Source organism: Ursus arctos, unplaced genomic scaffold, assembly GCF_023065955.2.
Source record: "Ursus arctos isolate Adak ecotype North America unplaced genomic scaffold, UrsArc2.0 scaffold_2, whole genome shotgun sequence".
NCBI lineage: Eukaryota > Metazoa > Chordata > Mammalia > Carnivora > Ursidae > Ursus > Ursus arctos.
This window is the reverse complement of record NW_026622874.1, coordinates 41,236,586-41,294,814: the sequence shown is the minus strand read 5'-3', so window position 1 is coordinate 41,294,814 and position 58,229 is coordinate 41,236,586. Positions and strand designations below refer to the sequence as shown.

Sequence of the window (58,229 nt, the reverse complement as noted above, 5' to 3'; positions counted from 1 at the left end):
GCTCCACCAGGGGGGAGTTTCACCAGCTTTATTCCCCATCGTCCACCCGGTGCCCAGAGCGATGCCTGACAAGTCCTTGGTATTCAGTAAATATTTCTGGAAAGTCAGCTCCTAGAATAGTTCATCCTAATTATTCATCTACATGTCCTTAGACTGGGGCTCCCCAAAGGCTGCTTTGACTCATCGTTAACCCCAGCACTCAGCAGAGACATTGGCGCGTAGCAGGTGACACATAAATACTGTGGAACTGACAGAATACCACACAGCTAATAAAACGAATGATAGAACATTCTGTGTAGTGACACGGAGTACAACATCTGAGGAGCATTGTTAGCTGAAAAGGCAGTGGTGGAAGCATATGTGTAAGATGCTATCCTGTCAGTAAAAAGAGGCCTAAATAAGACTTTACCTTCATTTTTGTTTGTACATAAAGAAAACTCTGGAAAGATGCATAAGAAATTAATAAAAGTGACTACCTTTCAGAGGGGGGACTGGGCAAGTGGGAGTCAGATATAGGAGTAAGACTCTGCTTATATAATCTTATAACTTTGAATTTTTAACTCTTTGAATGTATTACATAATCAAACATTTTTAAAAAGGAAAATGAATAGGGGCGCCTGGGCGGCTCAGTCGGTTGGGCATCTGCCTTCGGCTCAGGTCATGATCCCAGGGTCCCTGCTCAGCGGGGAGCCTGCTTCTCCCTCTCCCTTTGCCCCTCTCCCCAGTTTGTGTCCTCTTTCATTCTCTGTCTCAAATAAATAGATAAATCTTTAAAAAAAAAAAGGGGGGGGGGAATATTGGTGGAAAAAAGAAGGGGCAGAACAAGCAGGGAGAGAGGGCGAGCTCCAAGCAGGACCTAGCTGCCTTGGGTCAGTTGCAACACACAGCCTTGACTCCAAGGTTGACAGAATTGGACTCTGTCATAGCAGGACACACGTCTAAGAAATCCCCCAAGCCCACATGCTCTGGCCAAGATGCCAAGTCTCCCGGGCGGGACAAGATCAGCTGGGGTTTTCTGGTTCTCCTGGGATGTTAGTCAATAACTGAACAGGTGTTTCCAACCCCAGAGGCTCAGCACTGGAGAGAAACTACCAAGTTTGCACACTGCTGTGAATTACCATGTGAGTGACTGACTACCCGTAGGGGTAGGATTCCCCAAGGTTAATATCAAGACTTACCAGGTAGTCGACACTCTGGAGCCCACTTTCCTAAGCCCGACACTGACCCCAGAAAAGATCCTCCTCCAAGGATGGGCCCCAGATAGACCGGTACAGCTACTTTGGGGCTGTATTGAATAAAAGCACCACATACAGGCTCTGTGACCCTGCAACCCCACCCCTGACATACATAACCCCGGCTGGTGGGCACCAGATGACATGATCGAGAATTTTCTTTGTAGCATTGTTTGTAACAGAAAAAAGAAAAGAAAGAAAACAAAACTGGAAATGACCAAGACGTTCTTCTGCAGAAAATTGGATAAATAAAACGTGATATATTCAAACAATGGAAGTTTACAGCAGTGGAAACGAATAAACTAAAGCCACATACATCAGCTGGGTGAATCTCAAAAGCATATGGAAGATAATAAGCCACAGAAGGAGACAGACTGTTATCATTTAAGTAAAGTTCGAAAGCAAGCAAAACTAGATGGTTTATCTTCACACATACTTACCACAAACACATCTGGGAAAACAACATAGAGCAATAAAAAAACGTACAAACAAGGGGATGATGAGCCCAAAACTTAGAAAGCAGTTACCTTGGATGGGGGCCGGGGTTGGGGAGAAGTGGGGGGACCCTATAGGCACCAGACACACCAGGCAACTGGACAATGTGGGGAACACCCAGGCCTCCTGGTGGGCTGTGAGGCCGCAGGCAGTCATCTAATTACACTTTGCGTCTTAGATGTGTGTTACACATATTCTTTTTATGACATAAATACCCAAATTTTAAACCTTCAACCACAGCCTGGGCTTTGGAGTCGAGCGCACTTGAGTTTGAACCCTGACTGTCTTTCCCATCGCTGTGTGACCTTGGGTGTATGACCTGACCTCTCAGAGTTTCCATTATCTCACCTGTCCAGCGGGAATCATGGTGCTAACCTCGAAGGGCTCTAGTTAGGTACAGTCGTCCCCACCCCTTACCCACAAGGGATACATTCCCAGATCTCCCCCGCCCCAGGGGGTACCTGAAACTGCAGATAGCACTGAACCCTACGTATTACACTCTGCTCCTATACGTATCTACCTATGATAAAGCTCAATATATATATTTGTAAATAAGGCACAGCAAGAGGCTAATAGCAATAACGGAAATAGAACAATTATAATAACATACTATAATAAATGTGATGTGAGTGTGGTCTCTTTCTCCGAATCTCCTATGGTACCGTACTCACACTTCTTGTGACAACGTGAGATGATAAAATGTCTACGTGATGAGACGAAGTGAGGGGAGTGATGTAGGCACTGTGACGAAGCCTGAGGCTGCTACTGACTGTCAGATCCGTCAGGAAGGTCATCTGCTTCAGGACTGCAGTTGACCGCGGGTAACCGTGACCGCGGATAAGGGGAGACCGCTGTCTGTGCGGTGCCTAATTCGTGGTCAGAACTCAATAGCTGGTGGTTTGCATTGGGTCAGGAGCAGTTGCAGGGGTGTTCGTTTCAAATCGATTTGTGAATAAAGGCGTAAGACTCTGGCGTCCCCACTGCAGGCTAGGGGTGGAGTAAATGGGAGTTAGGTGAATGAGCAAACAGACAAAGGAACTCCTTCATTCGATCCGTATCTCTCTGTGTCCTCCCCTGAGTGAGCTCTGGGACCCAAGTGGTCTGGTTAGCATCGTGGCTACTTCAGACAAAAGGTAAAGTACCACTCTCACACCCACCCAGTCTCTAGAAGCAGGCAGCCGGCAAGCTTAGCTCCAGGAAGATCCTGCCTCCACTCTCCGAACTGAACCCAAGTTCCCTGCGTGAGGAACTCGCTGTATCCCCCCTGCCCCCGCAGCAGCTGGCACACTTCTAGGCCCCCACAGCTGCTCGCCAAGACAGCTGCTTTGGGAGAAAGGAGGCCTTTGGTCTGCAGGGAGCGCCCCAGACCTTCGTGCAACCTTGGGCCATCACTCCTGAATCCGTAGGAGTTTCCCTTGACCTTCAAGTCTCAGCAACATTTGTCTCACATACAATGACAGCCCATGATGAGAGGAAATGTCGGTGGATTTCCAAGCCCTGAAAATAGGAGAGACTGATATTTGTAGGTCTTGTGGAATCCCTACCAGTCTCTGATTTGATTTTTTCCCCCTGTTTCAGACGACACATCTAGGGGAGGGAATTCCGTGTGAGGTCATGGCTGGACTTGTATATTTGAAGTCAGATCATCTTAAGCCTTTGTGTGATCTTGAGTCAATATCCTTTCTAGAATCATCTTAGTTTTCTCCTCCGTAAAATGGGGCGATGATTATTTCTTGCCTACTTCACAAGGATGATACGAAAATAAAAGAAAATCATGACTATGTTGGTGATTTGGAAACTATACAGCTCTATATAGTATGATGTAGAGAAAGATTACTGCATTTGGGGTCAAGATTCCTTGGTTGGTTGGTTGGTTCGTTGGTTGGTTGGTTGGTTTTTAGCTGTCAATTATGTACTGAGGCTTATTATATACCATCCACTGTTCCGAGCACCTTATGAATATTAACGCCTGTGGTCCTCACCCACAATCGTACAAACTAGGAGGTGTATTATCCCCCCCATCAGACCGCTGGGGGAACGGGGCACAGAGATGTTAAGTAACTTGCCAGAGTTGCACACTAGTTAGGCAAGACAGTAGAGGGTGAGCAGGGGCCAACGTTGTCATTGTTTTGGCCTCTGTTCCCTTGTTGTCAAGGGGGCATACGGAGACCCGCTGTGTCGCAGGAGTCTACGTGGCGTACAAACTGTGAAGTGCTATCCCAGCCTGGGCATTATAGTGTTTGCTGTTCTTTGCCTCTTTGTTCCTGTACTACTTGGTCCTTATCTCCACTTAGTGTGTTCCTATCATTTCATAGTTGGCCATGTAGGTTTCCGTGTCTCTCAGTAAACTGTGAATTTTTTTTAAAGATTTTTTATTGATTTATTTGAGAGAGAGGGAGAGAACACAAGTGGAGGGGAGGGGCAGAGGGAGAAGGAGAAGCAGACTCCCCACTGAGCAAGGAGCCCAACACGGGGATTGATCCCAGGACGAGGGGATTATGACCCAAACCAAAGGTAGACTCCCAGGCGCCCCGAAACTGTGAAGTTTTGAGGGCAGGACCAGATCCTGGTACGGAATAAGTAGGAAACAGAGGTATAATTATGCATGCTAATCACCACTCTCTACTGAGCCCCTACTAGTAGCCGACACTCGCACATAATGCCGCGTTTAATCTTCAGTGTAGAAGTTACTATTATACCTGTTCGCAGAGGAGGAACAGAGGCTCAGAGGGGTGAGTAACTTGCCCATGGTCATTCACCAGGGAGTGACAGAACCGTGATAGGAACTTGCATCTCTCTGACTCCAAAATCCACGCTCCATCACCAGCCCCAAGCTGTGGCTGGGTATTGTGATCCACACGCACTCGCTCGTGCAACAGATATTTCCTGAGCACGTTCCAGGTGCTTTACAGGGAGAAGGAGGAGGCTGATGAGGCCTCTGTCCATACAGAAGACAGAACGGATAAGTGAACAAGTGACTACGACTGGCGCTGCTGTGGTGCGCTGGGAGTCCCGTCCACGTGGGGAGGCGAAGAAGGATCTGAGAAGGGGCCTGCGGAGCTGAGCTCTGAGCGATGAGGAGAAGCTGGTCTCCAGCAGACCTTGGAGGAAGAACCAACAAAGGCAAAGAGGCTGAGGTGGGAATGAGGTGAGAATGTTCTCCAAGCTATAGGGCGGCCTGTGAGCCTAAAGAGTCATGAGAGGGGCGCCTGGGTGGCTCAGTTGGTTAAGCATCCAACTCTTGATTTCAACTCAGATCACGCTCTCAGGGTCGTGAGATCGAGCCCCCTCTGCTCTTCCCCCTCTTCTCCCCCCACACCTCTGTCTCTCTCTCAAATAAGTAAAATCTTTTTAAAAATAAAAAATAAAACATTTTGAGAAAGACAGACAGCAGTAACGGGTGAGGTAAGAAAAGCTGGACCCACACCATGCAGGTCCTCAGAGCCTGCAAAAAGGAGCACCGGGGAAGCGTCCGAGGTGTCCAGGCAGAAGAGGGATGTGATCTGATTTGTGTTTTAGAAGAGATATTATTATTGTTTGAATAGCATTGGAGGGGTGCCGGGCTGGCTCAGTCAGAAGAGCCTGCAGCTCTTGATCTCGGGGTCGTGAGTTCAAGCCCCACGTTAGGTGTAAATAAACAAATTTTTTAAAAATATAAATAAATAAATAGCATTGAGCTTTGCTAATAGTAAATATAATAATATGTTTTTAATGTGTTTAGAAGGGAGAGAGCGAACAAAAGAGGACAGAAAAGGTGGAGTAGGGTGGGAGTGGAGAAAGTCATTCCGCTAACAAAGGACTTTGCAGGTGTTTTCCTTCGGCTCCGCTTCAGCTGAATTAAGCCTCATTCATCTTATATATAATAATAATGAGCTGCAGATGGAAATAACTAAATCAATGTCCAGGGTTCCATTACCAGAGGGATCAGATTTCTTCTTCCTTCTCTTTCCACCCCAAGGAAAGAGGTGGCTCTTAACCGTGGGGGAGAGGGGACCCATCTCCTGCTGTCTGGAGGGGCTATCAATTGAGCCCTTTGAAGGATGCTTCTTAAGACCAGACCCTTCTCCCCTGGAGCAAGGCTCTTGATTTCTCGATCAGTTCAGTCTCCGTCAGACCATGGTCTGGGAGTTAGGCTTTCTGTGGGTTCTTACTGTAGCCTTGGCTGCCCTATGGGAAGTGATGGGACGTGGACAGACAAACTCAGCTTCATCTCAGCTCCACTTACACGAATTTATGAGCAGAAACAAAATCCCACAGAGCTATGGCCAAGGGAGGGCTTTAAGAGGGCATCCCACACACCTCAGGATCCTTGGGGGTCCTGGGTCTTGGCCGAGTGCTGCCTCTCTTCTTTAAATCAGGTGTTTAACTGCTTGGCTTCTCCTCCCTGTCCCTTTCACCAGGCTCCTATCCAGTCCTCTTCTCCCTCCTAGAGAGGAAGCAGATCCACACCTTAGGAGGCTGACAAGAAACAAAGGAAAGAAAACTTCGAGAAAGAAATGTTTAAGAAGCAAAAGATTGTATTTCAAAATTTCTAGAAAACGGAATAATCCCACCCCTGCAAATGACAAAGAATTATGCAAATTGTAATGCCAACTAGTACACGGTCACATTTCCTCCTCAGTATTTCCAACCCTAGCTTTTCGTACCCCTGAAGCTGTTTGGGGGTGAGGGGACTCTGGCAGAACCCCCTGTCCTAATAATGCAAAGTTGGCAGAGTTGAATTTTCAACCTCTCACTCCTAGGATTACAGATTTCTTACTTGGGCTATTTCCCCTCCATACCCTGAACAGGGCAAAGCCGTTTTCCCAACCCCCGCCCCCCCCCAATATTTCCCCTTGTCCTCGTGACTGGATAGGACATTGATGTACCCTTACTCAGAGATGATGAGGCAGGTTTGGAGGAGGGAGGAGCTGAAAACAGATTCATGCTAATAGTCTCTTTATGCTAATGATATGCAAATACAACTGATTTTTCTTTTCTTGGCCCCCTGGAGCTAAGAAATGACTTGTCTATGTGCAGTGGACCGAAAAGAGGCCCAGAGAGAGAGCTAGAGAGAGGGAAAGGGAAGAAAGAGAGGCCGAGAGCCCTGGCGGACTCCCCACCCCCAGACTCAGCTGACCCCTGGGCAAAGGACAGTCGACAAGGCAGTACAGGCCGCCTGGAGGCAGCTGCAGATTCCGGCACGGAGCCGGAGGAGCCGGAGTGGAGCTGAGAGGGGATGGGTGGGGGTGGGGGAGCTTCGCCTGTGTCCTGAGCTTTCAGGACAGGTGCTACCCCCTTGCCCCCGCCCTCGGTGGGGAGTGCCTCTGTGCCTCTCACCACCTCCCTCCACCTGTGTAGAGCTCTTCCCCCTCTGCGCTATTATCTCTTACAGTTGCTCATAAATGACGACACCCCCCAGCGGCCCGCCCAGCACTTGAACCCCTTCTGGCCGAGGTGGCCTGCCTGAGGATTAGCTCCTCTTTGGAGAGCCCACAATAGCCCTCCACATCTTTTGTGCCTCTGTTTGCTGCAAATATTAAAGCTCTCTCCTGAAACCCATTACAGGCAGTGGGGACAAAGGCTTTCCACGGGTCTCCAGGACAGAGCCAGCGCCAGGATGTTCCTGGCTACTGTGCCTGCCGCCTCACCTGCCGCTTCTTCTCCAGTTACCCCCGGAGGGAAATAATCCACATTCACACCAGACATCTCTAGGCCAAGGCAGTGGGCAGGCGGATGCAATGGTGCCCACACCCCGCTTGCCCAGCAGAGAGGAAGGGGGGGTTGGGCACACGGGGGGGGGGGGGGAACGGCACAGTTGTGAGATGGAAGGAGCTGGGGTGAGGGAGCTTCGAGTGGAGCTGAGGACACAACAGCAGGGGCACCAAGGGCTCCTTTGCCATCAGGCCTTCCCGAATGCTGCTACCCCTGCCTGGAACATTCCTCCCTTTCGCTTACCAGTCTAATCTTCCGAGGCTAGTTTTCTTCATCCCTCTGGTCTCAGCTTAGACTTTGCCTCATCACCTCGTCCAGGAAGCCATCTTTGCTTCTCAAATTTAGGTGTCCCTCCTCAGTACTCGAACCTGGTAATATAACTGCTGCTCGGAGTCCACCTCCCTGTCCCTCTGACAGCCCGGACTCTGAGCAACCCAGGGGCAATTCCCCATGGCACCCACATATAACACAACTCCTGGAGTGTGGCAGATAAATACGGTTGAATAAATGAATGGTTGAATGAATTCGGCAGGTGTGGGCCATGCTTGGGCCTTGAGTCCTCAGCATTCTGACCAAAGTGATGCTGAGTCACGAAGGGACCCGGGGAGGGAAGGGCCAAGACTCTCTCACAGTCTTCTCTGGAGACTCCTGTCTAGTGACTATTACCGGGCTGAGAGTCTACCAGCCATAGGAGCTTGGGCAAGTCTCTGATTCCCCCCACCCCCACCTCACATACACACCCCGACCCTCAGTCCCCTCTTCTGGCAAATGGGAAGAATAACATTGGGAAGATGGAGAGAGTGCTCTGGAAAAGGCCAAGAAGTTAATGCATGATCTGTTAGGTGGGGAGATGTGAAGGACCATGGCTCGGGGCAAGAGGGCCACCTCAGGAGAGGAAATGGGGTTCTTTAGGCAGGACGTGGAGCTTCCAGCAGGTACCCAGCTGCCACCTGTCACAGGAGCTGGGTGGAGACATGGGGGTCCTGCTTCCAGGTCTGAAGGCCAAGTCTGCCCAGGAGGCAACCCTCGGGCCTGAAAGCAGCTGACCCATTTCTTCCTGCTCTTTCACTCTCTTGGTTACTGGAAGCAAAAAAGCCTGGGCGTATGACGGCTGAATCCAACGTCTCGGAGCCCAAGTGACTCATTCCTCTCTGCCTCGACTTCCTCTCCTGTAAAACAGAAGTAATGGCAGTGCTAACTCCCAGGGCTGCAAGGAGCTTAAGGGAGATGATTCAAAGGTTTAGCGGCATTGCCAGCACCTAAGAAGTGCTCGAGGACAAGCCGCTGTTCCAGTCTGTCCCAGTACTCAACCTCGCCTCCGTGTGGGGAAGCACACAGATCATCCTCCCATTTTACAGAAGGAGAACCCCTAGAAGGAGGTTCCGGAACTTACCGCGGGTTACCGATGACTCAGGAAGGGGAGTTGGACAGACCTAGGGTGCCCCAGTTTCTACTCCCATTTCCTTGTGGTTTGGCACTTGAATCATTCTCTCATTACTTCATACGTACAAGTCCGGCCACCCCAGGAGCAGGGACAGAGGTTTCTCCTGTGTCCCTCTTAACCCTTGGGCAGTGCTGGGCTGTAGAAACCCTCAGAAACTAAATAGCGGGGAGGCAGACAGACAGATGGCAAGGCAGAAGTAGTTGCCTGATCGCTCGAGGCTCCCAGAGAAACCTGAACTGAATGAACTAAAGCCGCCTGCACCCAGCAGGGGTACCTGGGTGGCCCAGGTATCCAGCAGCAGCGGGGAGCAGCGCCCCGGTGACTCTGGCAGCCACGGGGGAGGGGGGAGCTCAGGGAAGATCCCCGGCAGGCCTGGCTGGGCTACTGGCTCTGAGGCAGGGGCTTCCCCAGGGGACAGTCAGTGGCTGGGGCAGCCTGGGCTGCTCAGCTTGCCCATAGGCTTCATAGTCATAGGGAAGGAGGTTCCACTGGAAATGGGGCCCCAGGCTTGAAAGCTGGCAGCCAGTCCAGCTCTCTCGATGTTTCCCTGCAGGATCATAAAGGCAGAGACGGGGGGGGGGGGGGGCAGGTATCTCCCCAGGGAGGAGAATGACGCCACAGAAGGGCCTTCCAGCCTTCCGAGCACCGCGTCCCATGCCCACCCAGGATCTCCGCACATCCTCCCCTTCTCCCCCCTCCTGCTTTGGGGATCCAAACCATGCCAGTCTCTCTAGGCAAAAACCACACCTCTGTGAGCCACAGCCACCCAGGTGTCTGCCCTGGGCGGACACAAGGACAAAGGCTTTCCAGGCAGAAGGGACTCCCCACCTGACCCTCAGCTCAGGAGGGCGGGCACCGTGGCCTTGCGGGCCGTTCTCTTCCCTGCACTGAGCAAGGGCTGGCCCAGCGCAGACGTTAAACCATATCTGAGGAAAACAACTGAATGAACTGTCCTCAAAAAACACCAGGACAGAAGCTCCCACAGCCTTCGTCCTGGACCCGCGTCAGCACCTCACAGGTCCCTTCCTGCCATCTCACCTCGGTCCTTTCTTGTTTAATCTCTGATTGTTAGGTCAAGAGTCTGATAAATAAGCCTCTCCGAGTTCTTGGATGGCGATAAGGCGCCCCCTCAGCCTTTGCTGGAATAAGTAATCCTAAAAATATCTTTCATCACTTCCTTGGCTCTCCTCTTGGCCCATCTCCAAGCCCTTCCTCACATTTCCTCCTTGGACCCGAACCTGAGCATTCCTGGCTGGGTCTGCCAAAGAGAGCTCTCCTGTGAAGAAGCCTGGGGTGGGGGTGGGGTGAGGTGGGGGTGGGACTGGAAGGTGAGAGCAATTTTCCACTTCAAGGGCCTCCAGCCAGGGGACTGCCTTCTTGCCTGGGCTTCTGAAACTCTGCTCATTCAACCGGTCTTATCTCACTGCCACCAACCCAGACTCCTTCCTGGCATCCCAGCAGATTAGTCCCTCCGTCAGAGTATGGTGTGATGACCTCATGCTCTCACTCCGGGCCTCCTAGCTCCTGACCTTCAGTTCCTCAGAACTCTCCCAAAGAGCCTATCAGAATGCAGATTCCCGAGCTCCAGCCTCAAAAATTCCAATCCCAAGGTGCTGGGGTCAGGCCCAACCAGCTTGATCTTAACAGCGCCCCCCAGGTGCTGCCAGTCCAGTACACTGCCCCCGGACCACCTCTCCTGGGAGACCAGAGGGCGGGCTGAGGGGTGGACGGCTCCTGCAAAGGAGCAGAGAGCTGGTCTTGCTGCCCACACTAGGCGGGAGGCAGATGGACAGGTGGGGCAGGACACCAGCCGGGATCTGGGATCTAGCCACAGTGGGAAAGTGAAACCCTCTCCCACCATCCCCCAACTCAGGCCCAGGGTAACAAGAAGCAGAGGAGAGGCAGACAAGGCCCAGAGAGGAGAAGAAATGACACAGCCTGGCCGGGCAGCTTCCCTAGTGACAAAGGTTTCACTGGGTCTCAGGGCAGCGAACAGGCGCAGACTGGCTGCCCCGTTGACGGGGACATCTGATTGCTGGACCAGGGGGCAAGGGCAGGGTGATGGTCCACCTCCATCTGGGTGGAGTGACCCCCAGTCTCTGCCTCCGTCTTTCAGGAGTTATTCCAGCAGCCCAGCCCAAGCCTCTTGAGCTCCCCCCAGCCTAAAGATGAGCAGAAAACACTCCCCATTACCCCTCCACCCCAGCCGGTCCGGGGACCCCTCCGCAGTCCTGCCCTCCAACCCCCAGATTCAGCCAGGCCGTGTGCAAACGTGCTGCCCCCCAACCGCACATGGGGAGCCCCAGGGAGTCCCAGACAGCAAGGTGCTCAGGAATTGGAGCAGGAGGCCTGGCCCACGAATCCTGGCTCTGTCACTAACAAGCAGTGTGAGCTGGGGCAGGGTCCTGGCATCTCTGAACGCTGGTTTCTTCTTCTATAAATGGGGCCCAGAGTGCCCTTGAGGATCAAACCATGAGATAAACTGTCCAGAGGAGGCTGGTGTGAAGCACTCACTTCGAATGTTCTCCGTGTTCCTACCAGAGGCCTGCCCGGGGAACCAACGAAAGGAGACGTCTATTCAGCCTCTCTGGTGCTCAGGAAGGTGACCTCCGAATAAAGATGTCCTCGCCAGTGCTCCTTCTGGGGGTATCTGGCACTCTCTGGAAAAGGAGTGCTTGATCCATCAAATGTATGCGTGCTCTGTTGCCTAGACATTGGCCGCTCAGCCTCAGCTGGCCTGGCCTTGACCCTGGCCTTCAGACACCTTCCTCTGTAAACCCAAATCCTAAGCCCCTCCAAAGCCTGCAGACTCCAGCCCACACTGAGTTCTTCCATCACTCCCCAGACTAGGTCACCTGTCAGCCTTCTCCCTCCGCAGAGGCTCCACCCTCCCCAAGAGCAGACTCTGGGATTTGCCTATTTAATCCCAACCTCAAATGATCAGGTTCCAAAGAATTCAAATGTCACGAAAGACACATCACCCAAACCATCCCCAAGCCCGTCCCTCTCTGGGCACGTGGAAGCTAGCAGAGGGTTCTGCAGCATCAGGTGAGGTCACGGTGACCCAGCACAGAAATTCAGGCTGGGGGCAGGGGAGGGAGCTTTCTAGTTGGGGGCCTGCCAGTGGTAGTGTTCACTGCTCCTATTCGGCAGTGAAACAGAGGCCCCCACCCCACCGGCCCCCAGCCCCCAGCCGTGCTGGCCACTAGCAGAGAGCTTTCTGCTCACAGCCAAATGATAGTACGAGGAACTGGGACGTTTTGCAATACTTTTTACTTTCCAGAGCATGCTGAATGTTCGAGCTGGAAGACTTAGAGACCACGTCCCCCTCCCACCTCCACTTTACAGATGAGGAAATAGGAAGCAACCTGCCCAAAGTCACCTTGGGAGGGAGGGGCAGAGCTAGAGTCCAGATTTCCTGGCACCCTGCTCTTACTCTGAACCCCCCCTGGGTGGGGGCAGGATAAGGGGCTGGGGAATTTACAAAGCGCTCAGCAATCATCTTTAATTTAGTCTTCTCGAGCCAGTAAGGCCCGTGTTCTTAGCAGCATTTTAATTTTATTCTTGTGGAAGGGGGTTCAGCGGGGTTGGGGCACCTGCCTAAAGTCGCCTAGCTGCCGGATCTGGAGCTCTGCCCCTGGGAAGCCAATTATGAAAGTTCTATCAGAGACCGGAGCTCTTTGTGTCTATCTGGGCTTGAGGGAAAAGGGCCCTTTGCCTCCTGGGTGGGAGTAGGAAAGCTGTTGTGGTGGGAGATGGGAGGAAACCTCACTTCATAAACTGTCAACCTCACAACACCCTGAGGGGACTGTTCCCCAGATTATACGACCATTGTAAGCTAGTGGCAGCTCTTGAGACCACACAACATGGAGATCTTCTGTTCTTGGCTGATTCCGTCCCTTGGTAGCCCTCCACCTTCATATAAAAGTCCCATGGTGGGGACAGCTGCCGTGGCCCAGAACTTACTCATTCACTCACTCATTCAACAGACACGTATGGAGTGCCGATCATGTGTCAGGCAGTGTGCTAGACCCTGACGATGCCAGAGTGAATAGGACAGCCCAGCAGAGCCAGAGGGGCTGGGGTCCACCCTGGCCCTCATCTCTTGACCACTAACCTATATTCTAATTGGAGAGACTAACACATCAACAAGGAATTGATTGTTCATCGTGCTAGGTGCAGTGATAAGGCTGTGCAGAGGCTCGAGGAGCCCAGGGAGGGGCTCCTGGTACCGGCTGGGGGATGGCAAAAGGAAAAAGTGGGCTGAGTTCAGAAGAATGTATAGATGTGAGCGCAGCAAAAGAGAAGCAAGGGCATTCCAAGAAACAAGCGTAAACAGCATGAGCAAAGGTGTGGAGAAACATGTAGCTCGGCATGAATGAACTATACCTGCTTAGAGAAAGATCTGGAAGGGTGTGTGCTCAGCTGCTAAGGCTGGTTATCTCAGGAAAATTAGATCATGGAGGCTTTTGCTTTCCTATTTGCACATTACTATTTTGTGTGAAACTTTTGCAATGAGCAAGAATTACTTTCATAAGCAGTAAAAAATAATATGCAAGGAAAGAGTGTTCTGCGTAGGATGGAACTTTAAGAAGCATGGTGTTTGTGGAACATGAAATTGGAGAGGGAAATGCAGGGAGCTGTCAAAAGTCCCCTGGGCCTGACTCCAGCCCCCAGGCAGTGGCTGGAAAGCTCATTAACTGGGTGAGTCCTTTCCCGGTTTGCCCGGGGCAGCCCAGGCGGAATGTCCATCAGCTGGAGCTGATCTATTCCAAGGAGCAAGCAGATCTTTGGGGCTCTGGTGCCCCCCAGCTAAAGCTCCCACTTTCTGTTAGGCTGGGACCAGGCTGGGGTGAAGCCGAGAGGTGGTTTCACTGGCAGCAGGAAGGGGTTCCAGGCTCCTAATCAGGGTGTTTCTCTTGGCCCCTGTCTCTGCTCCACCACCTCACTCCCCAGCCTGACCCTGGGCTAGACCAGTCAAGGACAAAATGCCTGAAGCTCTCTGAAGGTCATTCACAAAAAAATACATATATATATTTTTTGATCTTTTTGATCTTTCAAAGGAGTTTTCTACAGCTATCACTTTTTTTTTTTAACACCCTCAAGTATTAGTAGGAGCTTCCTCTATGTGTCCTTTGCCAGAGAAGGAGGAAGCAGCTTGCAAACTATAATTCAGACAAGTCAAACATGCACACATTTACGGTGGGGACGGTAGGAAGTGGTTGCAATTTGAGGGGCACCAATAATGTCCCCCATCCAGAAAGACTTCTTCACTGCTGTTTGAAATTTTATTTTAGGGCTAGGCACTTCTCACCCTCTTCCTACAGATTTTTTTTTTCATTTTCTTTTCCCCTACTACAAATGTCCTGGAAAGGAAAGGCTAGGAGGCGTTAGATCCCCATAACTTAACTCAAGTTTATTGGTGCCTATGTTCCTCTATGGGGATCACAGACCAAGATGGTATTATCAGTTCCACTGCTTAAAGAACTCAGAGGGTGGCTGGGGGCGCCTGGGAACAGGGGGTAGCAGGGAGGCGTCCAACCCAATAAGCACCCCTCCAACAACCAACTCCTGATAAAAAGGACCAACTGAGATTCCCCTTCAGGTCCAGCAGGATGGACTTAGAGTGATTTTCTAGGTCCGTTGGACTCTACATACCCATTTCCCATTTCCCACCAATGCCTAAAATGCCTTTGCAGAAGTTTGTGCCTCTCAGCCTAGGACGTGCTGCGGGAGAGGCAAGTCGGAGAACTCGAGCCACAGGAAATCTTGATACAATCCTCAAGCCTGCTTTGACTCAGAGATCGGCGGGTTTGGGGGGTGGGGTGCTGTCATATTATGCATAAACCTGAATGTCGTCTACAGTGGGATGGCTCACTCACTTTTGAGGAAATACACAATTCTTCAATGACTCTTTTGAAACTGTTCCCATCTGGTCTACTCACTTCCTGAATTTTTGTTATTTGGGGTTTTCTGGCAGCTGCCTTTGGGTCTTTCAGAAACATCCCATTCCACCCCTCCTCCCTGTTTCGGCCCGCTTGGAAGTACTTTTATATCGCCAAAGTTTTAAGCCTTCAGTGCTCGATCTCTGGGTTGATTCAAATAATGACTGAAAACCTATGGTAGCTTTTTCAAGCTATGAGCACTGCTGAGTTAGGCCTTCGGGCCCCAGTGGGGACACGGTCAGGGCTCCCCGTCCTTAGGGAGCCTCCGGTGAAGTCAGAGAGGCACAGGGTTGGGAAGCCTATCGGGGCCCCATTGGGAGATAAACACGGGAACAAGTCAATACCCAGTGGAGGCCGCGACTCCGTGGAAGGCGGTCCAGTTACAGTGTAACCGGCTATCAGTTATGGCGTGTAAATGACTGGTTATCAGATCCTTCTGGGTTGGGGGAGGGGTGGGGGAGGGTGTGAAGAAGGCGGAGCCCACAGTGCTCCGGCCTCGAAGTGGGAAGAAGATATGAACTGGGGGCCAGAGGAGGGCAGTTCGCAGCAGAGAGGAGGGGGTGCCGAGAAACCTCGCGCAGCCCGCAGATCTCGGGGGCTCAGCCCTGTCCAGCTGGTCAAGGACACACAGAATGGGCGTGCTGAGCTGTTGATCGTGCCCTTGTAAACACGGCTTCCCGGCATCAAATGAAGATTAGATTTGAGGACATGGTTTTGGGTGGTTTAAAAAAAAAAGTTCTGACTTTATATAAAGAAGACTCTTTCCCAGAGAATGTGGAGTCATTTCGCTGAGGGGGAGAACCCTTCCCAAGCATACTTACTGTATGATTTCAACCATACGAATGGAGTTACAGAACAGGCAAAATGAATCCAGGGTAGAAAAATATCAGGGCAGTGTTGGGTGGGGGTAGGGTGGGGGTTATGGGGACGGGGCATGAGGGAACTTTCTGGAACCATCACCAGTTCTGTAACTTGATAGGGGTTTGAACTGCATGGGTGTAGGCGTTTGTCAGAACTCAGACACGGTACACTGAGATCCATGCATCATCATGTATAATACTTAAAAGAAATAACTGTGAAGAATAGTAAACTCTTTTAATGCTATGATACTGGAGTAATGGCTACATGGGTACTAACGTCTGCACCTTACTTTAAAATGCATCCAGGGGCGCCTGGGTGGCTCAGTTGGTTAAGCGTCTGCCTTCATGTCAGGTCATGATCCCAGGGTCCTAGGATCGAGCCCCACGTAGGACTCCCTGCTCAGTGGGGAGCCTGCTTCTCCCTCTCCCTCTCCCCACTCATTCTCGATCTCTCAAATAAATAAATAAAATCTTTAAAAAATAATTAATTAATTAAAATGCATCCAAAAATACAAGGGATTGATGGACGGATAGAGGGATAGAGAGCTGGACAGACGGGGATAAAGCGCGTTTCACGAAATGTTAATGATGGAATCTAGATAGTTGGTCCGTGGTGCTCAGGGTCCTAGATATTGACAATTTTCAGAATAGAACGTGGATATAAAGAGAATCCTGTCATCAAGGAATCATCCTACTTCCTTAGGACCTTCTCCGCCCCTCTCCCAGGGACTTGGTTCATTCCATTTGGTCGATTCTGGCTGCGCGGAGAAACAAGTCACCCTTCTCAGCACTAGTCACCAGGTTCCCCTCTTGCTCCATTGCCCGAGTTCATGCACCTGGGCAGACCCGATGCCCTGAGGACCACTTCAGATGTCACTGGCCCACTGGACATAGGGAAATGCTGCATTCCACAGACTCCTTACCATCTCCCTGTTCTAAGGACCAAGGAATCCAGCTTCCTGGATAACTGGTTGGCCAGCAGACAAGTAGCCCCTTGCTGCTGAATTCCAAGCCCAGAATCCCGCTTTCTCTCCTATCCCCAGACACAGAAAAAAGTAAGGGGTATATTTCCTCTGCATCTCCTACTTCATTCTTCTATTGCCCTTCTTTCTGCCTGGGCTTGAAGAGGCTCACTACCAGGGACTGCACACCTGATTTATGCAGCTGCCTCTGGGCAAGCCCAGTTTAAGGGTCTTCCCACTCCCACTCTATCCCCATGCTAAGATGTAAGGAAGCGGGATAAGCATTTCTTTCACATTTATAAAAACTATCATAGTTTTTTCAGAAGAATTCACATTGTTCAGTCTCTGATCTAATATTCTCACCCCAGAAAGTTCTCCTTTGTGTCTAACTTAAATCCTACATGTTGCTCTTCTATAGAAGCCAAAGGGTTATGGGGCCTAGGGTCTGTGGCTCTCGGCATGTGGATGTTCTTGTGTCGGGTGCACAGGGCTGTGTTTGTATAATTGGTGGGGCAGCAAAATCAGGGGCACTGAGGTTAAACCAACCTTTCTTCCGCACTGGCCCTTTATCCTGCACTCCGCCCAAGCACCAGGTATGGCTGGGAGCTCAAGGTGAAAGAGCATATCCCCCTCCCCCTCCCCCAAGTCTCCCTAGGCTGAGGGCTTTTCTCAAATGACACTTCCCAAGAGCAGCCTAGTATGGTCTGCCCCAGGTGGGTCCATCTGGGGGCAGCAGCACCAGGATGCCTCTTCCTCCCCACACCCCAGCTTCCCTGGACAAGACTGGGCCCACAGACCAATTCGCAGTCCTGGAGTAAGGGCAGGAATCAGATGGGGACAGGGTGCGTGGGAAGAACAACAAACCCTCTGCTTGGTCCGGGAATGACAGGGATGTCCTTCCCATTTGCAGAAGAAAAAACTAGGGCCTGGGCTGGTTAAGTGAATCAGCAAGGTCTACACAATACCTTCCTTTCAACATCACCTTCAGTGCCCAACACTTCCTGAGCATAAGTCAAAACGTGTGGTTGTTCAGCTGGCTGGGTATTGAAGGGAGAACACAAGGCTAGAAATCAGGAAGCTTGAGGTCTGGTGCGAGCCTGGGCATTTCCCAGCGGTGAGTGGGAAACAGCCTCGGTCTCCACAAATGTTCAATCGGAATGAGTAGCCCAGGCCACATCACAGGACATGGCCCCAATTAGATAGCCCATGTGAAAACACCCTATATATACACTATAAGTGTTCTGCAAATGCAAGGAGTCATTAAAGCATTATTTTTGCTTAACCTCCATGAGTAGCACAACTTTATACATCACCTGCTTGCTATTCCCAGGGAGACTATCAAGGACAGCCTAGACGCTATCGCCCCACAGGGTGCTTTCCTGACCTAAAGACCCCTACCCCTTTCCCTGTCTTCTCAAGCAGCAGGGCTGAGCCCTCACCCAGGGAAGCTAACCTTCACTGGGACATCCATCACGAAAATTCTGCTGGTAGAGGTGCACAGAGCTGGGCGTCCCAGCTGACCTGAAACTGGGATCCAGCGTCTGGGTGTGTCTGACAAGTCGGTGAATCAGAGGCCCTCCAGACCTCTCTATGAAGAGAGAAGGAATCCCTGTGGTCAAGTCTTTGGAACAGAGACGGAGAACCCAGGAAATGGGTCTCTATCACCCCTTTGCTAGGCCAAGTCCCGGGAATCGGTCCAGCCCTTGGAGTGTTGTGTGCAGAACTAGAAGCAGAGGCTGGAGGGGCTGTGCTCTTATCACACTCAGGCCCATGTGTGTGTTGAAGTGTAAATTCCCACACACTGCAGAAAACCCCAATACCATGGACTGCAGAATATAGGACTTTTTCTCTCATACAACAGGCTCAAGATGAATCGTCCAGCCTGGTGGAGCCCTCAGCTTTCTGAGGTCATTTGTGGACTCAGGGTCCTTTCCACCTGTGAATGCTTTCCCGTTTGCCAGGCCATTGTCATCATGCATGATGGAAGCTGGGTCACTAGGGTGGCAAGAGGAGGGAAGAGCATGGCCGAGGCATACCCAACCCTGTAAGGCCAGACCTAGAAGTGGTTCACCTCATTCTACGTTCTACTGGTGATGGCTCGGTCCAAAGGCCGCACCTCATTGTAAGGAGAGCTGGGAAATGGAGTCCAGCTTGCCTCCACGTGCCTCACGGTCATACTGTCCCTGAAGGTAGGTAGCTAGCAGTCTACCATAGCACCCCCGGGGCTGGGCCAACACAGTGTGACAGAGACTGGAGAGAAGAAGCCGCCACCCACACTTCTGTGTGACATGCAGTGAGGATGCCCGTTACAGTGTGCACTGAGACTTCGGGCCCTCAAGGACTGGAGCCCCAGGAGCAGCCATGCAGAATTCTCAAAGAGGGGCCATCTCTCCCTGGCTGGTGGACAATAGACAGTAAGAATGAGTTTGGAGCAGAAAAACCTACCCAGGGACCCCCGGAGCCTCCCAAGCCCAGCCATGGGAAACTGCAGCCAGGAGGGGGTTCAGGCTCTGAGTCGAAGGGAGAGGGCACAAGCCGGCAAATGCAGGTCAATCACAAGAACAAGAGCTTACCAGCTTCTGGGGTGTGGGTGCCACGGCAGCCCTCTTGGGAACCCTTGGACCTCCACAGCGCATGGCTGAAACCACAATAAATGGTGCTTCTAACTGCCGGGGGCAGGACCCAGGGTGGGTGCGTTCGGTCAGTGGCAAGCGCCTGTGTTCCTATGCAGGGTACATTTTGGTCCAAGAAGGACACCACAGAAGCAAAATGCCCAAATCTTATGCTGCAGGAAGGTAGCATTTGTAAACCATTAGAGGCAAATCCCTCACAGCACATGGTCCAGTGCCTAGCCTCAGTCATGACCTGAGAGTCCTGCTGAGTGTGGGTACAATCAGAGCAAACAGGGCGGGCTTCATGGAGGAGGTGTGGTTTGAGCTGAAGAACTTGGACAACTGAGAAGGGAAGGGAGAACATTTCAAGCTGGCTGGGGAGAGGGCAGAAGAGAAAGGACAGTGTTGGTGGGGTGGGGACTCCGGAAAGTGCTGGTGCTTTCCACGCATTACCTTGCTTCATCTGTCCCGTGTCACTCTGAGGTAGGTGCTGTCATTATCCACATTTTGGAAACGGAGTGCTCAGAACAGTTCAGTAACTTGCCCATAAGCACAGAGCTCATCCCTGGGGAGCCTCAGCCAATCCCGCGTCGTCGCTCCGGTTGACGGGCTGCCCTGAGCCTCCTGGCCGGGGCCAGCAGCAGCGTCAGAACTTCCCAGGCAAACTGGCCGCAGCCCTTGGCCAAGGGCCCTGATGGTCACGCCACAGGCCGATGAGGCCCTGCTGCTCCTGAGCTCCCTGCTCAGTGGAGCAGTCTGGGTCCTGCCCACAGGCCTGGCACCCTGCCTGCCCCCTGAAGATGTCTTCAGTGGGAATCACAGCCAACGAATGTACCAGCAGGACGAGACAAGCTAAATGCTCGAGAGGCTCCCGGGGAACAATGCCGCTCTGTGAGTAGCCCAGGCTGGAGCCCAGCCCTGGAGGGCTGACAGGAACTAGCCCCAGCCAACCAAGGCGTCCCCAGGACTCCCCAGAACCTACTCATGCTGTGGCCTGTTCCCTGCACTCTGGGGTGGGGGGGGCTAGGAAACGCACTTCTTGCGCCCTGGACCCCGGAGCCACCCAGCCAGCCCCTGTCATACCCACCTCTGCCTGCTGTGCTGCAAATCCCAGAAAAGTGGCCCCAGCTGAAGTCCCAGCGGGCCGTCCCCTAACTCCCTCCTGCACCCTCACCCTGGGACCGCGTGCTCAGGGAATCCCATGCACGGCCCACAGGCCCCTGACTCCCAGGGGGACAATGGGACTTAGGCCGGTCAGGCAGAGCAGCCTAAGGGACCCTGCGTATGTCCCAGGCCGCAGCCCTGGCTCGGTGCCAGTCCCCACCCAGAGGGGACAAGCCCCTTCTCTAGGGCTGAAAACCTACCCCTGACCATGCTCCCACCTCTGTCTGAGCCCTTTATGAGTAGCCGGGCAGAGGCGTTTGCTGGAAGGAGGGAGAGAAAGGAATGAGGTGCTAAGTGCCTGACCTTGGAGGGTGAAAAAAACAACAAAAAACCAGCAATAGGAGGTTTATTTGGGGGAGGGGCACTGATAAATTCCTGGACTTGTCCCCCCAGACAGCCACTGGGAAAAAACTCCTGGCGGACACACTCCCCCCATCACCCCGCCTTGAACTGAGGGCAGCTCCACCTGCCAGACTGTTCTTACAGAGGTTGCCCACGCCTACTGTGAGGCTGACCCTAGAGAGGCTGGTTTGTTCCTCAGGCAGGAGGGCTCCAGGACCCACAGGCTGAGTGGGCTCACCCCAGCTGCCTCAGGCCCAGGCAAGTCTGGGGGCGGGGGAAGGAGCCTGCCCTGAGTCCCACTCCCTCTCAGAAAAGCATCCTGCCCCCAGACCACAGGTGCTCACACTCGCATTCCGCCCTCTCCCCTCGGCACCACCCAGAGGCAAAAAGGGGACAGGGGGCACTGGGGCTCCAAAGCCTGGGACAGGAGACCTGTGATGGTTTTGCTCTACTACAGCAGCTTGGGAGAAGAACCTTCCCGAATCCATTCTGCCAACTGGCTGCCTCCTGAGAGGCTGAGGGCAAGACCTCGAGTGGAGCGCAAGACTCCTGCTTCCCTAGTTCCCCGGGACAAGGGCGCAAGGGGCATTCACCGTGCAGGGTGAAGAAGGGGTCCGCTGGCCAGGGTGCGGCTGAAGCCGTGGGGTATCAGAGCTGATGGAGAGGAACAACAGCCATGCGGTGCGCAGTCATCTGGGGGGCATCTGCGTGCGCCCCAAGGAAAGGACCTTGCCTTACGAAAGCACTTCATTTTTGCCTGGTGACCCCTTTTACAGATGAGCAAACCGGCCTCAGAGAGGTTCATACGTGGCCCGAGGTCACATGACTAGAAAACCCAGAGTCAGGATTTCACCATGAAGTCTTTGTTCTTTCCATTCTATCTCGATGTCTCCCAAGGGCATGCGACACAGTCCCTCATAAGGAGCTGTGAAGGAGATGACACCTAGCAAGACCTAAAACACCCCCGCTTCTGCCGGCAGTGGGGTTCAGAGAGCACCGCCGTGGCGCTCGGAGAGGAGAGGTCTGGGTGCTCCGGGTAATCTGGGCGGAAAAGCAGGGAGCACTGGGCTGGGTGGCGGGTGACGGGGACCTTACATTCTTACTCTTTCCTGGAGAACGTGAACTAGGAAAGGCGACATCGTTTTCTTATGACTTTCCCAAGGTCACAAAGCAACACCTTCGAACCCAATTCTCTTGCTGCCCAAGCTAGACCCTGGAGACAGGATGAGGCCCTGGAACCCACACTTAGCAATCCCATGCTTCTCCAGCTACCTCAGTTCCCCCTGAATTGGGGGTCTCTGCCCTCTACACCCCACCCTTAGAGGCAGCCCCTACACTCAGGTTAATATGTGCCTGGCTTAAGGCCTCAAAGCAGAATTACAGCCAGGAGGCCGTCAGTCAACATTAATAGCCTGGAACTCACCCCCTCCCCACCTCCAGCCTTATTGTCGGCATGCCCAGGGCAGCGGGAACTGCCTCCAACGCCCTCACCCAGTCCGCCAGTTTCTGGTTCTGGGCAGAATCTTTTCCTCTGTCTGGAAGCTGCAGGACTGGCCCACCCGGGAACCGCATCTCCGGGCTCTCCAGCCCCGGCATGCAGACCTGCTTCCCCCAAGCCCCTCCCTTAACATCTGCTTCTCCCAAACCCCAACCTTAACAAAATCGACTGGCGCTCAGCAAGCAGGGCAGTCCCTCCGCACGTGCCCAGCTCAGAGGAACAGCACGTCTCTGGGTGACAAACGAGTGACACTGAGAATGGGGACTGGGAGGGGTCCCCAAGTAATCCCCTCTTCCCTCTGTAGGCAGAGAACCTGGTTTGTGCTTCAGGGCCAGGCTGGAGTCCTGGGGCGAGCACCGACCTCAGCTCTGCCCCTGCGTCTCTGGGTGACTTTGGGCAGGTCCCTCCTGTCTCTGGGGCCTCAAGCTTCTCGTCTGTGACACAGGGAGATGACTCCGATGAACCCTAAGGCCCGTTCCTCTTCTCCCCATTCTCTGGATCTGTGACAGTCCCTTTCCTCTGACCGCGGATGCCTAGGGGCCTTGGCCAACTCCAATCAGACTCTCTCCAGAGAGCCCTTACCTTCCACCCTTCAGAACCCCCAGCGAGGTTCCTGCTAACATACTATCCCAGCTGCCATCAGATGAACTCAGAAGCCCTCTGCCTGCTCCCTTCGGACTCTCGAATTCCCAAGGACTGGCTCGCGTGGGTCTTGTGTCCCCACCACAGAGCACAGTACTAGGCACACAGCAGGAGCTCAAGTTCCCTGAGCCGAAAGACCAGTCACAGGCCGGCATCACCCTACTCACCCCACCTCCCATCTCCCAACCAGCCTGAGATGCTCACAGCTGCGGGACGGAGCCCCTGGCTTCCCTGGGGAGAGAGGTGAGAATTAGCTGTTCTTTGGGTTTCTCCACAGCCCGCCCAGTTCCCATGCACTCGTGAAACTGGCCGCCGTGGGGCCAAGTCAGACCTTGCCACTGCAGGGCAGGGTGGTCAAGATTTTTCTGTCCCCAGCCTTGAGGTGTTTGCTTAAGTCACTGCCCAAAACATGATCCTGCCCACACCTTTGGCACACGTCCCACACAGAGCACACATGCAAGAGGCCAGCAGATGCAGATAAGGCCAGAGGCCCACGGACAGACAGAGGTGGCAGAATTAGCCTCCTTCTTGGGAGTTTAGCTTCAGTTCGCTCATCTGAAAACTTAACCGGACCAGCTCAAAAGAGAGGTGTGTCGGGAGGGTAATTTGTGAATACTTTGGCTTTATCTGCATAACTCAGTAAATCTTCAAAACCTGTTTGGTATGAGTGAGTGAGTGTGTGTGTGCATGTGTACGTACGTGTGTGTGTGTGTGTGTGTGTGTGTGTGTTGAGAGGTGTTGAACAATAGTGTTGGAGGAGGATGACCGAGCTGTGGGTCAGAGGGAGACACAGGGATGGGCTTACAGCAGAGAACATTGAATGGGCTCTGAAGTCAGCGGGCTTGGGGACAAGCTGGAAACCCCTTCTACAAATAGTGCTTCCAGAGGCAGCCTCTATCTTACCTCGTCATGGAAGAAGCCATCCTGGGGTTTAGAGCTCAGGTCTCCAGGCTCCAGCATTGGCGTGCCCTCTGCGGCCCCCCACCTCCCCCACCAGGGGAAGTCTGCCCTGATCTCTTTTCCCCCTCCCCTCAAGGGCTGAGCCTGGTGCCTCTGCTCTGCTCTCCCACAGCACTCCAAGTTCTAGATGATGGTGTTCTCCTCGTCTCCCTGTCCTCCCCACCAGAGCAAGACCTTTTCACGGGAAGGACTGTGCCTTATTTATCTCAGTATTCCCAGAACAGGATCTGGGCACTCGATCAATAAGGGGTTTTAAGTGAATGAATGAACGAATGAATGAGTGAACGAACACAGCTTTCAGTCCTGGATGTGAGGGTAAAGCAGCTTGCTAGCAAAGGACAATCTATTCTGCTCCAGAGAGAGGTGGAGGGTGGGTGCTTATCTGCTTTCACTGTGAAAACAATGATTTAACAAACCTCAAGACCGAGCTGCTTTGGGAGCAAAACAGTAGGTGTTTTTTTGCTCCTCTCTCTGTTTCTGACTCTCTTTTTCTCTGTGCTTCTACTGCTGCCATCTGCCTGTCTCTCCGTGTCTTTGTTTTCTTCCCCACCAGCCCTAACTCTGTCCCACAGTTTAACTCCACCCGAGATACCCCTAAACATGCCCTTTTGAGCCATTAGGGCTTCTCCCCCTCCTGTCCTCTGGTCATCTGACTTCTGGTCCGGCTTCCTCCTTCCTGGGTCTCCTGCTCATGACCAGTCCCCCCAGATTCTGAGACCTCTGTCCAGCTCCCTTGGTGACTCTGTAGAAACCTCTGCATTCATCTATCCTTCCTGTTCTAATTAGACTAGATCTACCTATCCCGAATTTTGCCAAAACAGCAGGAGAAGGATTGGAGAGGAAAGCCAACAAGTTCTCAGCCCCAGACCCTGTTCCAGTGGCCCCAGCCATCGTTATCCAAGTTACTTTTGGAGCTATACCTAAAAGGGAAACAAAGTGTCTAAAAGGTGGGGTCTTGTATAAGGTCTCAAGCTTCACAGGTTCAAACATAAAAGTGATAATAGTGGGCAAAGCATAAGATTTGAAACTATAATATCCAGGTTTGATTCCTTCTCTTCCTTCCAGATCTTTGTGACCTAATGACAAGTTATTTCACTTGACTCAACCTCAGATTCCTCACCTGAAAAATGAGAGCAACATGCCTACATGACATGATTGTTATGAGAATTAAACCAGATCACCTGTGTGAAAGTCAGATGTTACAATGGAAAGTCAATCAGACTAAGGGGAGGCTGACTCACATTAACAAAACTCACACTAGACCAACTGATAGACCAGAATGTCCATGGGTCATTTAAAAGAAACAAATACACCTGCAGGCAGCCCCAGATGCTCCAGCCAGTTGGGCAATGCACTCTCTGTTCTGAAAGAACCAAATTAAAACCAGAAGTCTCCCTGCCAGGCATGGTATCCCAGGAAGGGGACTCAGTTGTGTGATCTTGATAGCCATTGTCACCCTGGCTATAGGGAGAGCCTGATGCCTCATCTGCTTTCTAGGAATTGTCTGCCCAAAATTTAGAACAAGTCAAGCTACCCATGCCACTGGATAATGCTGGAGATGCATGGATGAAGCCTTGGCCTCTGGCTCTGCTGTGCTTAAAGACTCCATCAGACAATCCTTCCCTTATTCCATCAATCTACTCTGACTTCCTACTAAGTGCAGGCATGGGCCTGGGTGGTAGGGATACCAAAGTGAACAAAACAGACACGGCCACGCCCTTCTTATGGAGTTCCAAGTCTTTGAAGAAACACTGGTAATTGAAGGCATAATTACCGTCCGTTGTGATCAGGGTATCGTCACCATGGTGAAGCAAAGGGAATCACGGGAACCCAGCAGCTAAGCCAGTGTGGGAGTCTGGGGAAGGGCTTCTCGAGGAAGTGTCCGTGCACACATCATCCTTCCTGCAGCAGATGGTAGGGTGGCTTGCATTCTAGCTCTCTGCAGTCATGTTCAGGCCCCTGGCTACACCCTGACAACTCTCAGTGACCTCTGGGGTTTCTCGAGTCCCCACAGGCAATGCATCTATAAACTCTCCCTTGGGTTGGGCTCACAGACAATTCATTCTCTCATTCATTCAACAAATATTTATTGAGCCCTATTATAAGAAACTAGCTCATTTTGCCTTCCCAGGGGGATTTTCACCTTGACTTCCAGGGAGGCCTTACCAAAGCATTCTGTACTTGTTTCAGCCCATCTCAGAGCCTTTGTTTTCTTCTGGAGAGATGGGAGGGCAATTCAGGACCAGAGCTGCCCCCAGGTGTCCCAAAGAAAGGAGCTCTTGCCCTCAGGTGGGGACTGGCCTTCCCAGGAGATATGTCAAGAAATTCCCCAACCCTCCTATTTACCTTCTCTGAGGCTCTCCCACAGTGCTCAGTGGGCCTGGGATGGGCAGGCGGCTCTAATCCAGAAGGCAGGCAGCAGCCTAAGCAGAGCCATGACCAAGCAGACATTCATTCCTGCAAGTGACAAAGGCGTACGATTTAGAGACTTGCCAGCCCCCAGTCATCTTACCTATAATTGTGGTAGATCCCGTTTCTTGAACCCCTTTACCTGATCCTAAACCCCAGTGTCCCCCCTGCATCCCAGCTGGCAAGTTAGGAGGGCGAGGCATACTTTCTGTGGCACTGGTGGACAGACCAAGCCGCAGAGCTGATGAGTGGCTTAGGGCTGGGGACAGAACTGGGAACCAGGTCTCTACTGCAGCCCAGAACGTCCCGAGGGCCCTCAGGGCCTCCCAGCCATGGCTCGTCCCCTCACTCAGGGGTGCTCAGAGGTCTACTGTCCCCCCAACACACGCCCAGCTCTCCATTCTTCAAAGCAAGCAGCCCAGGACCCCACCCTTCGGGTGGCCTCAATGGGTTCCATTGTCCAAGAGCCTCCTTGGCTTGACCCCAGCCCTGCGAGCAGCAGGACAGCAAGCTCGGAGAGGGGTCTGCCTTGTCCCCTCCTCAGCCTCCACCTGGCCGCCTTGGGGGAGCCTGTGGGGCAGGGGCCCCGCTGAATGTGACCTATTGTCTTCGGGGTGGATTTAGGAAGTGCCAAGCTCCCATCAAACAGCTCTGCTCCTCAGGTAAAACAAAAAAAGGGCTGTTCATTTAGGAACTTTTCCCCTTATCTCCTTTTCCTATCTCCTCAGGCTTAGCTATGGTGTAGTGTTCAAAACCACTTCCCCTCGGAGCCAATCAGAAGCCGGGGCTCACCCCGTGGCCCTGAGGTGAAGTTATTTATAAACGCCTCCCTGGATTATTTGAGCAGAGCCCTTTCGCACACCTCGGAACACCTTTCGGCTGCCTACTCCCCAGACACACCTGCAGCCCTGCCCGCCGGCTCCGCTCTCCCACCGGTAAGCCCCACCCGCACCCCCCACCAGGCTGGGGGTCATCCTTTGAAGAGGGGGGGCAGCAGGGACACAGAGATGGGGTGTGACAGGAGCCCACCAGTCCTGGGGGTCTGGGCTGTTTGTCAACCTGAGCCCCAGGGGGAAAGCCGCTGTGGCCCCTGAGTCTGAGAGCAGCCCCCAGCCTCCACCTCTGAGGAGCCCCCTGGGTCCTCACTTCCAGGGAAGGACTTCAGCTACAGGGCAGGAGGCCAAACGGGGCTGTGGGATGGGGGCTCTCATGGAGGAGGTCTGCCAGACCCCAAAACAGAGTGAGGGGAAACAAGGGCTGCTTTCCTTCGCAAAGAACAAAAATATTGGATGGTCCTCGGGCCGCCAGCCTTTGAAGCCGCTGGCCGCAACTCTTCCCTCTTTTCAAGTCTTGGAAGCAAAAAGCTCGTAATGCTTGGCTCACCAGCCTGCTCTGTGTGGCTGTCTCCCCCTCCTTTTGCCACCCCCCCCCCAGATGTTCTCTTATTCATTCACCTCTCCACCAGCTCAGGGCACCCGTATGGGCGGCATGGAATCCCATTTGTCCCCATTAATCCTGAGAGATTGGAGGCGGCGGAAGGAAGAGAGCTGGAGGATTAGGAGAGGGGCGGCAAGGGCACAGCTCCATCAGTCCGGGGGAACTGGACTCATCCTGGGGCTGTGAGGGGTCCCAAGTCACCCTCAGACAGTGCCCCCACTCCTCAAAATCAGCCAGTGAGGTCCCCAGCCTAGGTCAAGCAAATCTCTTCTCTTTCTAGCATAAACTCCCCACTTACACTTGGCCCCACTGGATCTGAGGCACCAGGAGGAAGACCCACTTTCAGAGTGTGCCCCTCGGAGTGGGAGCGCGCCCCAAGTAGGGCGGACTGAGGGAGGGCTATGCCCCTGGATGGCTTCACTCACACAGACAACCCCGGCCCGGAGCCTCACAATCCTCCCCACTGCCTCCTCACAGCCAGAGCCCCACAGTCCCGGGGCGCAGAACCTGGCAAAGCCCTCCAGGGCAGCGTGGGGTGAACGCGCCTCCTCCATCACCGTGATAGCCTCTTCCGGGTGTTTCCCGGGCCTGGATGACTGTTCTAGGTGCTCATCTGTATAAATCCCTGGGGGCAGAGATGGACTCTTTTTTATCTCTTGACGTCCAGAGTCTTGGCACATCATTGGCGTTTAGAGAGTATGTGTTGAACCGAACCAAACAACCCGAGTCTGAGGCCAGCGAGCTCTTTGAGGGAAGGAGGGACCAGTTCAGTGCTGGCTAAGCTCTGGATTCCTTGAACGAGACCAGCAGGGTCCTTTCCTGGTCTCCTTGTCCACTTGCCCGCTTCCACTAAGACTAACCCTACTCTCCTTGCAGACTTCCAGAAGTCTATTTTAAGTGTCCCGTGACCTTGGTCAGGTCTCCCCTGCTGGAAAGTGCTTTTCAAAGTCTGACCTCAATCCCTTTAACTGGAGCTTGTTTCCTCAGCCCAGCACCCATCCCTATCCCCAGCAGGCAGAGCAGAGAAGGAGGGGAGAGTGGGCGTAGAGATAAGGAGTGGGATTTGGGGGTGGTAGCAGTGAACCTCTCCCCAGCAAGGGTACCCGTCCCTAGAACCACCGGCGAGCACAAAGACAACTCAGGGACATCTCATCTTCCCCTTCACGTGACTGATGAGGAAATTATGCAGGGTGAGAAGGGGATGAGAGGTTTGCCCAAGAAACATGGGGGCAATAGATATAAAAGGATATTGATAAAATGCCTTGGAGACCTACAGCCCCTATACCCTCACTCCGCCTGTCAGGGACACAGTCCCCAGCTGAGACGCCAACCCTCCTACCCCATCCCCAACTCCCCCCACCCACCCACCAGCCACTCAGAGATGGCTCTTTCCCTGTGGCTCCCACCCTGGATGCGGCGGGAAGCAACTAGCAGCTAAAGCAAAAGGGAAACCTCAAAGTGACCTTTCCTTTCCCCAGAACACAGCGACCGCCCAGGTTAGGACAAGTGATAAGAACGCCAGGGTGAGCTGGCCATGCCGGGGCTGCTCCCGTGCCTGGCACAGGTTCCCATCAAAGAACCCACCACCACACACACACACACACACACACACACACACAGAGCAGAGCAGGGCTGAGGAGGAAGTCAGCCTGGGCCACAATGACAGGATCACCTCCAGACCTGACCAAAACCCCACAGATGGCTCTCTGCCTCCCTGCTCCCGAGATGTTCTACCCTCATCTAAAGAGATGTTCCACCCTTCTTCTCACCAGTTCTGGGAAATTTTAGAGGGACAAAGGCAAGAAGATGGGCGGGGTAGACTGGGCCGGATAGGAAAAGAAAGGCCAAGAAAGGCAGAGCGACCTGCCCAAGGTTGCAGAGAAAGGAAGAGAATCCTCTAGAGTAATCGAAGAAATAAGAATAATAACAGGGTCAGAATTGGTTGCACGCTCACCAGGCATCCTTCCAAGCCTTTCCATGCATTAACTCGGGCACTGTGCCCAAGCCCATCTCTGCGCACAGTTTTCTACTGATGTAGACAGACCTAGTCAGACATATACCTGGGAAGAGGTACCTGTGGGCTTTCTTTTGTATGAATTCACTGTGCGGGTTATTTAAGATCCTGATGAGGGCCCCCCCCACGAAGAAGACCAGGAGGAGGTCTACTCAGCCCATACCCCCCCACACAGAGTCTATTTCCCCTTTGTTCCCCACCAGCTCCTCAGCTCCACAAAACCCCTGAATCCCCCTTGCCCCAGATGTGACCCCATTTCCCTGCCAAGCCTTGGAACTTGTCCACACACCCACCTCTCCTACCCTCTGCATGCACTTTCCTTCTGGCCCTCTACTTCCCTTAAGCCCCACAGCTTCCCCCCCAACCAGGTCTCTCCAGTAAATTGGGACCCGCCCCTCCTCCTCTCCACAGAAGGGGAGGCGGCAGGGGCACCCTTTTGTTCCTCCATATTGTCACATGGCACCTGCTATTTACCCCTGATCCGGTGGGGGATGGGAGGCGGAGAGGGGCTGACAGTGTTTGACGAGAGGCAGGGCTCCTTGATACACACCTATGGCAAGAGAGCCCTCGACTAGTTTCAGCGATGTGATCACTCAGCAGGGCTGTGTTTGTTTAACTAGAGATCAAGTCTTCACGTCCCCTACACCTCTCCCTTGCTTGCTCCCTCTTTCACTTCCCCACCCCTAACCTAGCATGGTGGGAGCCCCTTCACTCCCCGGGAACCCCAGAGCAGGAACCCCAGAGCGGTCCACAAGAGGCGGTGACTCCCGCCACCTGGCCTCTCCCATCCCCCTCTCCCCCTCAGCCCACAGAACTGGCAGGGATGAAGTAACCCCCCTCCGAAGCCCCACCCCCCAAACCCTGTTCTTGGAATTAGGAAGTGTGACCAGGGCACCTCCTCACCGGCAGCTGGGGTGGCTCCTGCGACTGCAGATTTGCCACTCTGTCTGTCACTGTCCCTGGAAAGCCAAGGGCCCAAAGAGGAGTCAGAGCCCCCCACAGAGCTCTCGAGAGGAGAGGTGGCACCCAGAAATCCCACTTCATCAGCTGCAGCGTTCCGAAAGGGGCACTCTGGATGCCACCGAGGGGACAACCCCCAGACAGCCAGAGCAGGGTCGTCCCTAGAAGGTCTGGGACCCAACAGGAGCAATTAAGATGGAGTCAAAGTCCTCGTTCGCATCCCCATACCACCTCCCTCTAAGACTCAGTCTCTTTATCCACAGAAGGAGAGGATTAGACCAGCCTCGGACGTAAGTTCCCTTCTAGACAAAACCACCTGAGTCGAGCTAGCTGCTGGGTTCACCTTATTTGTGTGGTACACGCTCAGGATGGGGAGAGCTTCCAGAGCCTTCTCCCCTTCAGAGCCTGTACCACCCTATTTCCAGAGAGGAACCAGCAGAGCATATGGGAACGGACAGATTCTGCATTCCAGTAAAGCAAGGGGGCTTTTTCTCCTCGGTTAGCCCATGTAAGCGGGAACGCCCCTAGCATCTGGCCCCCTCTGTAGGAAGCCTCCCCCTTCCAGAAGGATTTCCACCACCACGGCCCCCTTGCCTCCTTCCCATCCCTGGAAGTGACAGCCGAGAGTAGCCAAAGCCAACATTGGTGTGCAGGCTGGAGAGGCTCAAGTAAAGGGAGGTCAGAGGAGAAAAAGAGATCCTAGACCAGGGTGGTCAGGAAAGACTTCACAGTAGAGGAGAAGGAGGAGGAGGTGGAGGAAGAGAGCAAGACAAAGAGGAGAGGGAGGGGTGGGGAGGAGGAGGAACATAAGCAGATCTTAAGGATGGGCAGGTCTAGGGAGACAGAATGAGTCAGGGCATCAGAGGTAAGGAGGAGGGGCGCCTGGGTGGCTCAGTCATTGAGCGTCTGCCTTTGGCTCAGGGCGTGATCCCAGATCCCTGGGATCGAGCCCCGCATCGGGTTCCTCCGCTGGGAGCCTGCTTCTTCCTCTCCCATTCCCCCTGCTTGTGTTCCCTCTCTCACTGGCTGTCTCTCTGTCAAATAAATAAAATCTTAAAAAAAAAAAAAAAAGAGGTAAGGAGGAAAGTGTGGACAGAGCACAGGGGTAAAATGGAGCCAAGCCTGTCTGGGGGTGCCGAATGGGGCCAGGGGACCTAGCCAACCATTCTACAAACTCCACCAACACAGGGCCAGATGGTGGAAGAACAAACACACCAAAATAAGGAGTTTGGGCTTGACCCTCCTGGGAATGAGGAGGCCGAGGGTTTCTGATCGGGGGGTGTAGGCTGGAGACGGGGAAATCAGTCAGAAGACTCATGCAATAGTCCAGGTGTGAGATAAGAGCTGAGGGGGTGAGGGACAGGAGGGACACTGGAAAGAAATAGCAATGAGATCTGATGAACAGCCGAAGGTGGAGGCCGGGGTGGGGAGAGAAAGGGCAGGGACAAATGTGGGGGTGGCCTGGGTGACAGAGAGGAAGATCCCACTGAGGAAATGGGGAAGTGAGGGGGAGCTGGGTTAGCAGGGTTCTGTGGAATCAGATGTTAACCCCCTCCCCCACAAACACACTACCAGAACTTAGAACCTTTGAAAGCAGCCTGGGAAGGAGCTTCAGGGGCCACCCACCACCTGCCAGGGGCACAGAAGCAAGATCTCCCATCACTCCCTCTTCCAAGGGGCTCTTCCAAGGGCCCCCTTCTTCGGGTCCAGCTCCCCTTGAGCATCTTAGCTATTCCTTTGGAGGCAGTCTGTTCGATGGCAGGGAAAGACCCCTTCCAGTCCTTCTCCCAAGCCAGGCTGGGGCTCTGGTTCCTCTGGACAATTATGTTCCTCACTCATTGCTCCCAAAGGGCTCAGGGAAGCCACCTGGAAAGCTAGACCCTTGCAGCCCCTGGAGAGGGTGGGGAGGAGAAGAAGGAGCGAGGGCACCTGCCTCACTGGAGGACGAAGGCCTGGAAGCCTCTGAATGGTCTCTCCTAAGAGGAAGGAAGCACCCTCCCATCTTAATAATAGTAATCACCACCGTTACTATTTACTGGGTGCCTGGGAAGCCCAGCCACTTCACACAGTCTCATTCCATCCTCCTGGCAACCAGCCAGGACTGTTATTATCCCCATTTACAGATGAAGAAACCGAATCTTTGAACCCAGGTCATTCTGGCTCTAAAGCGTGTGCTGGTTTTCCTTACACGGCTCTGTCTCTCACTTCTCCCACTGAAATGTCTCCCATGCTATTGCTCTTACTCATTCCTGCCCATGTCTTCTCCAAAACACCATTTCTGGATTCATTCCACAAGCATTTGGTGAGTGCGTACGAAGCACCAGGCGAGGGGCTGGGCGTAGGTGCTGTGGACAGATTCATTCCCTGGCCCCCTCCCAGGTGGAGAGCACCCTGGGGTTTGCTAGGCATACAGCCCTTGCTTATAGGTTCTTTTTTTTTTTTAAGATTTTATTTATTTATTTATTTATTTATTTATTTATTTGAGAGAGAGAGAGAGAGCATGAGCAGAGGGGAGGGGAGGGGCAGAGGAAGAGGGAGAATCAGGCTCCCCGCCGAGCAGGGAGCCGGATGTGAGGCTTGATCCCAGGGTCCTGAGATCATGACCTGAGCAGAAGGCAGCTTCTCAACTGACTGAGCCACCCAGGCGCCCCTGCTTATAGGTTCTGATGGGCCCCGGGGTCCCACGACCAAATGAATGGAATGCACCAGCCCAAACTTCATCAGCTTGGGTACAATCGTACTGATTATCGCAACTCACATTTGCCTCATTTTTTGTGCGTTTTAGGTATCTCTTTCTTGCCCATAACTCATCTGACGCTCACAACCCTGTGAGATCGATATGTTACTCCTATTTTACTGACTAGGAATCCAAGGCTCAGAGAGGTGATGTCTGTTTCGCCTCACCATAAAGCCAGGACCAGAAGTCAGGTGTCTGGACCCTTAGTTACCGTACTTTCCATCTCTCTGCCATGTTCTCTTCCACGAAAGCCATCCACCAGCCTGCTCCCCTCCGATAACCCCTATGCACCCACGTTCTTTCATAGGAAGCCAAGGGACGTCCCTAGCTCCCTGAGTGGTTTCTCACTTTCAACCCCATCTCAAATCTTTTGCCAAACTGGCCACAGCCACCCCACACTCCCCACCTCCTTCCTTCAAACCTGCCCCACCTCCTCCCTCTCCCCCCCTTCCTCCAAGGTGCTCCCAGGGGCTTCTCCCAGCTGCCAGGAGCAGGGGACAGGAGCAGGGACCTATCATTGCAGGAGGGAGGGAGGATGTTTCCCACAGGGAGCTCGTCTGGGCCTCAGGGGCCCTGGCACCCAGCTCTGCCCTGTTCAGCTCCTGGAACATCAGCAAGGTTGCGCAAAAAGCAAGGAGGAGAGAAACACCAGCACACAAGGGTGGGGGAAAGGTTAGACACAGGAAGCCGTGGGAGAGCCGGCCGGTTCAGACCATCCAGATTTCCCCAAACGCGCCATTATCCCCCTGGGAAAACCTGTTGGTGAAGTCCTAGGTGTCTCTTTCAAGAAGGGTCCTCCTGAGGTCACCTCTGCCATCCCTCTGCCTCTGGGCAGGCCATTTTCTGTATTTCTTCCAAGCTGACTGGCTGAATGGTATGAGCCTTTCTCCCAGGGAAACTGAGGTCTGGGGAGGGAGAGGGGGCTTGTGGGGGCACCAGGGGCCAGGGTTGGGGGCGGGGGACAGGACCAACGGGCTCATATCCAGCTGTGATGACTCCTGAGCTTGCACTCCCACCTCCTCTTTGCCTGGTGTTTGGCGGGGGTGACAGTGACATCACAGGTGTGGCGTGCCAGCCACGTGCTGGGTGCCAAGCAAAACAGCCAGGACAAGTGTGTGCATCATCAGTGCCTGGGAAGGAAGGCCACCAAAAGAAGTGAGTCTGGTGGAAAGACCTGAAAGCGGGAAGGGAGGCACCTTGCTGGGTGGGGGTGGGGAAAACCAGAATAAAACCCTGCTGTGGGCAGAACCAGAGAGAGGGAAGGCCCAAGCTGGAGCTGCAGAGAGATGCCTCTCATCTTCCCCTCCTCTGCGTCTCCCAAAGCCTGTCAATGCCCCAGACATGAGCCAGCCCAGGCCCCGCTACGTGGTAGACAGAGCCGCATACTCTCTCACCCTCTTTGATGATGAGTTTGAGAAGAAGGACCGGACGTACCCACTGGGAGAGAAACTTCGCAATGCCTTCAGGTAACATGGCCCAGAGCCCAGACACCTCTTTCCTCTGCTCCCCATCAAAATCCTTTCTGCACCGGGGTATGGCTCCTGCGCCAGTATGGCTAAGACAGGGCTTGGGGAAGCCCTGGGGAGGGGAGGTTCAGAACCCTGATTTTAAGACCCTACTACCTCTCCTGGACTGACGCCCACCCCTGAAGGGTGGGGAGTAGCAGCAAGGGCTGGCCACAGTTTCAGAGTTGTAGGGCATCTCCAATCCCCGGCATGAGGTCTTGCCTTATTCTCAGTCCACTCAAGTCTCTCTTAGGTTCTTAAGGGAGCTCTAGATGGGCATGCCACCACCACATGGGCCAGTGGGAGCGTCAGCGCCCTTCCTTTAATGCCCTGTTCCCTCCTGATCAGGAAAGATCGGAAGCCACCACTCCGTGCCCTTTGTCCTCTTTCTCTCCTCGATGTTCCTTCCTTTTCCTGATCCAGAGACTGCCCAAAGGCAGCCCCTAAATTCCTGGGATTTCCTAAAGGGTACCTACCAGGATAGGGTCCTGCCAGACCCCTGGGTTCCTTCCACTCTCAGATCTCTGGGACTGTGCTGGTGGGTAGCAGAACCTCATCTCCAACGAGGGAGCTTCATGAGATGAGTTATACTCAGCCTGCAGAAACCCGAGGCTATGAGCTTCACCTTCCCCCTTCCTACACTCCTGGCCGACCTTGCCCAGTCCTGGCTGTGGGCTGGCTTGCTCTTCCTCACTCCGCTGGGGAAATAGCTGATTCAGTTACCTGGATTGAGGTCACTGGCAATGGCTGAAGTGGAGATGCAGGTGGAACTGGTTTAGGCTGCAGGAATCACCAACTTGAGTCTTCACTAAAAGCCCCGGTCCAACCCTACTGCTCCTGGGAGGCTCCATTTCTGCCCGGCTACAGCCAAAGCCTTGGGTGTTCAGTGTCTGGGCACCCTACCCGCTGTGGTGCTCCTTGGACAGGTGGGCTCTGCCAGCCTTAGCTCCCAAACAGGTGAAGTTTGGGTTGTTTCTGTGCCGGAGGGATGAGGGTATCCACTGTTGGCCTAAAAGATTATAGATTAAAACTATAAAGTGGTGGAGGGAACTAACAATTCCCACGAGGCTGGAATTGAGCCTTAAACAGTGCCTGACACACAGAAAATACTCCAATAAATATTTGTTCAATGAATGAATGAATGAATGAATGGCTAGAAAGCTAATCCCTCTGTCCACTTCCCTCTTGGCCGCTGAAGCCTCTGGATAGGTGTTCGGCGTATGTTTCCAGCTCTTCTCTCAGCTTCAGGTTGCCTTGCCTGACATACGGCAGGCTCGCAAGTAAGGCCGGGCAGGTATGAGCCCTCAAGGGGGTTGTGTGTCTTCCCCTAGTCAGCTCTTTATTTGTGAGTCCAGTTTTCCCTGCCACAAACGAACCTGAGCGAGTTCCTGCAGGGCTGGTTCTCCCTTAGGACAAAGCTTTGAGTTGCTTTAAGCTATGTGCCACTAGTCCAAAGCCCTGTCCACCATCCCAAGGATGCGAGAGGCACCCATCTGCCCCCAGAGGATGTTGATGGTGGTGCCCTTCCCAGAGTGGTGGTTGGGACAGAAAATCTGTCCAAGTCTCTGCACAGGGTACAAAGCATTGTCTGTGTTGATTTTCGTCTTGGGTGCCATCCAGGGGACCCAGTATCAGGGAAACTATTGTTAACAAGAGCAAAGAGCGGGAATTGGTGCCGGGAAGGAAAGGAGGCCTAATCAGAGCGGGCCAGTGAGTCACCAAATGGGCCCCGAGTATTTGAGTTCCCTCAACTGGGAGAAGAAAAGCAAATGCCTCCCACCCCCTTCCAGTCATCAATCCACGAGCTGTCACCCTTGCGTTTGGAGGCCCTTGTTCCTACCACTCCTGAGTTTCTATGAAAAGACCTCCAGGTATTCAACAAACAGGGAAGGAATCAACGTTCCCCACCCTGCGCTGACAAACGAACAGCTCCCCCGTTCTTTCCACCCCCACCCCCCATGAATTAACAGTAGGAAGAGCTCCAGCATTGGAGTCACCACACAGAAGGACAATGAGTCAGCAGAGACATACCCCGCAGGGACAATGGAGCAGTCTCTCGGGGGCAGTGCTAAGAAAGATGGCAGCAGCCCCTACTCTGACTGAGTTTCAACACCAGCCTACCCTTTCAATCATTCATTCACTCAGTGACTCGGCACATACTTACTAAATACTCCAATACAATGCACAAGGTATACAAGATGAACATGGGAGCCAGACTTTCGGCCCTGGTGGGGTTCGCTGTCTAGTGAGGACAATAGATGAAAAGGAAGTCATTATGACCCAGCACGTACAACAAGCTTCAGGAGCCCAGAACTGGGTGCCCAGGCCTGTGTTCCGTCAGACTGGAGAAAGGCCATCCGAGGTGGGGGCTAAGTGACCACAAATCCATGCCTTTACGCCAAGTCTTGTGGACGTCCTAGGTGAGCAGCCAGCTCCAGAAGACGCCGAGCCAAAGGCCAGGGCATGGGGATGGCTCTCTAAGGAAAGCCCGGCCTGTCCTCCTCAGTGTCCCCGGCCTTCCGCACGGTGTGGGCGCGCACTGGATTCTGAGTGAATTCCGAATGATTGAGTGAATGAATCAATGACCAGGAACGGGATCTCAGAATCCCTCCCCCACTCGGAGTGTCCGAATCATGCAGTGCCGACTGGAAGCCTGCCCTCTTCCCCTCCAGATGTTCCTCAGCCAAGATCAAAGCTGTGGTGTTTGGGCTGCTCCCCGTGCTCTCCTGGCTCCCCAAGTACAAGATCAAAGACTACATCATCCCCGACCTGCTGGGCGGACTCAGTGGTGGATCCATCCAGGTCCCACAAGGTGAGGGGTCGGTGTCCTAGGTCGGCGTGGCCTGCTGCTCCCCCCTCGTCCTCTCCCGTCCGCCGTGACCTCCATAAGCCAGCCGTGCCCCTAAGCCTGCAATCTCTTCGTCCCCTGCAGGCATGGCATTTGCTCTCTTGGCCAACCTTCCTGCCGTCAACGGCCTCTACTCCTCCTTCTTCCCCCTCCTCACCTACTTCTTCCTGGGGGGTATACACCAGATGGTGCCAGGTAAGCCCTCTCCCCTCTCAGCCGGCAAGATGGCCTGGCCTACGAGGACAGGTGGCGGGGCCGGGCGGCTTCTGTTTTCCATCCGCATTCCCCTAGAGCTGGTGCCAGTTGGTCCAGAAGGGACTGGCACTGTGAGCGTCAGTCCCAGGTCCACTGCCACCTTAGAGAAACCAGGTAGCTGTCGCGAGCTCGGTTAGGCGTCCCTGTTCTGTCTCCCTCCCTGGAACGTGGGGAGGACTCGGTACATCAGGATATACTATGTGCCGTAAAGTGCCGAACAGACGTGAGAAACTACGGAGTCACTCTCAGGCTGGTCCCTGCAGGGACACTTGGAGCTCTCTGGTGCGAAGTGACGTGGAGAGAAGGGGCCCGGTCACAAGGCCTGTGTCTGGGTCAGGCACTGCTTGTGTTTCCAAGCTCATTTCCTCACGCGACCCACAAAATAATTTTAGCAGCTGAGGTGAAAGTCCCTTGAAAGCATAGGTCATAGTTACATATGAGCAGAACGTTGGAGGCATGGGGACCCATCCCTCTGGGAGCAGGGAAGCTCTCCTGGGCCCCTTTCTGTCATCCAGGGGTGTGGCCCAGACCTCTGACTTGCTGGCTGGGGGGACACCACAGGTACCTTTGCGGTTATCAGCATCCTGGTGGGTAACATCTGTCTGCAGCTGGCCCCAGAGTCGAAATTCTGGGTCTTCAACAACGCCACCAATAAAAGCTACGTGGACACGGCTGCCATGGAGGCCGAGAGGCTGCACGTGTCAGCGACACTGGCCTGCCTGACTGCCATCATCCAGGTGAGGGGACAGCCACGTCCCTGTCAAGGGCCCAGCCTCAGGAGAGCATCTTTCCGTCTGGCCCCTGCCTCCACACCCCAGTTTTGACATTAAAGCTGATTCAGGGCTCTACCTCCTCCCACTTTCCCATTCCCAGGGCCACAAAAGACCCCAAAAAATCCGTGTCTCTCCTCACCTACCTCCAGCAGGTCCATAAATCCAGCATCTGCACCTGGTAAAACTGTCCTGAGTCCCAGACTGTCTGGAAGGCTCACGGTCTCTCCCCACCACGCTCTCCAGTGCCCGCCCCTCTGCCAGCACAGTCCTCCTATTTGTCTAACACCCCCATCCCCCTCCAGCCTCCTCTGCTCCAAGCCACAGCATCACCCATACCACGTCAGCTGCACAAATTGCAAAGGCCTCTGCTAGGTTTTTTGTCTTAAGATTTTATTTATTTGAGAAAGAGAGATGAGCAGGGGGAGGAGCAGAGGGAGAGGGAGAAGCAGACTCCCCACTGAGCAGGGAGCCCCATGTGGGGCTAGATCCCACCGTGAACTGAGCCGAAGGCAGACGCTTCACCGTCCGAGCCACCCAGGTGCCGCTCTGCTAGGTTTCGCGAAGGGAAACATAGCGTGGTGGGACACAAGAGCAGGAAGCAACCTCAGACAACACCTTTAATTCGTCTGTTCATTCCGTTAATGCTTTTGGTTGCTTCGCTGTGCCAGGAGCTGGGCTAGGCCTTAGGGGAAAGATAAGTAGAGATGAGGCCCGGTTCCCCAGAGGCTCCCAGCCCAGCAGAGGAAGTAGCCATGTCAACAGATAAACTTGTAGGCCGTGAGATAAGCCGCATAATAGAGCTATGTTCAAATGGCTGTGGGAACACCAAAGAGAGAGTCAGGGAAGGCCTCACCTCAGAGAGGAGGTGACATTTGACCTGAGTCTTAAAGGATGAGTAGAGGTTGGCCAGGAACCAAATGAATGAGGCACAGAAGGACAGTCCAGACAGAGGGAATGCACCCCAAAGCATGGAGGCCTGCAAGTGTGAACTGACCAGGGAATGACAAGGCAAGAACTTTGGGGTGACTAGAGAGCAGGAGGCTTTTTGGGGGACGGGCCAGAGAAGGGACTGGAAACCGAGGCAGAGGCTAGACAATGAAGGCTGAGGTCTGTCCCCTGTGCAGTGGCTTTGGGTGGGATTGCAGTTTATAAGAATCATTCAGGCCATAGAGAAGAGAGGTGGGAGGTGGATTAGAAAACTCAAAGCAGGGGGCCTGTCAGGAGACTCTGCAGAGGCCCGGGCAAGACTCTCGAGGGCCTAGACCTCCCCCTCCACAGAGAGGACCGCCGTTGGGGCCGACTTACGGATCATTAGGCCCGGAGCGTCAAAGGGCTTGGCAGTAGCCTGGCTGTGCGGGTGAGGGAGGATGACCCCCAAGTTTTTGGTTAGCCCACTGGGTGGATGGCAGTGTCTACTAAGACACTACTGAGAGAGGAAACCCTGGGGGAGGACCCAGTTCAGATAGGAAAACTGAAGCCAGAGAGAGGAAGCGACAAAGAGGCCTGTGCCCCAAAGCAGACTCGGGGTCTGCCGGCAGAGTAGAGGGCCAGACACGGTCATGAAGGGCTCATTTCCCTGGGGCTGCTGCATGGAACTCCAGCCTGGGCTTGGGCCCGGCAGATGTGGGCACTGCTAACCCTTCTCGGTCGTTCCCCCTCCCCCACCTCTCTCGTCTCAGATGGGCCTGGGCATCGTGCAGTTCGGCTTTGTGGCCATCTACCTCTCCGAGTCCTTCATCCGGGGCTTCATGACGGCAGCCGGCCTGCAGATCCTGATCTCCGTGCTCAAGTACATCTTTGGACTGACCATCCCTTCCTACGCAGGCCCGGGGTCCATTGTCTTTGTGAGTCTAGGAGCACACCCTGCCAATGGGGAGGGCCTCAAGCAGGCACAGAGTTGGGTTACTGTCTGAAGAAGTTGTGAGCTCCTCCTTACAAGATGTTCCCAAACAACAGCCGGTTGACCCATGGTTCAGAGAGGATTCTCAGGGGGTTCCCACTTTGGAAGGGAGGGCGAAACACATGACCTTGAGGGCGCACTGAGGTTCTCTATGGTTAATCCCTGCAGAAAAGGAGCTGTACACTCTCCACCAGTTCCCTGACATAGTGCCTCAACCACTCCTTACCCAGGAAGTCCTTCCTTATGTCTAATCTCCAACCCTCCTCCTTGAGTTCGAATTCTTTCTAGAGAAAGAGAGAAAGAGAATCCACATTCCAACCTGGCATGAGCTCCCAGGGTGCCCTTTGGGAGAGGGAGGTGGAAGATGGGGTGCTGCGGGTGACCAGGGTCTGAATTCTGCTTTGGTGTGCCTCCATGCGCGTTGATGACACCCTTCCACTGGGTTAGACACCCGAGGGTGGGGATGGTATGGGAAGAAGAGGTGGGAGCCCATGAGCATGATGCTATCTCCCCCAGACCTTCATTGACATTTGCAAAAACCTCCCCCACACCAACATCGCCTCGCTCATCTTCGCCCTCATCAGTGGCGTCTTCCTGGTGCTGGTGAAGGAACTCAATGCTCGCTACATGCACAGGATTCGCTTCCCCATCCCTACGGAGATGATTGTGGTAAGGACCCTGCCCCAAGCTGGGGTGTTGGGGGCCAGGCTGGAGAGGCCATGAGAAACGGAATCCAGCTCCAGCCAAACCCAAGGGAGCCCCTACCTGCCTTCACCTTGCCCTCCACTGGCAGATAGTAGAACAGGAGGTTGGGGGAATCCATTCCACCCTCCCTGTATGTGGCTCCCACTCTTCCTACTCCTTGGTCCCCTTCGAGGAGGCCAGGCAGTGGGATTTGGGGTCCCCAGAGAAAAGGGAGGCTTGGGAGTGACCCCTGCCCTGCCAATCCCCATTCTCCATTTTGGGGTTTGCAGGTGGTGGTGGCAACAGCTATCTCTGGGGGCTGTAAGATGCCCCAAAAGTATCACATGCAGATCGTGGGGGAGATCCAACATGGGTGAGTCCGGGAGGTCAAGACGCCTGCCCACCCCTACCAACACCCCTCCATGCAGGCCTGGGCTCAGAGACCCAGATGAGACAAGCTCTGTGAGAGAGCCCTGTCGACTCTGTGCACCGCCCGAGTGGGAGTGATCTCTGTTACTTATCACGGAAGACGGCCGTGCCATCAGCCAGGGTGGCTGTGCCACAGTGTGTCTTCACTGCCACACGCCCCCAACAGCCCCCTTACTGGATGTCGCTAAAGCAAAGCCTCTCTGATCAGCCCTTCTCCGGCTCTCTGTCGCCTTTCACGTGTTATCTCTTTCCCTCCACGTGGAGAGGAAGCTGTTAGCAGCAAAACAACCTTTATGGAGCTCCACTCTGTGCCAGGCACCGCGCGGGGCCCTGGCAGGGGAAGGGTGGTGCTTGTGCCGCGGGGCTAGAGGGGAGGGGGAGGGGGAGAGGGCGGGGGGCGGGCAGGGTGGCTGTGGATCTGTGGCCTAGTGAGTCCAGGACCTGGGTGTGAACACACGAGCACCCCCCCCTTACGGGCTCTGGGACCTCAGAGGAGGGAGGCTCTACGTCTTGGTTTCTGCTTTGTCGATGGGAGTGATGGCAGCTGCCCCACAGCGTGGTACTGAGGACTCAGATGATGGGGGGGACGGGCGGGGGGGACGACTCCTGGCACAGCGGGGCCTTGCTGATCCGTGTGGGCTGGGGAAGGACTCGCCGTTCCTCTTCTCACACTTCTGGGCCCTGCCTCCTCTCCGGCTCCCTGGCAGCTTCCCCACCCCCGTGTTGCCTGTGGTTTCCCAGTGGAAGGACATGATGGGCACCGCCTTCTCACTGGCCATCGTGGGCTATGTCATCAACCTGGCCATGGGCCGGACCCTGGCCAGCAAGCACGGCTACGACGTGGATTCTAACCAGGTAGGTCTGGCCACTGCCAGCGAGGCCAAGCAGGAGGGCCAGGTCCCACAGGGGCCTGGCGAGAAGTACCACGCGGCTCTTCGGGCTGTGGTGAGGGAGGTGCCTACCAGTGAGGAGGGGCTCTGACCACAGGAGGCCGACTTCTGCTTGGTGGGGAGTCTGGCTCTCCAGCAGTAGGGTCATTCTCGAGTCCTAGGCCCAAGATCCAGCTTGCGTGGATAACTATGTTTGGTCTATACCTGCTGCCCACCCCCCACCTGCCCCAGCCTCTGATCCTGCCCCTGTCCCCACAGGAGATGATCGCCCTGGGCTGCAGCAACTTCTTTGGCTCTTTCTTTAAAATCCACGTCATTTGCTGTGCTCTCTCGGTCACTCTGGCTGTGGATGGAGCTGGAGGAAAATCCCAGGTGAGTGCTGTACCAGGGGAGTGGGGGGGGAGGGGAATAAAACAGTTGCCCCAGAGAAGCCAGGGCACCTGCAAGCCAGGCCAGCTGCTTCTCCAACCTTCCTCTCCTCCCTTCAGTCTCCACTCCCCCAAAGGCATCTGTTGGAAATAAGTCAAGAACAAGAATTCACACTTATGCCCTGTTCCCAACTCTTTCTCTGAACAGGTGGCAAGCCTGTGTGTATCCCTGGTTGTGGTGATCACCATGCTGGTCCTGGGGTCCTACCTGTACCCTCTCCCCAAGGTAAGAGCCCAGCGGGAGAGCAGAGGCCAGAGGGAGACTCCAGGAGGGACCATCCCTAAGGGTTGCGTAACCTTCTACAAAGTGCCAACATGGTCACACTTTGTCCTAATCACAACCTGTGAAGTAGACAACACAGGTTTTACTTTTCTCGTTTTACAGGTGAGGGAAACTGAGGCTGAAAAAGTCTAAGTGATTTGTAGTGATACGGCTCATAAGTGCAGGGCTGGTGGCAAGCTCCAGCCTTCTGACCTGAGGGTCAACGCCCCCATCAGCGTTTACAAGTGCTTAGGAGTGCCTGACTAGGGAGGCCCTGGGACTGGGTGGTTTGCAGATGAGGGAAGAGGGGAGGGGCGGAGAAGGCCAGCATGCCCCCCCCCCCTCCGGCCTAGCACCTGCACTCTCCAGCCCTGAGATGGAGTGCAGAGATTTGGGGGCTCTGCCAGAAGAGACATTCTGGAATTAGAGCTCTGTCCTGCCGGGAACCAGGGTCAGGGGTGTGTAGGAAGGGGAGGAAGAAGGGGACACCTCGGGTGAGAAAGAACAATGTTCTGCTTCCCCAGTCTGTGCTCGGAGCACTGATAGCTGTCAACCTCAAGAACTCCCTCAAGCAACTCGCTGACCCCTACTACCTGTGGAAGAAGAGCAAGCTGGACTGTGTAGGTATCGGGGGGCCCCTGGGTCCCCCTCCGGCCCCTGCCCTCTCCTCCACCCCCACGGCCCTGTCAGCTCTTTCTGTCGGTGACCCCTCAGCTCTGCTGCTCCCTAATTTGCAGAAGGAGCTGTTAAGAGCCCAGGTTTTGGAGGGAGACATCCTCTGTTCACATCCTGACTCCACTGCTCACTGGCTCTGTGGCTTGGCCCTAAATGACCAAGTCCCTTAACTTCTCTGAGTCTTGGCTTTCTCATCTGAGAAATGGGTATCCTATACTCTCTACCCGCCCAAGAGATAACACACATAAGGAGCATGTTGTCTGAATGGTGTCCTGGGTTCAGTAAAACTTAGTTATGATTCTTTTTCTGATTGGTAGTTCCAAAAAAAAGCAAAAAGAAATAGTTTTTAAAAACAACAGCAACAAAACCCCTGGAACCTAGAGCCCTCATACTAGGATCTTGAGGAAGTCGCCAGATTTCTCCGGAGTGCTATTTCCTCCTCTGTAATGGGGACAGCAGTCATGGCTTCATCACACACTGGTTCTGAGGATTAAATGAGATCATATGGGAAAGCACCGTGCAACCACGCAACGCTCAGCAAACATGACTGATTGTTATGATTCGTCACGGTCCCAGCGCCTCTCGCGTTAGACAATAGTATTAAGGCTACCAGGTACTGACGACTCTGACAACGATCCCCATTTAAGCTCCACCATAACTTATGAGACAGGATTTACTGACCTCCTTTCAAGATGATGAAACCAAGGGGTGCCTGGCTGCCTCAGTCGGAAGAGCGTGCAACTCTTGATCTCCAGGTTATGAGTTCGAGCCCCACGTTAGGTGTAGAGATGACTTAGATGAATAAAACTTAAAAAAAAAAAAAAAGATAATGAACCCAAGGCTCAGAGAGGTTAAGTAACTTGTCGAAGGCCACAGGGGCAGTAAGTGGTAGAGTCAGGATTGGAACCCACATCTTAGACTGGCAAACCTCTGCGTGGCACTGTCTCCTGGGGTTGCCTGCATGGTACCTGAGGAAAATCCTTAAAGCCACAGAAGTGAGTGGTCCATCTGGGGTCCCCCAGTGAGTGATGAGGATAGGGGAAAATAATGTTCCAATTCCCACCCCAAAGATCTGCTTTTATCACATCCCAGCAATCCCCCCGCCATGACAATAGTTCCTGAAATTTACATTGTGCTTTGGGCTCCCATCCGAACCTCACAGTTCTCTACAGGGCTGTGGGCAAATTTGTTTCCTTTAGAGAATTTGGGGGACTGTAAAGGACAATCAAAGGGGCAACTATCCAAACGGCATGCAATCCTGCCTCCCACCCACCCAACCAGACCCCAGGCCGTCAGGCTGGGAAGACCACCGAGCATGTTTCAGGGATACACAGCCTCCCACTGGTGGGGAAAGGGAGCTCATGTTTGTTGAGTGACCACTGGGTGCCCATCACCAAGCCAGGACCTTTAGGTGCCTTAGCTCTTTAACCCTTTCATGAAACGGGTATCATTACTCCCCTTTTGTGGGTCAGGCAACTTGGCTCACATCACTAGTAGGTGGGAGAATAAAACTTTGAACCCAGGCGTATCTGACGCTCGTGGGCTCAGCGTGTGCCATGCTGCCTCCCCGTGTGGCTGGGGTTGTCTACTAAAAACCAATCAAGCTTGCTCAACGCACTCAGTCTAGGGGGAATGTGCAAGCATACCAGAGCACCAGTACATAAGACGATGCCAAAATGCCATGACAAGGGGAGGGCGGGTCTGCGGTTGCGGAAACAGAATGGCCTTAGCTATTCCAGGAAGACCTCCCCAAAGAGGCAGCCTTCTCCCCGGGCCTGCTCTGATATCTCTCTCCTCACAGTGTGTCTGGGTGGTCAGCTTCCTCTCCTCGTTCTTCCTGAGCCTGCCCTACGGTGTGGCCGTGGGCGTCGCCTTCTCCGCCCTGGTTGTGGTCTTCCAGACTCAGTTGTGAGTAAACCCCCCCCCACAAAAGGCACAGCAGTGGGGCCCCGCGCCCAGGCTGGGCTGACTGACTGCCATACCCTGAAACCCCAGAGGAAGCTCTCATGGGCTCGGAGGGCTGGGGACCAAAGTAGGAGAGGAACAGGTGGGTAAGACCCCAAGTCTGTCCAAAGGCATTGCCAGTCCCCAGACCAAATGGGACCCTCCCCGGGGGAACACCAGGCCAGAGGACAGATGCCGTGTCCTTCCTATAAAAGGGTTAAGGGATGCAGGCCAGGGACACCAGAAGAAGAGGGTTTAGGCCAGGGCAGGAAGGATGCTCTATGTGAGAGAAGCCCTGGCTTCTCTTCTTGAGAACTCAGAACCAGGAGGTGGTGCCTTCAGGACCACCTGAGCTTGTCACCTTGCGTAACCCACCTCTTCTCTGTGCTGAGCCCCAGGCTGGGGGCTGTGTCAAAGACCCGCCTGTCATCCTTCTAGTCATAGCCCAACCATAATGCCACCAGACGTATGTCTCCAGTGCAGAAAGACCAACACAACACTCCCAGGGAGGAGGAAGAGACCACGTCCCACCCTCCTTCTGCCCCAGCTCCCATCCCAGCATCCTTCCAGGCCCATTGGCTATTAGCATGCTCTTTTTTTTTTCCTTTCCTTTTTCATCCAGTCGAAATGGCTACACTTTGGCCCAGGTCATGGACACCGACATTTATGTTAATCCCAAGGCCTATAGTAGGGTAAGTATCCAAACTTATGACCTCCCTCTTTTGCATGCCCCCACCCCAAATAAAAGAGGATTTTAAAAAAAAGCCAATAAAGACATTTCTGCCAACTGAACTCAGTCTCCCTGTCCTAGGTCCAGGAAATCGAGGGTGTTAAGATTGTCACTTACTGCTCCCCTCTCTACTTTGCCAACTCAGAGATCTTCAGACAAAAAGTCATTGCTAAGGTAAGGTTCAGAACTCCGGTGACCAGAGGGGCTGAACAGAGAGTAACCGGAAGATGGGAGAAAGGGGGCTGGGAGGCAGGCCACCTTCAAAGAGGGTGGAGGTCCAAACTGCTATTGCTTCTCTCCCTGCAGACGGGTGTGGACCCCCAGAAAGTACTGCTGGCCAAGCAAAAATACCTCAGGAAGCAGGAGAAGGGGAGGCTGAGGCCCACACAGCAGAGGAAGTCTCTGTTCATGAAAACCAAGGTGAACTGACGCTAGGAGCAGCTTGACCTCACGGATCCTGCCCTCTGCGGCCCCACCTCACAGCACCCCTTGAGGCAAAGACATAAAGTCTCTACAGCCAGTGCCTGGTGCCCACTGAGCGTTCTTCTCCTTGGGAGGGGGGATGCCAGCTCCTGGGGGTAACCACTGAGCCCCCACGGTCCCTCCTCATTTTCTGGCTAAGACGGGATATGGCCCATAGGCTTATGAACAACCCCAAGTGGGGAGCAGCAGTGAATTTGCTGGGGCACCCACCCAGCTGAGATGTGAGGGTGGGAGTTCTGGGGAGAAGCCAGCACTTACGACACATGTAAAAAGGAGCACAGTTGTTTCCAAAGGCACTTTCTCCCACAGCAGAGTGGGCCGAGGATAGGTCCTGGAGGGGTCCTCCAGCTTTGGTTTGTGGGAGACTGAGCACGCAGGCCCTGCCTCCCCCGCCCCCGTGGGGTTCTGGGAGCTTGTATTCACCACCACTATGTTCAGCTATTGACCCCCACCTGCACATTCCTTGCCCCCTGCCTCAACTCTAGCAAAGTGTGATTCAGTGTGATGATTCCCCGCCCCCACCCCCTCCAGACTGTCTCCCTGCAGGAACTCCAGCAGGACTTTGAGAATGCCTCCCCGACGGACCCCAATAACAACCAGACCCCTGCTAACAGTGCCAGCGTCTCCTACATCACCTTCAGCCCTGACAGCTCCCCAGCGGCCCACTGTGAGCCACCAGCCTCCGCCGAGACCCCCAGTGAGCCCTGTGACATGCTGGCCAGCGTCCCACCCTTTGTCACCTTCCACACCATCATCCTCGATATGAGTGGGGTCAGCTTTGTGGACTTGATGGGCATCAAAGCCCTGGGCAAGGTGAGGCCCCAGGCAGAGGGAGTGCCAGGCCACCCTCCACCCCAACACCCTCACCCCTGCTCTCCTGCACTCCCTGTCCTTGGAGCCCTCATTTTGACAAGCTGAGAGAGGAAAGTCAAAAAGGAGCTTCCCTCAGACATGACCAGGACAGGCTGCTCTCTGCAAAGCAGGCCCAGACAGCCCAAGATGATGAACGGCTGGACAGGGGTACCGGAGAGATATTCACCATCCCATCTGCCTTAGTACCCTCTGGAGTGGAGGCCATCCCAAGCTCCTTCTCAGGCCACCAGGAACCCACCCCAGGGTCCTCTGAGTAGAGTCCAGCTTGGCCCTGGTTCATGGTCTGCTGTTCCTTCCCATCCTCACCCAGACACTCCAGCCTCAGTCAATTCCAGTCAACTGAGAAGAGAAGACCACAAAATATTAGTGCCCCACATTCTCAGGCCAAAGTGGCAGTCCATGGGACACCTTGAATAAAGGCATCCATCCCTCTGATAACTTTTCAGCAGCACCTCCGATGACAGGGAGTTGCAAGCCTCAGAGCTGGCTCAGATAGAGGCTGTCCGGGAAAACCGAGGCGCACAGACAGCATTTAGGCTGAGTCTCATACAGAGCCTTAGCCAGGTGCCCCGAAGGCCGCATCCCCAGCCCTGGGCCCAGCCTGCTGCCCTAGCTTGGACCCGGAGTCCGGGTGGGTGTCTGTCCTCCCTGCCACTTCTGCCTGAAGCCACAAAGTTGGGAAAGAGGGGGAACCTGGGAATCTAAGCTACTGAGAGAAAAGATCTGACCCCACAAGAAGGGGCCTGGTGTCTTTAAGTGCCCGCCTCATCAGCAAAGCCCCATTTCTGTCCTGCTTTCCAGAAAAGCCCACAGCCAACACTCCAGGGGGAAGTGGTGTGCTTTGCTGCTATTTTTATCTTTGGCTGCCAGGACTCTTGGGGTGGCTTATTTGTTTGGCTTCCCCTCTGAAGTGCTTTTTGTGAATCACTTTTGAGGCCCACTCAGAACATTCCTTTCCTTTTGTCTCCCTCCCCCAACCCCCCTCCCCCAACACTTCTAGCTGAGCTCCACCTACGGGAAGATCGGTGTGAAGGTGTTCTTGGTGAACATCCACGGTGAGAAGAGGAGCACGTCTGGAGGACCCAAAGGGGGGAGGAGGGGACGAACAGGTTGGCCGCAGGCAGAATGGGAGGGTGGACGTGACAGCACCCAGATAATTCCCCCCAATTACTACCTGCTCATAAGTGCCTCAAGCACAAGTCAGAAGAAACTGTGGCCAGATTGTGCAAACACGCTAGGGGTCTCAATAACAGAGGGGGCAGGTGGGGGGGAGCGGGGGCGTGGAGTCCAAAGCCCAGCTACTAATTTGCCTGTATCCTTGGCCAAGTCACTTCTTGTCTAGGGATCAATTTCCACTTATGCCAAATTAGGGGGTTGACTGGATGAATTTGGGGATCCGCTCCCAATCTGCAAGCCCATGAATGAGCACGAAGCACACACACACACTGTGGCTGTCTGGGAACACACAGGCACGCCGTTTGCACACACGGTCTCCGAAGGGCGCCATACACAGTCCTGAAGGCATGTCCACAGAGCAGAAGACTTTCACATGGTCAGCAGGGAGGCAGTGCGGGACGGGGACACACAGACACATAGCAGGATGTGAAGGGGCACATACCCCCCACTACCTGCAGAGAGCCAGAGCCCTTCTGGGGGCTGGACCAACTTCACAATTAGCCTGAGCAGGACCCAGGCTCTGTGGAACCTGCTCAGAGGGAAAATCTGCAATGGCCGTTAGAGTCAGTGGGCTCCTCCCTCACTGGGCAGTCCTCAGGAAATCATCTCTAGCGTCTGGTAAAAGGGTTCTGCCACACATTGGAGGTTGTGGGAAAGGTCTAGAGAAACAAGAGGAAGAACGAACCATCCAGGCATAGAACTGGCAGCAGCCTCCTTATGGACATTTTAGCCTTTCCCTCTCAATCCCCACAAAGTACTGCCTCTCTCAATCAAACTGCTTCCTTCTGCCTGAGTGGGAAGTTCAGCATCCTCAAGCTCATGTTGCCCTCTGCTGTCCAGAATTGATATTGCAAGGCCCATGCCTTGGTCTGGCCTTGGATGCCCCAAAGAGCGCAGCCCTCAGTCCTCTCTCTCCCCTTCCTTCCTTCTCACCATCCTTCCCCCACCCCCAGCACCAGACCACATGGCTGTTACCTGTCTGAAAGCCCTTTCCTCCTCCCAGCCCAGGTGTACAAGGACATCAGCCATGGCGGTGTCTTTGAAGATGGGTGTCTAGAGCGCAATCACGTCTTTCCCAGCATACATGATGCTGTCCTCTTTGCCCAGGCAAATGCCAGAGAAGTGGCCCCAGGACGTGACTTCCACGGGGTAAGGTCCCTGCATGTCGGGAATCCAAGGCCCTGGGGCACTGAAATGGCAGGAAGGGGGGCATAAGAAAGAACCCAGGAGAAGGTTTGGGTTCCACCACCAACTCTTGTCCTTTCACTTTTCTGAAACTGTCATTGCAGAGTTCCTTATCTGTAGAACGAGCACCCTAAATTAACATTACCTACCTCACAGCGTGTTTCTTTTGCTTCCATTTTAAGATTAACTGATAATTATGCCTGTCATGTCACTTGAAAGCACTTTGTATACTGTAGTATCTTTTAATATTAACTTCCAGGTCACACAAACACTCAAAGCATATTAGAGTATGCCCAGTATTCTGGCATTGTTCAGCCGCCCTCCTCTTTCACTCGTTCTAGAAGAGGCTTTGGGCAAGGAAGCCTGCCCATTTTAATCTAGCAGAGCTCAGAGATTTTAGACTGGTGATGGATGAAGAGGCTGGATCCAAGTTTTGTCTCAGTTTCTTGACATTTAATTTGCTAGCTCACTAAGTGGCATGCAAATGAGCTACAAATCACAGTGTCTAGGACTCCAGAAAGTTGGGGAGGCAGAAAAACTCCACCCCACTGACTGGGGTCCCTGCCTGGGCCTCTCCAGCCACCCCCTGCTCCCAGGGTCCCTCCCAGCTCAGCCCCTGACCTTGGCCTCCCAAGACTCTGTGCCCTACACCTCCTTATATATAAAACCTTCCCTGCCTGGGTCATAAGAAAGGCTTTTCTGGCCCTGGAGCAACCATTTGCTCTTTGCTGTAAGGGACTGATGAAGGTGAAGCCATCTGTTCTAAGTGCTGAAAGACTGCCCAGGAAAACACAGGGCCCTGGTGTCCGCCCTCCACACTGAGAACAACTGTGCGGGAACAACAGGCCTTCTGGCTTCACAAGCCTTGTCCACAGAGCAAAAAGAGGGAGATTCTGGAAGAATCCTCACCATTTGTTACTGCACAAATGATGCTCAGTTACTATGGTTATATATCTAAAATAACTTTTATATATAGAATATATTTATATTTACATATTACAAAATACATTCATATATATAAATTATACACCCACACACCCCTTTCCAAAAACATGGTGAGATAGAAAGCCTGCAAAATGAGTTTGATTATCCTACTTTTACGGATGAAGAAACAGAGTCTCAGAGAAGGGAAAGGGATTCCCCAAGGTCAGGCAGCTAGCTAAGCGTCCTCATCAGCTCCCCTGCCTCTAAGATGCCCGCAGAGGAGGGCAGCCCCAGATGTACCCCTCTGCTGTAAGGGGGAAGGCCACCCCGTGCTACGTTTTGTGAAGTAGATGGAGGGAAGGGAAGAACAAGGGGTGAGTCATGTGGCAGAACACACGGTGCCCACCCGGAGGCTGCCATTTGCACCAGACCGTGTCGTTCGCTCATGGAGCTCATCCTGCACCCATTTCTCCCACTTCTAGGCTCCAGTGGACCCAGAGCTGTCCTTATACGATTTGGAGGAGGACAGCCCCAGCTACTGGGACTTAGAGCAGGTCAGCTGAGGGGTGGAGGGTACGGGGGGTTGGGGGGGCCAGGAGCTGGAAGGAGATCCTTCCAAACCCAAGGTGTTCACTGGGCTCTCTCACCACCAAGCCAGAGCCATGATCTTGAAGGCCACGGTGTTTCTCTCTCATCTCTCTTGTATAGCAGATCCTACTTCCTCTCACTCCCTGAAAAACCACACAGTGGGGGGAAGGGAGAGACACTGGACGAGGTTCTCGAGAACTAACATCTTTTCTTAACTCTGCACAGCATCCACACTTGATCTTGGACGGACCATAACACACGGGGTCCCAGTGTCTATCACTGTAAAGTAGGGGAGGTGTGGGTGATACCTGGCCCCGTCTACCTCACAGGATCCGTGAGGGATTCACGGGTTCCTTCATTAATTCAACAGATATGGGAAGACTGCTTGCCTGGCATAGTTGCCGGGTGGGCATACAGCGTGAGACCCCTGCCCTCAAGAAACTTGTATTCGGGGACGGTCAGATGAATTCGAAGAACACACATGTTATCGCCTACAGACAGCCTTTAAGTGCTCATGGCTGCGCCGATGTCCTGTCCCCACAGGGCCCTGTCGTCCTGACGGGCAAACTAGCACCACCCCACCGCCCTGAGTTACAAGAAACCCAGATGACTAGCTAGAGAGGAGTCTGGCTTCAGGCCTGGGAATCACATCTCACTTTGTACCGCTTGGCATTCCTTTCGGGCTCGAGTTCCATGTCCACCGAGCAGGTCTCTGGGGGTGCTGATGGCATGAGGGAGACATGAGGAAAGAGAGCCGGAGCTACAAAGATTTGGCAGACTGATCTCTGCGCTCCTGTGGAATCTCCAGGACATTCCAGAAAACTTGGCTAGGCCCCCAAATAGCTTATCAGAGCAAGAAAGGACTTTACAGCTTGTCTGATCTCCACCCTCCTGTCAGCTAACAAAGAAAGTGAAGCCGGAAAGGAGGAGGGACACGGGGAGGTCACAGAGCCTACCAGAGGTGATTCTAAGTAGATTCCAAGCATTTTCTCTTGTCACCTCCGTACCTGTTCACCTCAGGCTGAGCCCGCCTCTCCCCTGTTGACACACACTCACACTCAGGAAGCTCTCTCTGGCCGGGGACTCGTGGGGTCACCTCATGGTTGCCGCCACTGTGACCTCGACAGGTCTAATGCTCTCCCTTCCCCTCCCCTATCCTTCCGTGGTCCTACAGGAGATGTTCGGGAGTATGTTTCACGCAGAGACCCTGACTGCCCTGTGAGGGCCCCGCCAGCCCCCCATGCTGCCGCCAGGGCACGAGGCATCTGGGACTCCCAAGAAGAATGAGCCTGGGGTCATGAAGAGCTTCGGGTAGAGGAGAGCACATCCACCAGGACCTCAGGACCCTCCCTTCCCTTCCCCTCACCCCTCCGCTTCCCCTGCCTCACTCCTGGCGTCTCTAGAGCCAGCCACTTTCAGCAGCAAGGAGAGCCACATCTTCAGCCTCCTGCTGACGCTCAGGGCCCTGGCCAGAATGAGAAAGCCTACTGCTCGCCCTGCCGCACCCACACAGGCACAGCCCACGGCAGCTGACGGGACCCACTCCCCCCACAGACTGCTGCCTTTAAGAGTGAGCCGAGAACAGAAGGGAAAGGATGTCCCTGCTGACGGAGTGTGCAAAGGCCCTTGGGCCCGAACTGCTTGGTGTCAGATGGTGTCAAGCCATCACAGGACACGGGGATGAACTTGCTTAGGACCTGATGGCTTGCCCCCTCCAGCTGCCCCAACTCAGTCCCTGGCAGCTGTGTGTTCCTGGGACCCCATGCTCCTGACACCCCCGGATCTCCGTCTTGGTGACTGTGCCTCCCTTCTCCTTATCACAAGGCTGCTGGGCGCTCCACTGCTATTCGGCACTTCAAACTCTAGCCTGGGGGGTGGCCAGGGCCCTCGGGGCCTCCAGAGCTACCTCTCCAGGGGCAGCCCACCCACGTAGCTGCCACAGCCTCTGAAACATGAACTCTGCCCCCGGCCTTCAGGGGCTGCCCCCTTCCACTCGAGACACGAGACACGCTGGGAATCCCAGAAGGACAGGGAGGGTAGCTACCAGAATCCTCCGGCAGCTTAGTAACAGACGCCAGTTATCCTGCATAACAGCTTTTGGGAATCCTTTCTTGTCCTAGAGACTTGGGGAGGGGGGTGCTAGGGACAACCAAGGGCCAGCTGGTGGGACCTGAGCCCTGACAGTCCCCCTGACTTCAGAAACGCCTCCCCCGCTTAGGAAGTCGGCTTTGTGCTTTTTTCACTTGGCAAAGAGCCAATGATTTTAACTCTCCCGTATCAGCTTGGAGCCTAGATCCTTCAGCCAGGCAGGGGAGAAAGCTACCCAAGGCCCAGCGGCATCCCCCAAGTGGGTGTAGAACACGGCAAAGGGCTGATCCAGACTGAGTCTTCCTCCACGGGCTTCCATAACAAACTCAGGACCTGAAGTCATCTTCTTCTAGGACAGATGGGAAGAGGGGTACGTTCTTCATGGATGTGAGGGGTTAATAGAGTAACCCTGCCGTTGACTTGAAAATAAATAGATGGCATGTGCAAGTATCTGGGGAAATTTCCATGGAAGTGCAACAGAAAACCTTTCGGTCTTCCCCCACTGCTCTCCCAAGCTCCTTCAACTCAGGGACCCTGCTCAACAGGTTGGGCTGGCCCAGCCTGAAAACAAAAAGCCCAATTCCTAATTTCAGCCTGACCTGCGTTGTGTGTCTGTGTGTCGAGTGAGCCGGTCAGCTAGCAAGTCTTCTTAGAGTTAAAGGAGAGGGTGCTGGCAAAGAGCCAACAGATTCTTGGCCTACAAGCATTGCTTCTCTGTGATTTCATTATGCCATGTGGCTGCCAATGGAACTCAAACTTGGAAGGTGGAAGACAATGTTATCTGGGATTCACTGTGCCCAGCACCCGAAGTGCCAAATTCCAGGAGGACAAGAACTTTAGCCAATGACAACTCATCCTCCCCTACTCCACCTCCTTCAAAGTCCAACTCGGGCCCAGGAGATAGGGGAAGGTCACAGAGCCTCAGGACATCCCGAGCAGAGGTGTCCTTTGAACCAAGTGTCCAGACAGTGGAGGTAAAATTGGAAACACATGGGGTAGAGGGAAACATTGAAAAAAACTCCACTGCTGGAAGACTTCGAAAAGAACACAAGCAAAGTCAAACAGACCGCGTTGCGGACATGACTGAGGCAGGAAAGGAGGGCAAGGTAGTGAAATAATCCAGAATTTCAATCCTTTTGAATGTTCTTAGTGATACTGACCTGTGACGATGGGATCCCTGGGGAAGCCCGGGACTCGCGATGTTTGTGTAATTTATTTAATTTAAACAGCATTCTCCTTTTGTTCATTTTGGTAATAAAGTGGTTTTGAAATGTGAACAAATGCATGTGTTTGGGTGGTTTGACGGCAAGACAGAGTAAGTCACCTCCAGAATAAGCGGGCTTCGCTTTGCACTGTCCTAGATGGAAACGAGCAGAGAGCCATTCACCAATACAGCGGAAGATTTCAGCACACTTCTCTCACTGTTGGTAAATCATATGGATGAAAAAAAATAGTGTGGTATGAAAGAGTTAAACAACAAAGAAAACAATCTTGTTCTGATGGACATGCGTTAAATTGTGCACACAACAACTAAAATGTGTGCTTCCTAAGTACACATGAAATATTTACAGCAGTTGATCACGTTCTAGGCTCTACATCATTCTCAACGAATTTTGAAGAACAGGCATTTTCCACAGCAATGACCACAATGCATTGAAGCTAAAACTCAATGACAAAAAAACTTGCACGCAAAAAGGATGAGTTTTTTAAAAATACTTCTAAATAACTCAGAGTCAAAAAAGAGATCATATGGAAAATTGAAAACATTTAGACTTAAACAAGAATGCAAATACTACGTATTAAAACTGCAGGGAGGGGCACCTAGCTGCCTCAGTCAGTTAAGCATCTGCCTTCAGCTCAGGTCATGATCCCGGGGTCCTGGGATGGAGTCCCACTTTGGGCTCCTTGCTCAGCGGGGAGCCTGCTTCCCTCTCTGCCTGCCCCTCCCCCTGCTTGTGTGCGCTCCTCTCCCTCTCTCTCTCTCTCTCTCTCTCTCTCTCTGTGTCAAATAAATAAATAAAATCTTAAAAAAGAAAAAAAAACCCTGCAGGGAGGGGCACCTGGCTGGTTCAGTCAGTAAAGCATGCAACTCTTGATCTCACAGTTGTGGGTTCGAGCCCCACATTGGGTGTAGAGATTACTTAAAAATATGATCTTCAAAAACAGAAAAAAGTTGAAAATTAATGAACCAGTTGTTTGACCATGGTAGTTAGAAAAAGAAAACAAATAAACTCAAAGAAAGCAAAGGAAAAAAGATAGTAATGATAGTATAGCTAACATTTATTGAACGGTTACTATAAGCTATACACTCTTCCAAGAGCTTTACATGTATTAACTCAATTAATCCTCCCAAAAATGCTAAGGGGTACAGACTATTATTATCCCCATTTCATGGATGAGGAAACTGAGACTCAAAGTTTTTTTTTCTTTAAGAAAAGAAAGGTTTTAAGTAAGTTTCCCACTCAACACAACTCCATGAACATGAAGGAGCTTAAGATTTCAACCCAAGGGGCGCCTGGGTGGCTCAGTCATTAAGTGTCTGCCTTTGGCTCAGACTGTGATCCCAGGGTCCTGGGATTGGGGTCCTAGGATCAGGGTCCTAGGATGGAGCCCCGCGTCGGGCTCCCTGCTCAGCGGGAAACCTGCTTCTCCCTTTCCCACTCCCCCTGCTTGTGTTCCCTCTCTCGCTGTCAAATAAATAAATAAACAAATAAATAAATGTCACATATTTCAACCCAAGCAGTCCGGCTCCAGAGCTCAAGCTCTTAACTACTACAAAGTTGAAAACTTAAGCAAAATGAATAAATTGCTAATAAAATATAATTTACCAAAATCAAAAAAAAAGTAAAGTCTGAAGTCGGAAAGTCCTGTAACCATTAAGTAAAACAAAAAAAAAAAACAGACTCAGACTACTTTATTTTTTAGAATTGTTAGAAAAATATATTATGTTTCTGGTCCAATTATATATACACACACACACACACACACATATTTTTTTTTTCAGAGAATGCTGAAAAAAAAAATGGGAGGGAAGTCATTCCTTTAATAGTTTAAATTCAGTAGAAATAAGTCTCTCTCCCTGTCTCTCTCTCTCTCTCTCTCTCCCTTTCTCTGTAAAAGTAATCCAAAGGTAGATAGGCCAGAGCTGGTATTGTCATGAGGCTCCCCAGGGACTCAGGCTACTTCCAGCTCAGCTCTCTGCCCTCCGTTGGTATAGAACTCACCATCATGGTCCAACATGGTTGCTAGAGTATAGCCATCACATCTGAGCTTGGAGGGCGGGATTAAAGAAGAACATTTCCATAAAAACAACTCCTCGAATCACATGCAACACTTCGGCTTATCTTCCATTCTCCAAATGTAGTCACATGGCAAAACCCAGCTGCCAGGGGCTGGGAAATGTGGTCTTGCAGCTGAATATCCGAATATTGAGCTCAAATTCAGGATTCTTGCTACTTAGAAAGAAGGGGAGTGGATACCGGGGTCCGCTAGAAATCTCTACCATTCTGTCTAATGAGATTCCTGAGGCTACCATACACTTGATACCAATTCCAAAAAAGGACATCATTAAAAAGGAAAAACTACAGGCCAAAATCAAATTCATAAACAGAGTTGCAAAAATCCTAAAGGAAAATCCAGCAGTGGGTTTATCTAAGTAATGGTTTTTCCCAGGATGGTTTACATTTTTAAAATTTATGAATGTGATTCACTACATTAACAGACTAAGGGAGAAACGTGTTCTGCCCGGTATGGAGACATATTTTAAAGCTATAATAATTAAGTTAGTCATATTAGCATAGAAATAAACAAAGAAACCAATGCAAAAAAATAGCCCAATTACAGGCCCTTTCACGTACGAAAACAGTAAAGGACAGAGCTGGCCCTGCAGATCTCTGAGGAAAGGGTAGACTATTTAAGGAATGGTGTTGGGAAAATTGGTTATCTAACTGGAAAAAAAATAAAATTGGACCCTGACCTTATGCCTTTTACAGAAAGTCAATTCCAGATGGATTAAGAACTTTACTGTAAACATTTAAACCTTTTAAAAGATAACAGATTGAAATATATTTATGACCTTGAACTAGAGACTTACTAAATAATAAACGGAAAGTACTTAATGATTTTTAAAAAACGATATATTCACCTACATGAAAATTAAGACCTTAGTTCATCAAAAGACCA

At 53.1% G+C, this 58,229-nt stretch overlaps 1 protein-coding gene across 1 annotated transcript; it reads left to right on the top strand.

Annotated features, from left to right (window-relative positions):
* Positions 1 to 27,006: 27,006 nt before the first annotated feature.
* On the top strand, positions 27,007 to 55,328 carry SLC26A9 (solute carrier family 26 member 9). The gene is made up of 21 exons (XM_026480497.4): positions 27,007 to 27,194; positions 34,731 to 34,873; positions 37,585 to 37,724; positions 37,845 to 37,955; positions 38,577 to 38,752; positions 40,468 to 40,632; positions 41,205 to 41,357; positions 41,663 to 41,745; positions 42,509 to 42,656; positions 42,950 to 43,063; positions 43,268 to 43,345; positions 43,906 to 44,001; positions 45,858 to 45,964; positions 46,623 to 46,692; positions 46,812 to 46,904; positions 47,037 to 47,150; positions 47,745 to 48,026; positions 49,087 to 49,141; positions 50,266 to 50,411; positions 51,854 to 51,925; positions 53,134 to 55,328. The coding sequence occupies exons 2-21, from the start codon at positions 34,749 to 34,751 to the stop codon at positions 53,179 to 53,181; spliced, it is 2,376 nt and encodes a 791-aa protein (XP_026336282.2). The 5' UTR covers positions 27,007 to 27,194; positions 34,731 to 34,748; the 3' UTR covers positions 53,182 to 55,328.
* Positions 55,329 to 58,229: the final 2,901 nt, after the last annotated feature.

Coding starts and splice junctions, on each gene's coding strand:
- SLC26A9 (XM_026480497.4), top strand. CDS start 34,749: ATGAGCCAGCCCAGGCCCCGCTACGTGGTAGACAGAGCCGCATACTCT. Junction 44,002..45,857: donor AGAAGAGCAAGCTGGACTGT/GTAGGTATCGGG, acceptor CTCTCCTCACAG/TGTGTCTGGGTGGTCAGCTT. Junction 46,693..46,811: donor ATCCCAAGGCCTATAGTAGG/GTAAGTATCCAA, acceptor TCCCTGTCCTAG/GTCCAGGAAATCGAGGGTGT.